Consider the following 67722-nt stretch of genomic DNA (forward strand, 5'->3'; position numbering starts at 1 on the left):
AACAATTAACTTCATAAACATGGGAAAAAAACTGAAAGAAAAAATTCACAGTCCAACAAGCCCAACACATAATTATTGCAGCACCCTTTGATAGTAAGTTATTATTTCTCTATGTGCATAATAAATCTAGGACAGTGCTACTTTCATTATTCCCCTTTTGAAGACAAAGAAGCAAAGGTTCAGAGAAATTATGACAAATTACCTCATTTTTTTGTTAACTTCACAGATCTTACTTATGATTTTTTTAAAAAATTTTTAATTTTTAATTTTTTAAAATTCTGGTCACAGGTTAGAAGGTATGAAATTTAATCCTTAGGAGCAGAAGAACAACATAGCTAACTTCTTTACTTTTTTCTGACTCAATGTATTAATTTCTGTTTCCAGCCCCATCCTTCTGGGTATGGTGGAAACCTAATTTCAGTCAATTTGCCATACTTCTCCCCCTTTGCCTGGGTCACATCTATGTTCTAGGGGGCTTGCATCAGACCCTCAGTATCATTTAGCTGCACTGGCATCTGATGAGATGTACATCACCTTGGTTGTTCCTTGAATGCCGATTAATGCCAGCCACTGAAGATACCCCTGGTGGAGCAACCCATGGTGTCTCACCTGACTTCAGGGCTCTCTCTGTGCCATTCCTAGAAATGGGGGGTCACTGTTGGTCTCTCATGCCACGGCAGGCCTGAGGAGCTCTGCAGGGCTCCCAACCATTCACCATGCCACCCCTTCATCTTTGGGGTCTTGCCTCTTCTCCAGAGCTCAGCCTGTGGAGTAGAGCATAGAGCGCTCTCTCTGCTACCTGGCAGTGTCTCTGCACTCTCCTCCGACCACTCTCCTTCCCAGTCTTTTTCTCGTCTGAAGTCTGAGTTCTTTCTACTCTCCTAAGGAACTAGACTCAAAAATCTGAAAAGACTCCTTTCGTCTGCTTGATGCTATTCTGACCTAATCTGGTGTGAGTAGAGGGAAAGGTCAAGGCAGAAAAGGAAACACTGGAGAAAATTATTAATATTTCAAAAATACTCTTCTGATACAATTGCATAGATAAAATTTTGTTGTCTGCTTTTTTAATTAGCCATGAGCACACCAAGTATTATTATATAGTCTTTAAAAATCATAAAATTGCAATACTTATCTAGTAATATGTGTTTAATTTCCTTGAGGGTATAGGATATTACTTTAAAGTCCTTCTTTCCTTAATTCTTTTTTCTCACCTTCCTTTTCCTTCTTTCTTCTTTCTTTTATTTCTTAAAACAATAGCCACAAGAACAATTAATTTCATAAACATGGGAAAAAAACTGAAAGAAAAAATTCACAGTTCAACAAGCCCAATACATAATTATTACAGCACCCTTTGATAGTAAGTTATTATTTCTCTATGTGCATAATAAATCTAAGACAGTGCTATTTTCATTATTCCCCTTTTGCACTTTTGTTGCAAAAGTCCCATGTGCACTTTTGTTGTGGGACAGCAGAGGCTACTGTACCAGAGCTGGTTTCATAAACAGGGATCCTTAGCAGCTTCTTATTGCTGCTAGCAACAAGACTTCTGTAGATACGAACATAAATTAGACACTTTCATTTGGGTTACTATCTCTGTATATATTGAAGAATTTCTATAATTATGGCCTCTCCAAGAGCCTTATGCTTTCTGAAAGATCAAAATGTAACTCATGTCCTAAAGCAGTTCACAATTGTATTCATAGCATCAAATAAAAGCAATTTGGATACACAGAGAGCTGGAGAGAATAAGTAAAAAGACTCAGTTTGCTGTTTAAAAATTTAGTTTGTGGGCTGTGACACAACAAAAAAGTACCCTAGACTTTGAATCCAATGGGTCAAGTTCAAATTTTCATGGCACGGTACTTTGTTTGAATAGAATGTCACACAAAGCAAAGCACTGTCATTTCTAGAATTTTCATGTAGAATGACCTCAGGGGTGGCAACCTTGTTGGAGGTGAGGGAATCAAGCAAATTATGCTGAGGCAGGGTCTGCATAGCAAACACAAGGTTTTTCTTTCTTGAGATTGTGTGTTTGGGCTGATGGAGATCAGTGTGTGGGACTGAAATTCCACTCCATGCCATCCCGGGGCACAGCCACTAGTGTTAGGTGCAGGCTGGGAGGATCTGATGGATCTTACTTGCTATATGATTTTGAGCAATAAACTTCTCTAAATGTTAATTTTCTCATTTGAAATATTGGTGACCCTTCCTACCTATTAAGGTTATTGCAAGGATTAGGACATTGGAAAGTGCTTAGCAATAGTAGGTAAAGGGTAACTATCATTAATATTATTGCCCCGGAGAGGGTCTGTGAGCATAAATGGAATGATTATGGAGGAAAGATGAGATTAAAGAGTTTTAACACCAACGTCAAATCCCTTAGCCTGGGATGCCAGTTCTTTCAGGAATTTTAAAAGCTTATCATTGCTTCATTTCCATGATATTACCATTCCCTCAGCCCCACCAAAGTATTGTGTGACATGTTTATTAGTTTAAGTGATTTAGCCTCTTGAGAGTTTAGATTTTCTAACACCCTTTGTGCTACTGAAGTTTCTCTGGGGAGTTACAAAACCAGATTGAGACTTTCTTTACAGTATTAACAAAAAGGAAATAAATAGTTTTTCTTCTTCCTAACACAGATAGGATCATTCTCTTCCTAATATGAAATAACATCTAATAAGTGGTTGGCTTCATATCGAGGCTGAAAACAGAGTGCTTTTTAACCACCCTGCTCCTTCCTTCCTTCTAGCTTCCTCCCACCCCTGCCCCAAATGAGCACTGGAAATTAAGGGCTGCAATTCCACCATATAGCAATGGGCTTGGTGCATAGGGAGGACATTCAAAGGGCAGGGCAGAGCACGTGCTAGAAATAAGAAAGGAAGGGAAACCCAAGAGTGAGGACCAGCATTCATAGCATTTGAGGAGCAGCTCTGAGAGAAGAGATAAAAGGGAAATCTTGAAGTGGGTGTGGGAGGTGGTGGGATGTGGTCAAGGACAAAGGGTAACTGACTATGTAACCTAGTGCAGCCTCCTGACACCCAAGCATTGGCTCCACTCAGTGTCATGCTCAAAACTGTTCTTGAATAATTTCTCCAAAAGCATAAATGGCAACAGAAATCACCAATCCTGTATAAATGTCAATGATAACTCTTACCTGAGAGTATTCCAGCTACTGTTGGAAACCAGAGTTTTTCAGGAAACCTGAGTGTTCAGCCCAGTTGTGTTAATGATTTGGTGGAGTCCCAGGTCTTCTGACCTCTGTGCCTCATTTCTATTCTTATTTTAAACAAATTTTTGTGTAACACCTGCCAGCCAGGTAATTGTGATAGATCCTGATGATAAAATGGAGAGCAAGAGAGACATGGTTGTTGACCCTATGGTGCTTATTGTGTAGTGGAAGTAGACCAAAAACAAATAACTAAATGAAATAATTACAAATGATGGAGAGTCCATCAGAGAGGTGGATAAAGAACATCAAGACCAAACAGAGCGGCATGACAGACAGACACGAACTGGCCAGACAGAAGTGCCTGAGGACCGCCAGCAAAAGGAGCGTTGGGGAGCACCAGGGAGGCTGCCCTGCTGAAGATGCTGAGGGCCAGGTAGGCGTGGGGAGACCAGGCCATGGGTTTCATTTGAAGAGCAGTGGCGAGCCCCTGGAGGGCGTTAAGAAGAGATGAGATGATCCAGGCATGGTTTACAAATATTTCTATATTTCTGTCAGTTTGAAAATTCCATTATTCTGACTATCCCCTTGTGGGTAAAATGGCAGTATTTCCAGAATCTCTTGCTTAGCCTTAGTCCATCTCCATATCAGTAAGAAATTACAAGGGTGAGTGAGGGCATATCTGGACCAGAGAGGTTGGGTGGGCTCCGTTTTTGCAGCCAGGTCACGAGGGACATGGGCGAGCAGAAGTAGACAATTACTAGTGAGCAATAAATGGGTTTCTCCCACTTCATTTCTCCCTTTGACTGATTCTGATTTCAAAGGTATTTTGCCCTGGGTTGGGAAAATATTTTCCTCCCAGTGTTACAGCCCTCTGAGTACTTACAACCAAAGTAGTTCCTTTAATATAAGAGAACATTCCCTAACCTAAAGGACAGTATTTGGATTAAAAAGTACCTTTCAAGGTGTCCACTGGCTTCTCTTCCCACTCCTGTCTCTTTTGCCTGGAATGTCTACCTTTCTACCTTTGTAACAAATTCCCACATCTGAAACATTTTGGCATCTCCCTGCAAATCCCACATCAGAGACTATCACCTACACCTTATTGACTTAGGATGAACTGTGTTCCAACTTGCCTTCAATTTCCTGTAAGCCCAGAGTGTCATCTGACTGAAGCCTCTAGCCCTTGAATCCTAAACTACAATGATTCTTCTCCGTGAAATCATTTACTTTCCCATACCAGTTTCTGGAGAACTGTTTGATAAGCAACTTGTCAAGAAAGAGGGAAGGAATCCAACAAACGTTTGTATTGTGTCCTGTGTCTCCTACAAAGATAAAGTTGTTCTCTCCAAATTATGGCCTCCAAAGACATCCTAAACCCTTTAGGCTTAAGTATTTTAGGATATCCAGTGAGAACTCAGCAAACACCACGTGGCAGGGAACCATAACCACAATGTCTGCTTTTAAACAATTTAACTCATGGGATCTGAGCAAAGAACTGGTCTTTCAAGACTCCATTTCTCACAGAAGTACATGTAATTTCTTCCCCACGCCTTCATTTAGTTTGGCAATATATTACAGCTTGTGCAGTGTTTGTTTTTCCCAGCTGGACTTAAGAACAGGCGAAGGGAATGGCTCTAATACTTTGGGATTTTGTATGGATTGTTCGTGCCCAAAGTCGGCCTTTTCCAGCAGCTGGTAAACAGCTTTAAGTTCCAGAATCCCTTCTTTTTACTTTCATTAGCCTGGAAAGCTGTAAATGTCAGTCTTGTAACTTCCTCGCAAACAGAGCCCATTGGTAAGTCAGTAAAAGCAAGTGGGATGCGTGCTCATGATGAGCATGTTAAGACACTTCATTGCCTTCTTTTCCTAGTCGCAGTGCAAAGACGGCACAGAAAAGAGCCTGCACAGCTTACAGATGAACTGCGCTTTTAAAGCTTGGTTGAAAGATACACTTAGCATTCAACTGAAACATGCAAGTCAGATAAAAGACCTATTTTCATCAGGTTTCCCTATAGTTTAAACAATTTGGAATAATAAGATTGGATTGTTAGGTTAGTGATGAAGACAATTACAGTGTATAGGCTGTCTTCGCGGGGAATGGTTGTGCTGACTCAATAGGAATTAAAAAACAAAATCTCTTTCCTTGCCTTTTACATTTATGCTCAACTTTTCTAAAAATTCTTACTCTGCCTTTTCCTGGAGGATTATGTCTATGTTGAGGATATTGTAAAATTTCAGTCTCTTCAATATTACGTTGTTTTGTTTTTTCTCTAGAATGTTAAGTTCTCCTGGCAAAGTCTTATAATCTGTTTTCCTTGAACCTATAAGAACCTTGTTAACTCTGTGATATGTAGTAAACCAAACATTTGTGTAGTGTCTATCTGCCTAGGAGATAAAGTTGTTCTTGCAATTAAAGTCCTGGAAGACATCAGTAATCTCCTTCTGCTTTACGCATTTCAGGAAAGTTGCCTCAAAAAAAAAAAAAAAAAAGAAAAAGAAAAAGAAAGAAAAATAAAAGTTTTATAAACTCTTCAGATGTATGGAGAATCTCAATCTATTGCAGCAAGATAATGAATACACTCTTGGGGAAATAAAACAATTAAAAAGATGCAGAAATGAAAATGTTGACTATTTTCATTTTCAGCAGTAGCATTACAATAAATATTCTTCTAAATAAAATTTTTTAGATCATACTTTTAAAATAAAAAGTACTACTTGATCCTGCTTGATCTAATGTAGCAATCTCTTCATTTTTCTTAATTTCAAGAGTTGAATTTTTCTAAAAAAAATCCAGCTAATTAATTCCACTAAATTGTTAGAAAGAAGCATTGATTTATAAGAGCATCCTTAGTTTTTGCCAAAGGTTGTGGAAATGACCAGGCTTAATTCCAGATTTTAATAGGCTCTTTTTCCAAATGTTACGAATCCAAATGGCTAAAATTCAATTTTAAAGGCTTCTATCATCACTGAGTTTTGTTTAAAACTTTTCTCCAGGGTTATACCAGTTTGTAAACTATCCTCAAAGCCTCAGTGACCCACAAATTCCCTTGGAGGATTGAAGTGCATTGCCTAAGGAGCAAATGACCTATTTTGTGAAAAACTGTTACATTAAAAAATGCAATTATTATGACAGAATGATTATAAAGAGTGACATCTATTATTTTGTGCATTCTAGTTTTATGCTGGTCTAAGATGCATCTCAGTTTCTTCATTTTCTAAATTAGAATCTCCAGTACATTTAATGTATGGTGGGAGTGGTCCATGTGTGTGTACGGGAGGGGATTGTTAGCTTGACTATGATATGGTTAGTGAAGTCTAAGTCATTTGTTTAATTTGAAATGAAAAGAGCATATAGCAACTTGTGAGACAGTCAAATCTGGAAAAGCCAAACCACTGTTTCCCTAATTTAAATGCCCAGCAAGTTCAGTTGGCTATTATTTATAAGCATCACCTAACATTAATCTAAAATAACCAGCATGGACTCTCTGGCACCTTAATTAAAGGTATATTCCCTTCTTTCCTTTTCCCTCCTCTAGTGCGCTTCCTTAATGTTCATTAGAGAAGATACTACAATTTATGCAGCTAGTTTCTCCTGACCTGTGACCTACTTTTGAATTTGAAATTAGATCTTCAAACTGGTGCTTTCAGCATTGTACCAAAATATTCCACTGATGTGTAATAACTCATTTAATACAAACTATGAATAGCAAAAAAAAACACAAAAAATTGATCATAAGCTGAGAGGCATGGATCTAAAATCTGAACAGAGGAAGTTGAAGGGTCTCTAACAGCATCAGAAACCTATTAGGAGTAGTTGAGAAAGTCACGCTAGTTGTTGCAGGGGTTCGGTGTCAGGCTTGCTTCAGAGGAGCATGAACCTGGCTTTTTGTGCTCTTTTGATAGGATTCTGTGGTTCTGAGATCTGGGAGCCTTGGAATTCCTCAGAAGCAGCCATAATAATCTCTACATTTTTCTGTAGTGCGCCAGGACAGTTGAAAGTTATCAGTACTCTGGTTCCTAAGCAGACTGGGGCTAAAGGAAAGAAGGAAGGAAGAGAAGGGGGGAGGCGGGGAAGAAGGGAGGAAAACAAGGATAACAGAAATTTGTTTAATATTTAAAGGCCCAAAAGTATGGCATATTTACTTCAGAGCACTTACCCCTCCTAATATTTTATGTATTTGCGTGTGTGTGTTTGTGTGCGTAGGTGTGTGTGTGTGTGTGTGTGTGTGTGTGTGTGTGTGTGTGTGAGAGAGAGAGAGAGAGAGAGAGAGAGAGAAAGAGAGAGAGAGAGAGAGAGAAAGAGGGGAGGGGAGAGGAGAATAGGTACAATTGGCCCGTATTCTAACCTTCATTTCACTGACCGCGCACAGTCATCGTAAATTAGTGCTCATTTCCCCCTACCCCCAGTACTCTTAGATACAGTGCTTATCCTGCGTGTCCTCAGAAGCCTTCCATGACCACCCCAGCCCAGGACAGCTTGCCCCTTTGGTCCCTCACTGACTATTTGAACCAGCCATTTGGCCTGTATCAGTAACAGCCTGGTGGTGCCACTTATCTCGTCCCAAGTATATGCCTTATCTGCCCAATTAGATTCAGAGCTCACAAGAGCAAGAACTACTACCTTGTGTTTTGTTTAAAAATTGTAGCCTACATAGAAGCTTAGCACAGTGCTTTACACAGAGTAGTAGGTAGTCAATAAATAGTTGTTGATTTGAATTCAACATTTGAAAAAATAACTTATTTTTCAAGACTACCTTGTTGGCTGAAAGAACAACAAGGTTTAAAAATCTTCATGAGCAGGAAATTTTTCTTTATGGGGAACTGAACTTCAAGGTTCCGATTTGTGTGACTTCGGGTTGAAGGTGATGCCCTTCTGCTCCTGTCATAATGTCTTACATTTAATAGATAAAAGATTCGTCCTTGCTGTAGCATCTATTTCAAATTATGGATTTTAAAAAAAGAGGATTTTTGAGGAGATCTGCGTCAACCTGGTTAAATGCAAGGAAGGAACCAGTTGCTTCCTGGAGTAGCATTATTTGTGCTTCCTACCCCTCTCAATATATCAAAATATCCTTCTTGATTTTCTCTCTTGAAACACCATTTTTCACAGTAGCCAGAGATTTACTTAGGACTAATTTTCCTTCCTGTTTTATTTTTGTCCAGATCAGACCATTCAGCTTAGAGCAGAAGTCAGGGGGTATTTTTTTTTGTATCCTGGATGGGTCTGAAAATAGAGTTTGTCACAACAAGCAGTAATTATGGAGCACTTTATTTGTAAAGTGCTTTCCAATCTTTTACCAGCTATTTTTTGAAACAGTATTGTTGATGTAGGCTACTTATCTTTTGAGTTTCCAGATGGAGAAAGGGCAGAGAGGTTAAGTGGCTTGCCTGAAATTTAATAGTATGTTACTAGTAGTGCTCCGGTATTAATGCTGCCCAATTTCTCAGTGAAAAATGTTATCCATGTTTCCTTTCTAATTTTGAAGGAAAATATAATCTTAGAGTTACCCATTAGCCACTGATGTGTAGGATGTAGAAGTATGTAGTTTTTGGCTTTGTGAAGAGATTAGAAGATACTTTAACAAAATAAGAGTGATTAAAGAAGTTTTAAGTAACTTAGTGAATGAAGAAAATAATTTTGTGGCATAAAGGTGCATATAAAGCTACAATAGGACTCTCTTTTCTCCACAGTGGCCAAATAGTCAAAACCTCAGTTTAAAAGCTAGGAATAAAGCTTTCCTTCACTAAACATTTTTTAGGCAATATGCTTTCTCTTTTATTTGAGATTATTTTCACATTGAAAGAAGTGGGGGGATGGGGTCAGACTGCTGGTGTGGGGTGCAGGGTATTGGGGAAGGTAACCAGTTCTTGCCTGATCTCAGTTTTCATAGGGCAACCCCAGAACCCCATCCAATTGACTCATCACTCCTGAACTCAGTGAATGACCTGGAATGGCCTGGAGCCTTAGATATTTTCATGTCTAAATCCATCTAGGTGAATCATAGATGCTCTTTGGCATAGAACCAAAGGAAGCTATTGTGGGATGTAATTTTGCTCTAAGAAGGCCTCTTGTGTTGTGATTGGCTTCCCTCTTAGGGGATGGACTGCAGCTGGAAAGGTGCACCTGTTAATGAAATGGATTTTACCCAAGAATTTCAGTTTGTGGCTCACCTGCACACATGGAGCAGGGTTACAGGCCTCTATATTATTGGTGAGGCATTGTACAGCACCCCTGTGAATATTCAAATTCTTGTGCCACAAGCCAAGCAGAGCTAAGGAACCCCACTCTTTTTTCCAGTCCACTAACTAAGAATCACCTTGGCCAGGCTTTAAAGGAACCTCATCTTTGGTAGCACTCTGGGAAAGCTGCATGGAGAGTTCCTCTTTTTCTTCTGCTTCTCTATAAATCAAGAAATGTTTTAGAAGGAAGAGAGATTTGCATACCTAGTAACATCTCCACAGTGCAGATATATTCTTGGTTTCATCTTTGAAACTGCTCATCAAGTAGGTGTTGGGAATCCTGATGTATTCGGAGGAAAAAAAACCAGACTAAGCAAACTGCAAAGTCATTCAAAAGTTACTTGTATGGAGGAGATAAGTGCTTTTACTTGAAGCAGCCAGTCTCCTTCATTCTCTGAGAAAAGACTTTCTGGCTACCTTAGTTAAATAAGTTCATAGTGCTCCTCAGAGTTTATGTGGAAGAAAAAGTAAAAGGGCTTTTCTTCAGTCTTTCTGATAACCACACTCATCTCAGGTCTGCATAAAGCCAAATCTTCAGAAATATGGCTTTCCATCCTAGTTACTGTACCAATTAAAATCTAAAAGACTTTATAATACTAATATTGATTTATTTTTTATTACAGTAATTATTCTTTTTTCCCCCTATGTATCATTACAGGCTTATTCAAACAGAGAACACTTTCCTGTGCCAGGAGACGGAGAATCAAATGAAGGAGTCATTTTCGACGTGACATCCCAAAACAATGTCACAAGGACAGTCCGAGGAGAGTATGACCACAAAACACTTTCCTTTTTCATTTCACAGCTGGCATGTTTATTACCTATTTATTTCACTCTTTTTTCTCTGAAACAGTTTGACATTAAAGATCTTTTTCCTTTTTTTAAAGTATGTCTTTAGACTGCGAAGAAGGAAACTGAGAACTTATGGTGGGGCATGTGGCTATGTGTACACTAAAAAAATCCAGCATTTTTACCTCTTTGTATCAGTTTATTTAACTTCCTTTTATGGAGGGCCCTGAGGATAAGGATTAGTTAGTTGGGCATCTACACTACTAGCAGGAAATGATAATAGGTGACATTTATTAGGTGCGGTCTATATCATGGACAATGCGACAACCCCTTCAGTGCTCAGCACATCCCCATGGTAATATGAATACAGCCATGGCAATATAGGGTACTATTATCCTGAGTGAGCAGATAAATGAGTCTGAGCTTGGGGTGGCAGAGAATTGCATGTAGTCACACCACTCATGAGAAGTAGAACTGGAACCAGAACCTTTGCAGTTTTATCCAGAGACAGGTCCTTGGTGCCTCCATGAGCTGCATCTAGCTGCTGTTTGTGGGGAGGCAGGAGAATATCGAGGATGTGCTCCACTATTCACTGAGCACTCCTCTGTAGAGTACTGGAATTCATAAAGTCAAGGATAAAAATATGCACAAAATACTAGGAAAAAAAGTGAAAATTTATGATAAGAATACACATAGATGGTGGGCTGAAAGGATCAAGAGAGAAGGACAGATGTTCTTTATTTTGGTGGACTAAAATTAATATTATTCCTTCAAAGCCTTACAATTGCTGGTTCGGCAGGAAGTGCCAGCCTGCTACTCTCTAGCGCTCGTGACAAGGAGGCCTGGGGTCTCTTCCACACTTACCCATACAATGATTTCAGGAAACCATGAGAACTTTGTCATAGAGGCTGCCACCTTATAGTCTGTGGTTCAGGAACCTAAAGAATGATATAATAACCTTAGGGAAGTTGAGATTTGATAAACTATTAATGTTTTTATGGATTGAGTTATACTGAGAGTCAATGTGCATGCATGTACTGGATATATATGCATGAAAAATGAATCTTGACCCATGTCATATCATACTTCAAAACCAAGTGTGGATGTATTATAGAATTAAATATGAAAGGAAAACCAAAAAAGCTTCTAGAAAATAACATAGGGAAATATCTTTGTGGCTTTTTTTAATATTTATATATTTAAGAGAAATATTTCTTAAAGAGAGCACAAAAACACTAACAAATAAGGGAATAGTTTGGCATATTGGACTTTGATAAAATTAAGGGCTCTGTCATCAAAGGGCACCATTAGAGAATAAAAAGGCAAGCCACAAAATAGAAGAGTATATTTTCACTACATAGTGCTCACAAATGACTCATAGCCAGAACATTTGAAGAACTTCTATAAAAGAGAATTATTTATATATTTATATATAGATAAATAAGTAAGAAATAAAGCAGACAGTGCAGCAAAAAAAATGTGCAGATGACTGGAACAGAAATGTTACAAAATAGATACTCAAATAGACAATAAAAATTATTACCTATCAGGGAAATACAAATGTGATTGCACTTTATCTTTACTTGAGTGGCTAAAATGAAGAGGACTGGCAATATCAAGAGCTAGCAATACCAAGAGTTACAGAGTAATACACATGGCTGGTAGAAACATAAGTGGGTACATTCATTCTAGACAAAAGTTTGGCAGTATTTCCTAAATCAGGACATATGTATATTCTATGGCAAATTATTTCACTCCTAGGTATATATAATAGAAATACATTCCCATGTTTACACAAGATGTGTTCATAGCAACATTATTTATAATAGGTGAAAACTGAGAATATCCCAGTTGATCATCAACAGGAAGAGAAGGAAATGAATTGTAGGTCTGTTCATACAATGGTATATAACTACAGCAATAAACAGGAATGTTCTATCAATACATGTAGCAAGATGGTTGAATTTCACAAATGTGATGCTTAATGAGAGAAGCTAGACACAAAAGAATATATAGCACAAGGTTTTATTTGTATGAAGTTCAAAGACAGGCAAGACTTACTGATGGTAATGGTAATAGAAATTAAGATAGAGGTTATGAAGCATATTCTCAAAAAATGCTACCTTCTCTAGCACAGAGAAGACAAGTAATGATTCTATAGTATCTTACTATGCTGATGGACAGTGACTATAATGGGGTATGTGGTGGGGACTTGATAATAGGGGGAGTCTAGTGACCATAATGTTGCTCATGTAACTGTACATTAATAATACCTAAATAAATAAATAAAAACATATTCAATGAATCTAGGATTTCGATAAAGTAAACAACAACAACAAATGCTACTTTCTCTCTGAAGCTTTACCTAATATTCTCCTTCTGCAATTACAAGGGAATATTATTTCTGTTTCTATTTAGAATTTACATCATTCTTCTTTGCTTAATAGGTTTTTTTAAATGTCTGTTTTCTTCTAAGTCCCATTCCATCATATACATACATACTTACACCGTGCTTCAGTTCAATAAATATATACTCAGATAGTGATAAAGAAAATGAGGTTGAACTTATTTAAGGATTTGCTCAATAAATGTTTTAAAAATAGTATTTTTCCTGAAGTATAACATATATATAAATAAGTACACAAATCATAAACATACAGATCATTTAATTTTCACAAAGTGAAAAAGCTCATGGAATGAACACACAGAACAAAAAATAGCACTTTTTTAGCACCCCAGTTATTACCTCTCCACAAGTAACCAAACCCCAAATCACAAAGTATTATGACCATTTCTCCGAAGTAGGACTGGCCCCTGCCAAAGTATTTGATTCGCATGTCACAACTAATAAAATCACACATATACCAAGATGATTTGAGAAGATTTATCCCATAATGAGGAAGATTTCTGGGGAGAGTAGGGAAAACCTCCCAAGCTGGTCTAAAAAGGACTTGAGAGAACAAGAACAGGAGCGTCCAACTAGCATCAAAGAAAGGAGCACCCAAGGATTTTTCTCCACTTGGGCAGGTGTGGGACAGAAGAGAAGGGGGAGAGCTGGGGCTTAAAAGATGTCAGCAGTCCAATACAAAAAAAACAGAGTCAGACTTTTTATTACATGAAGACAGCTGACATTTATTTCTTGCTCATTCCCATTATGGTTTGAATGGGGGCTCTGGTCCTTGATATCTTTAATGTCAGAGCAACCATTATCTGGATCACTTCTAGTCATTTTAGCCTGCAAGAGAAATAAATAAATAAATAAATAAATAAATAAATAAATAAATAAATAAATAAATAAATAAATAATAGCCAGTCTAACACTGATTGTAAAACTTCAGTCCAGAAGTGACATAAGTCACTGTACTTCTAGTTCATTGACCAAAGCAGGTCACATGACTCTTCTGGATGTACAGGGGTAAGTGGAATGCAACCTACCATGTGTTTAGCAGGAGGATAAGAGGGTAACAGGAAATATTTGATGAATATGCTGTTGTCTACTCCAGGTGGAACTTCCAGGATGAGTAGGGTATTGCTGAGTGAGGAAAGAACAATGTTGAAACTGAAGGAATACCATGAGCAGAGATGCAGAGGGCTGTGGTGTGACTCAACCAGAGAATGCCTAAAATGGACATGTGGGAGATGAGGTTAGAAAGAAGGGTTGGGTTCACTAATAGAGGACCTTGAAAATTCAGTGTTTTGGAATTTAACGTGGGATGGAATGAATCACTTTGAGAGTTACTGAGCATTATTTTCATTAAAATGGTTGAGATAAATAAGAAGTTAGGAAGTTACTGTAATGGTCAGGGATGAGTGGATGTGGTCTGAACTAGGACAGTGGCAGTGGAATTAGAAAAGTGGAGGCTGAGGTTTCTGGAGGTGGATCTCTAACTGGATATGAGGTGAAAATAAATAGTGAAAATTATTCCATTTTCTTCCATCCTGATGACAGGAAGAATGGTGGTGACATTTCATAAGGCCAGAGGACAATATGGGGTAAATTAACAAATGTATTTCTGAAAATGCTGAGTTTCAGATGATAGAAGATTGACTGAATGTTTGTACCCTCTCCAAATTCATATGTAGAAATGCTAATGCCCAAGGTGGTAGTATTAGGATGTAGGGCCTTTGGAAAGTGTTTAGGTGACAAGGGTGGAGCCTTCATGAATGGGATTAATACCCTCACCATCCCTTCTCTTCCCTTTCTGCCATGTGAGGACACAGTGAGAAGAGGCTGCCTATGAACCGTGAGGTGGGTCTTGATCAGACACTGAATCTGCCAGCACCTTGATCCTGGAATTCCAACCTCCAGAGCTGTTGTATAAGCCACCAAGTCTATGGTATTCTGTTATAATAGCCTGAATGGACTAATACAGACATCTAAGTGTAAAGGAATACTAAAAAAAAAAAAATCATTGTTTAGTACCTAAGGACAGAGAAAAGACTGGACTTACATATTATAAAGTCACATCAGATGGAGACAGTTGAGGCCATGGAAGTGCGTCAAGTTGCCCAGTTGAGAGATTCAAAAGTTAGAGGAAAAGAAGATGGAACACTGAACTTTGGAGAGCATCTACATTTAAGGAGCATGCTGAACGTAATAGAAGCTAGTAAAGAAAACCAAGAGGAATCTATCAGAGACAAAGGAGCACAAATTGCAGGGATAGAGATCTAAGAAAAAGGCGAGTGGCTCACAGTGTCTAATGCTGCCAAGAAGACAAGCAACAGGAGCACCAATAAGATGCTATTGAATTTTGCTGTTGAGCAACGACAGTGATATTTGGGACAGCCATTTTAGCAGAGAAGTGGAATGAGACAGCAGGAGGATTATGGAAAAAAGGGGGAATAAGCAAATACAGATTAGTTTTTGGTAAATTTAGGATTGAAAAGAAGGTGAAATATGTATGGGAAAATAGCTTAACAGAAAGGCAGAGTTTCTGGAAAGCTTAGCTGTGTAACTTCACATGCCATCTTATACATTTTCTTTAGCGTAAAGGGTTAGTTAAAAATAAATTATGCTAAAACCTAACTACTAGTCTTGGTAAATTCTAAAATATATCCTCAGTACCTTATAGGTGTTGCTGAGGAGAATTCCACAGGGGTAAGCATGTGACTCAAGAGGGACCAAACAGAACCAGTCCCAGAATTATGTCTGGAGTAACCCATAATTCTTCTGCTGGGTTTGGAAGCTGGCCCAGTGCAAGCGGAAGCTGCCAGTGGACATCTTTCCCATTACATGTGTTAAGCTTGCAGAGAAAATTGCCAACACTGAGGAAAACAGAGAGAGAGAGACAGGGAGACGGAGCCTGAAGATAGAACCCTGGCCCCATGATTCCCCCTTGTCTCGCTGGGTCTGAAGCAAATTCTAAATCTGTTCTTTTCTCTTTTGTAAGCAAATCAATCCCAGATTTTGTTAAAACTAGTTTAATGGGGTGTTCTACCATTTGCACTTGAGTGTCCTAATACATATTATCACCTACAGCCATGTACACACACTCTCCACAAGAGCCTTCTACCTCACCAGTGGGATTTTAAAGAGATTACTATTTGTTAAGATCTGTGAAGCTGGGATTATGAGAATTCTGAATAGAATTGAATGTAACATTTGTATTGCCTTAAAATTTTGATGTGTTTCATTGTAGGAATAGAAAAAATGTAATAAGATAAAAACATTAACTTTTGAGTCATCAGTAACATAGTTCTTTGAGATATTATGGAGAGCACGTGCATCAGCTTATTTAGTTGTTATTTTCCTCAGATGGGGTCTTTAAAAAAAATTAATGACACTACCACTAACAAAAGGATAATTAATATCTTAGATCTTTTTAAGGGAAAACATTTCCATCTTTATGACATGATTGCAAAATTCCAAAATCTAAAAGGATCTTTTCCCACACATGCTGCATGAGCTGGTCTTCCTTATTTGTTTTTGGATTAGTTCCCAATTGACATCAGACACTGCAGTAAGACCCTTTTCTCTTTTGTGTGGTACCAGGCAGCATCAATTTGTGAGTTGCAAATACCCAAACTTTGTTCTGAAGATTAGCCTTAACTAAATTGCCCTGGGGACAAGAGATGAGAAATTCCTCCTCCACAAGCAGAATTAAAAAAAAAATCTAGCTTTCAAAAGGAGCAGGAAGCAGCTTGTCCATAATAAATCACTAGCAAGTAAGCATTCTGAGGAGGAAAAGGTTGATATTAATAGAGGCAGTATTTTTCTTTCACCAGAAAGATCTTTCAGTGATTTTGGAACTGACAGCCTTGAAAACCTAGACAGCTAAGAATCCAAATGCCACAACTTAAGAAGAAATGCTATTGTGTTTTATATACTTGAGCATGCCTCTTCCCCTAATTGGAAGGTAGTTGCATTCAAATGTCCAAATCATCTACGACATTTGTAAGCGCCATACATGTAAGGGTGCAGTTTGCTTTTTGTTTGTATGTCAAGGAGTGTGACTAATCCATTCAATTATTACTGGGAACAAAACATCAATGGGGGTAAAATTGCGACCAGGCAGAGTTGTTCTTTGGACCCTGCATGTAATTATACAGAAATTTTCTTAATACATTATCATATATTAGAAAGAAAAAGGCAGTAGCCAGGGGGTCAGAAGACTGGTTTTAATTCTATCAATTTGGATCCATGGATAATTTAGCTAATCTCTCTGGATCTCAGTTTCCTCTGGATCCCTGTTACAGGGGGTTATGGGGGACGATTCTGTTGAGACTTTGGTTGATGTCCAGCCACTATTGCTATGTAACAAATTACCCCAAGTTTCCTGGCATAAAATAGCACCCATTTTATTGTGCAGATCCTGTGGGTTAGATACTCAGGCAGGGCTCAGCGGGACAATTATTTTGCTTCTCGAGGCAATTACTAAGGTCACTCAAAGGTACTAAGCTGGCAGACAAGATGGTCTGGAGGGTTCAAGATAACTTCACCTACATTTCTTGGCAGAGATGAGCTCAGTCTGTTAACTGGAACACCTATACGTGGGTGATCCAACATGCTGGCTTTGCCAAGCTGATTATCTCAAGGCAGTCAATGTTCTTACACCATACCTAGCTTCTCCCAGAGCAAGCATACCAAGAAAAGCAAGTGGTTCCAGCCAAGCCTTGGAAATAACACACCATCTTCTTAGGTGCACTGTTTGTCCTGTGGCTGCTGAGACTCAAAGGCAAAGCATATAGATCCCACCTTTTGAAACCACCACACCTATCTACCTTTAAGGTCCCAAATATTATTTCTCATTATTCTTCTCCACACTGTGTCCATTTCCATCTTCCTTCCTTTCTTCATCAAAAATTTTAGTCCCTACTCTGGGTCAGCCATATCAGGCAGCCTACAATAATACTGAAGGAGAAAACCGAAACATAATCCCTGCCCTTATGAAGTTATAGCCCAATGAGGAACACACACATAAATCAAATGCAGGTTAGTATATAGTTACAAAGTCTTTTAAGTGCTATGAAGGAAATGTACAAGGATCTCTGCAGTTCCATGGCAGAGAGACCTGTTTCAATCAAGGTGGGGAGGCTTCTCTGAGGAAGGAATGTTTACATTGGTATCTAAAGAATGTGTTGGAGTTGGCTAGGTGAAGAGTTATCGATACATGCCATGCACAAGACTTCTTTTTGTTTCCCTGTTGCCCCTAAATCTCTAAATTTAGAAGACCCTTTCTTTCTACCTTACTTGATTTCTCCTTGGCAGTCATTCATTACAGAAGTTACTTTGATACTAATATTGAATATGTATTCGGTCTCTTACTGTTCTTATCAACATCTACTGGCTCCCTACTGTCAGCGGAATAGAATCAGCAAGCCTAACATGGCATTGGAGACCATATGTGTTGGCTCCATGCTAACTTCCTGGGTTCATCTCCACTACCCTTTTTGGATTCCATGCACTAGCCATACCAGTCGGCTTGCTATTCCCAGGACGTGAATTAATTTTCATGCCTGTGTGTTTTTGTTCTCACTGATTTCACTTTCTGAGGTGATCTTCCCCTTTGCCTCCACCATAAAATGTTTTTCATTTTCCCGGGTGTTGCTCAAGGGCCACCTCCTTTATGAAGACTTTCCTAATCCCTGGGCATAATTACTCTATCCTCTGCTCTATTCTCTGTAGGCCTTTGCTAATATTGCTTTTCCATTCTGCTTTGTCACCTATTTCCTCACTCCCATTAAATTTTAAGATCTTCCAAGACAGGAACCATTAAGAAATCATGCCTCTATTCTCAAAAGTGCCTACCACAGCACTTTCCCCAGAGTGAGCACTCAATAGTTGTTTGCAGAATGAATGAATGAATATGTATCATTTTAATCAGGGTATAAGGCTATAAAGTGCTACTTCTTTGTATGCTCAGCATTTAGCATAGTGGATAGTACCCAATATTGATGTTTCACTGTAAATAAGCTTGTAACTTTCATATGTATACTTTTCTATTGATATACCTTTGATATACAATCTTATATTGGTTTCAAATATACAACACAGTGGTTCAACAGCTACCCATATTATTAAATCCTCAGCCCTACTAGTGCAGTTACTATTTGTCAACATAGGAAGATGTTTTAAGTACCACTGAACCTAATAAAATATTTTGCACACAATACTGGTTGTATTTTTAAGTGCTTCCATTAAAGTATAAATTCTCTAAAGCAGGAATTGTGTTTTCCCTGTACCTGTGTCTTTTTTACTCCCAGTTATTTGTCTTATGTATAAATCACTGATATGAAATAAAAATGCTTGCAAACTATTTCTTTTTGAACTTTTGAATAAGTTCAAAAGTTATTCAGATTCTTTTCACATTTATTATACACATATCATTGTGCTAAGCGATGTGTGAGTATAGGCATATATCTCCTAATATACTAAAATCGTGTAAATTCGGTTTGCAATGGATTTGGATATGCTCTGAAGGAAGTGATCTATCCTGAAAAGTAACCACTTTTAGCAAGTCTTTGCTGTAACTCAATAATCCTTAAGTAGGTGCCAGTCTTGTCCTTCAGGATTGCCATTATACCAGTGTTTCCTCTGTACTTATTTGCACAATACCTTTTGTTATTTTTGAAAAGGATAGTTAGTGGTGACTATCTGTGTGGGGTGGTAGAGCCAGAGGTTAGAAGTAGAATTAAGTCATAAAATGACAGTTAGAGCTAGAAGGGGCTAGAGGACTAGTAAGACAGCTCCTTTATTCTACAGATGGGGAAGTGAGGTTCAAGTTCATACCCTTGCCTTTGTACCCTACAATGGTCAGTTTTTGAGAGCCTGATATAAAAGAGACTTCAGGAATTAGAGGAAGCACAAAGTTTATTGACTGTTTTTCCTTAGAGGGTCTTTTCCGAATAGCACTGTTCTGGGACACACCTGTTGGATCCCAGTCAGAGTTTAGGAAGCACACACTTATTTATACCACAAATGACATCAGCCATCCATCTTGGAAGCAATAGTGCTCATCCTCACAGCTTCTCAGCAGTTGCTAAGATGTCCCCTGATTTCACCGACCTCTGTGTGTCCTGGAGCCTTGACCTTTAAGGCTCCTTGGTGCCAGAATGTCTGCAGCTATAGGATCAAAGACCCTCAGAGGAAAAAATCCACTCTTAACTGAGATGAAGATGGGGTGAGTTATTAGGAAAACTAGCTATATGTCCCAGACCCTTCATCATCTGGAAAATGCTTGAACTGTATCCCAAATATAAACATCAGGCCCTAAGACCTAAACACAGCACAAGCCAGAGACAGTCTCCTACCGGCCCTCCAAAAAGGACTTGATGGGCCGGGCAGATGGTAAATGCTTAATAAATAATCTGTGAAATAAACAAACGAATTAGTGGCATGAAGTGAAAGATGCAAATATAGCAAAACTGTTAAAAGGAAAAGATCAAGCGACAGGTTAAAAATTAAAAAATAAGGGGTTAGGTATTTAAATATAAGTCCTGAATCTAAATTTGGTCTCCAGCTTCCTGGCTAGCAAGGCAAAAAGGGCAGTACAGTGGGCTTCACCTAGTTGTCATTGTGGAAGAGAACACAACCTGGCAGTGTACCACGTGTTTCCCTGTCTTGGAGAGGAATGAGTTGCGGAGAACTCTCCACTAACCAAAGTGCCATTTGTGTCTTGAGGACATGGGAAGATTCTTCCTTGGTTTGCAGCCAAAGTTATTGTTTGCAATAGCTTGGTAATACCCTTCCCAAGTGGTGGTTGTACAAAATATCTACTTAAAGAGAATAACTTCATTTTGGTAACCATTCCCTAGCTGCCTGTAACTGCTGTTTCTTCACAGTCCTCAGCCAAGACCTACTGTTTGAAGCTGAACCTCAGAGCATTCTTAAAATATTTTCTAAGCCATCTCCACTTGCAGATGCCCTTCCTCTGTGAGTCGTATAGAGATAGATGCTAGGATACTTTCACAGTCTACTATACTTAGCATGGTTTATAATCCTTGCCTATGTTATCTTAGGCACCCCCTTAAGAATTCCTTAACAAATAAAGTAACCTTAGTAGAATAAAATCCTTGTTGATTGATTGATCTGAGACTTGCAGTGCACTCAGCCCAATCTCACTTTACAGCTCTCTGCTCTGGCTCCCTCCACCTAGTCTGTTCATTCCGTTTAGATATTTTCTCCTTTTTATGGCCAAGTTCCATATTTTTCCTCCTGCTATTTGCTTTGTCTATGATAGCATCCATCTCCCTATCTGCAGTCATAATTCAGATTTGAGCTTATCTTCCTCATGATATTTGCCAAACAAAGCATTTGAGGGTTTGTACACTTTAAATTCTCTTTTTAATGTGTCTGCCACATATTTCATTTAGTCCCAGAACTTTAGAGCTAAATAATTTGGCTCCTTCATTTTATAGATGAGAAAGCAAGACCCAAAAAGGTGAAATGGTTTGTTTTTCAGTCCTTAGCCTGGTAAATGTTGAGCCCATTCAAACTTATTTGAGGTGTTTATTTCTGTGTCACCTATGTTTTGTGACCTAGGAGATTTCATTTCCTAATTCATTGTACTTTGTCTCCTGGAGGTGTGTACATATTCTTAATCAATAATAAATTAATGGCCCAAGTGAATTAGTCACATCATCATTTATTTTATATTCTGCTTCAAATTAAAAGAATTAATGAATTAATAAATAAATTGGACCACTTTAAAGTATATATAAAATGCAAGAAGTCTTTCAGTCTTTTGGTTAGTTCATGGCAGAATTGATAACAGATGAGTTTTTTCATTTTTCTGTACCAGTTTTATCATTATAGCATATCAATTACAAATACCTTTTTAAAAATCAAATTCTGACATTTCTTTCTACTAAAAATATCTGTTTTAAAACTCTGATTTTTAAAAAAAACACCACAAAGTAAAGAATCTATCCACACAGGTAAATTTGCTCTTCTACGATGCCAAATGGGCAAAAGGGGTCTTATTTATAAGAAGTAGATTTATAGAATAGAAAAACAATTCAGTCTTTGCAGAAGCCTCTACAAACGGGAGATGTGAGAAGTGCTCAGAACAAAGAAGGGGTCAACCCTAAAAAATACAAAAAGCTTTGATCTTTCTCCCTGCCTAGAGCAAGGTGAAAGGGTAGAGCCTTAAACAAGTCTGATCTGTGTATTTAAGTTAAACAACACTTTCAACATGTATGGGCAAGTGGTAGGGTTACTTTAATGGTGAAAAATACAGGCTCCAGATCTTGTGGTTCTACAAATATACCAAACATGAAATAAAGGTTAAACCATGGAAAATAATGAGTCCTAAAAGGTACTGATTAGATAAGAATGCAAATTTGGCAGAGCAATAAAACCTCAGTCATTTCAGACACACTACATTTTTGCCCATAATTAAAGTTCTATCCTCCCTTTGAGGCTTCTTATGCTTCCTAGCCTTGAACCACTGATACAGCTGACAGACCATGGAAAGGGTGGCTCCTTCCTGAAGACCCACTCGGTTGAAAGAACGCCCCAGGACAATGAAGGAAAGATGCTACAGCTGTGCTTGCATTTGGACTCAGCCTAGGGAAATGTATGAGCCCTTCAGATACTTGCTGATTTTTCCAGAGATAGCCTATCTGTCACTGCACAGTCCATCCAGTAACTGTGTCCTGATTTATTGACGCACTCCCGATCCGTGAGCACTGGACAAACAGTGCCTCCGAGCAACCCCGACACTGATCCTCTCAGTTGCCATGGAGAGCTAAAATCTGTCTGGCAAACTTAGCACAAAATCTAGAAACATTGCTTCTAGTGTGTAGATCCATCAGGACACCAGGACTTTACCTTTCTGAAGTCTTTTGTAGTGGAAGTATCTCACTCCTGCTTACTCTCTTCCACTGCCAGGAAAGTGACTTAGTATTACTTTTGTTTTGAAATGGACAAAAGAAGTTTCAGGAAGCAGTTCCCTGCTGGCCTATCTGTAGCCATTGCTTGGCACATTCCACTAACTTGATGTGGAGTCCCAGTGTATGTGATTCAGATCTCTGGGTCTCAAGGGCTGGAGCAGGTCTGTCTGCATGTGGAGCCCAGGGCAGGGTCTACTATGTGGGGGACCAGTTGTGCCACTGTGGCCATGCGTTTGAAACCCAGCCAGACTTGAAACCCAGCCTAGAGGTCCAAGCCACGGAGCTCACCAAGCTCACCAGGCCATGGTCCTCACGCAGCTAGTGTTGGCTCATGGGAAGCACTGGTTATAAATCCACAAGAGGCTCCCCATATGCAGGGATTACCCTGCCAGGAGACTCATTTGGCCCAAATTCACAGTCAGGCAGGTCTTCAAACGTGCACTTCTGGAGATACCTCTAAAAGTTGTTGCACCTATAATTATGGAGACACAGGATTAAAAACAGAAGGCTCATTCATCATTCAGTTGAGACTTGTGTCCCAAGACCACCTCTCACCGGAGAAGAGACATTTGTGCGAACCAGAAAAACACAGATACTGCACAGTAGCAGCCAGCAACTGGCCATCAGAGAGGGAGCCAGCTTTAATCGATGCTCTTCCCTTTGGCCTCCAGGCGCGATCATCTCTGGTGGCTCTGTCTATATGTCACATTTAACAGCAGATCTGGAAACTATTGTGTAGAGGCAATATTATATAATTTTCTTGCTTTAAAATGTTAATTCTTTGAACAACCAGAAATATTCCACCATGTTTGTAACTAAATCCTAGCACACTTTCATTTGAAGTGTATCAGGACTGTTACAAAATGGAAGCAGCTTGGCTCCCTCTCTCTGACCTCTAAGAAGCCCAGTCAAGGAGCAGGAGAGAGGGAAGTAGGAGCTGGCACGAGGCAGGCGTGAGACCTTCCACTGCAAACACGGCCGCTGACTGAGGCTGTCAGTTAGAACCATTTTTCCTGCAGGAAATGTCATTGCTTCATTGCATTGAAAGAAAATGATGTCATAGTGTGGGGCCCAGATCCATTTCCTGACTTTTAACCTGAGTCTTGTAACCTTTTTCAGCTGTTCTGTGCTTGGAGAAAATGAAACACATTGAAATGTAAAAGCCAGCATGTCTCCTAAAGGCTTTTGAGGCCCCAGGGCGGGGTTAACTTCTGCATATATATTAATGATCAAAACACAGTTTTGTTTGGGTGTCACATCCTGGATATGGCATGGACCCAGTGCCTCGGAAAGCAAATGGAAAGGAAACAGTCTTCAGGATGTGTCTGTAATTTCTTGGCAGAAGCCCTTCTTTCTCCTCTATCGAGTTTAATTAGTGGGGACAATGTTAAATTCAATTAGAATGCTTTGCTGAGTTTTTGTTGTGGTGGTGTTTTTTGTTGTTAAATTCTTTGTGAAAATGAATAATGGTCCCTGAACTGATATTTTAAATCTTGTATTCTGCACAGAATTGGTTACAACCCCTGACTAAATGACATTATTAAGCTATTTCCTGGAATGTCAAAGGCTGAAATTGCCCTGTCAAGAACGACTCTGTTCTTTCAGGGATTTCAGAGAGCAAGGGCTCAGATTGCATTCTTGTTCTGTTATTATAAGTCTTTCCCTGGCAGGAAACCACTGGGTCTCAGAGAATTTGCATATACCCAATGAGAGTGATCCACTGTTCTATGGAGGTTTTGAAGACTGCATGACAACACTGTGGAAGAATCTCAGATGGAGAAAGGGGATTTTTTTTTTCCCTTTCCCTAAGCCCCATTTTAAATAGTTTCCTTCCCACAAGCTGATGTGTCCACATTCAAAGAGTCATGAGTAACCCAGCCTATTTTCCTGCCTTGGCCTCTGTCACTAGACCAGTAATATCAACAGCCACACAAAACTGGAAACAGGCTGTTTAAAGCAAAGATGCTTATTCCTTCCGGTTTGTAAGACAGACTTTTTCAGCATGAGATGGTGAGCCTTAACAATTTATTCTCCCAGGCAAGCACAGAGCAAAATGTCTACTCATTTCTTTGTGAATGCAAAGGCAAGAAATCACACCACATATTTCTTGATATCTGAATATAATTTTTAACAGGTTATACATGAGATTCCAGTTAACCTAAAACACTTGATATTGGATCTACTTTACTTATGCATCCATTTGAAATCTCCAGAATTGTGCACATTTTGTTGAGAGCAAAAGTTCTGGAAGGAACTGTTGGACTGAATGGTTCTACAGTTGGTGCTGTGGTGGCTAGAACTCGAATAATTGATAAAACTCCCAACAGGCACATTAAATCTTCAGAATAGAGTGGGATACAAATAAAGAAGCAAAATGTAAGTAAATAAATAAACAGCCAGGCTGCTCAATACTGGGTGGGAATGCTCAAATATCATTAAAATGAATTCAGACAATGTTAAAATTAATTAATGGTGGTAATCTGGAAAACCACCAGGCCCAGGACTAGATATCTTATAGCTGCATTAAGTGATAGATAAACATCTCATTGAAAAGCTGAGGACTGGCAGGCACCTATAGGACTTCAGACACCAACAACTGAGCTGTGCCATCTTGAGCATGTCACTTAACCTCTCTGAATATCATATTTTTCATGATATGTCTAAAGAGTTAGAGCTAAAATTTTTATTTTGTACTTGTTCATTCTCAAACGTATGTATAGACAAATGTCTGTAAATGGATATTCATAGATATCTGATAAATGTGTTGAATCAATAACCCTAGACACTATTTTTGAGTGCTTAAGATGTATTAGATTTTCCTATTAAGTGCTTTATCTGTATGAATAGTATCATTGAATTCTCTCAGTAAGCCTGGGAATTAGCTGCCCTCTGCTCCGTTTGACCAAGAAGCAATTGAGGCTATTGCCTAAAATGACAGAGGGCCAGGATCTGATTCCAGGTGTTCCTCATTCCAAAGTCCCACCCACTTTCTGCTACACTATACCAGTGCTTCTTAGACTTTAGTATGCATCAGAGTCACCCAGACTAAGGCTTCCTAAAACAGATGTTTGGGACCCAACCCAAGAGCTTCCAGTTCTTACAAGTTCCCTGGCAACGCTGATACTGCTCTTCTGGGGTCACATTTGAGAACCACTACATTGTGCTCTTAAGAGCTCCCAGTGCAGGACCAAGACACAGCGAATATAAGAAGCAGATCCCCTGGGCAAATTAAGAAAGACCTTTTACCTTTGGAGCCACTCAACTGCTCAGCGGGGTTGCCTCTTGGGAACTGTTATGATGTTGGAGGCACAGAGATCTTAGGACATTTGATGAGAAGTTGGCCTAAAGAACCTTTAAGGTCCCTTCTCACAACTGTCATGCATGCCAAAAACAAGCTTCGGAGAGGCCGGGAGGGATACCCCTACTGCCCCTGCAGGGGATCCTTCTCCTTATGGCCAATACTCAATGTTTTAATTGTGTTTGAAGATCTAGAGTCACTTAGGGAAATCCTGAGAAAAACGTTTCTTTAATTTAGGTAACATGGAATTACAGTTTAATGAAACACCACACGAGGAACAAAAAGAATTTAAAGAACATATTCATTCACTGCAAATTTATATTTCAGATTTTTATATTTCTATGACAATAGTGATAGAATTTCAGATTTTTAAATCATAGCATGTAACTTGGAAAAAACAAGGTTAATAATCCAAAAGGGCTGAAGTGTGCAATTATTCCATTTTTATTTTTTAGGAACATAGAGGAAGAAGTTTAAAGATCAGAACTACTTTGCAAACATTTCAGGATAATGACCATAATAGAACAAATTTAAGAGGAACATTGCTTCAAATTTATTGTCCATTCTTTTGACCCTAGAAAGAAAAAAAAGAAAAAAGTAGTGTTTATTTCTACAATTTATCAAAGAAAATAAAATGTCACTTCTGACATTTAATTTGGCCCTTTTTATGTCACAGGGACCCAGTGAAGGATGACTCAAGTAACAGCATTGTGGTACCACTTAAGGATTTAAGAGGAACCACCAGAGAGGACAAAATTGGTGATGCTGGGGTGGAGGAATGGCAGGAAGATATAAAAAAGAAATACACGTGTAATAAATATCTGGCATAAGCATAAAACACTCCAGAAGAACCATTGCGTTTGTGGGCAGGGCTGCCTACGCAGTGAGGAATCTCTGTTGAGGATCTCTTTTGGTCACTTGCTGTTTGTTTTGTCTGGTTTGGGGATTTTCAAAAATTAAGAGAAGGTTAAAGGGCACTTTCTGAAATCTTTGAATGAGAGCCAAGAATTTAAATTTGATTAGAAGCAAGGGCAAGATAGCAAACATGTCTTGAGTACCTATCAAGGGCCAAGCCCGGCTCTTAAGAGTAATGATATCATTTCATTTTGCAACGTGTGAGGTAGGTGTTATCTATCTTTTACAAATGAAGAGTCTTGGGCCCAGAGAGGCTCAGAATTGACTTGCTCAAAGCTACTCAGATGGTAGGTGATAGAAGAAACAATTGGCCCTCAAACTGTCTCACTTCAAAAGCACCTGACATTTCAGGCTCCCCATGTGTCATCAACACTGCTGAAAGCAATTCTTCTACCCCTTGGTATGGAGATTCTAATCTACTTCAACTCGGTATTCTTCTTGGGTGTCATAACCATACTAAATTCTCCCATGACATGGGAATTGTTTTTAAATTTGAAATATTTCTGCTGTAGGTTTAGGTAAGATATTTAACTATGGCTATGAAGACATGAAAATGACACCTAGTATTGTGACCTGCTACTCTGCCACTTTCGACTTACACACTCCCAGTCCCACCTTCCGTGCTTACCGTAGACAGTCCCTGTCCTCAAGGAGCTCACATTCTTGGGCGGGTGCTGAATATATGTGGGTGTCACCTACAGAGATTTGACTGTGTCCTGAGCTTAAGGAGGAGCCACAGGGGATGTAAAGCAGGGGAGGAATAAGAGCAGATTCCAACTCTAGAGAGCTCATACCACAGCCTGTGTGGAGGATACTTTTTAAGAAAAACAAGACTGGAAGCAAAGAAGTCTGAGTGAGAGGAGATGGAGGGGCTGACTCAGGGCCATTACTGTCAGGACAGAGAAAGGGGGACACAATGGAGAAATATTTAAGAGGTGCAGTTTTCAGGATCTAGTGATATACTTAGGCGAGTTAAGGATGACTGTAGGTCTTGGACTTGTCCTCAGTGTCATGAGTGCTGGCAACTGAACTGGAAATATAGGAAGAAGAGCAGGTGTCAGGGACAAGGAGATGATCAACTTCATTATGAACATCTTGTGTTTCATGTGTCTTTGGAACACCCATGAGAGTAAGCAGAAAAGAGTCAGATGTAGCGCTCATTAGAGCAGGAGAGGGGGCTGGGCTACTGCAGACTGATTGTGTGAGGCATCACCTCCAAGGGGGTAACTGAATCCAGTAGTTTTTAAGGGGTGAGCAAAGTAAAGGAGCCTTCAGAGGAGACAAAGGAGGGAATCCATGGAGAAGGACAAGCCCCAAAGTAAATGGTGTATGGAAGTCAAAAGGGAGGGGACTTCATAGAGAAAGTGGTTAATAGTTTAAAAGACTGTGAAAAGGTCAAGGAAGATGTGGATTAAAAAGCCCTCTGGGCTTGGCTGTCTATAGGTCATTCATGGGCAACCTCTGCCATGGGAGATTCAACAAAAGAAAAGAAATGAATAAGTTGTTAAATAAATATGGCCTACACTGAAACTTTCTTATAGCCCATGCCTATTAACACTAGGTTTATGATGAACTCAAAGTAAAGCATCATTTGTATCTGATCTGTGACAAACTAAAGCCATGGAGTGTTGAATGGTAAGCTTCAGCACCTCACTGGCTAGAATCCCAGGCAGAAAGCCTCTGATTTCTTCTATTAAGCTCTTAAAATGGCTTTTTATTAATGATGAGATGTGAAACTCTTTTTGCAAATATGCTAAAGTAAGGTCCTTACTTATTCAATAATATAATAATAAGTTTTTAAAAAGACACCCAAGAAGATAATTCTGGTTGGTTTGATAAGACTGATGGAATATTGAGCAAGGAAAGGTGTTCTTCTAAAGTGGGTAAAGTGATCTGTGAATCTGTGTCAACTCTTATGTCTTGTTTGAGTAATATTGCTGGTGTATATTACTTCTTGAGCTAGCATACTAAGGCCATGTGGTGACATATCAGTGTGGCTTCGGACAGATAATATTGTCAAATGGTTTTATTTCAAAATCACAGACTGAGACAGACAGGTATGGAAAGATCTTTGGAGGGGCCAAGCCATGTGGTCCTAGAGATGAGGAAGCTCAAGTCCACAACTACTGGTGTGTGCAGGGGTGAGCTAACTGCTGTCACACCCACGTCCCGCCAGCTCTTAGAGCTCATCTGGGAGAGGAAGTGTCACTGCGGCATTCCTCACCTCCCGTACCCTCCATTGTGTTTCACCTGAATTACTTTCTCTGTTTCTTTCCCTTCTTTCCTGGGGGAGTGGACACAGGCATCCAATCATAGCCATCAAGTATTCTCCTCTTCAATAAAATTTTAAGTATCCAGCCAACATTGCTACCTTCCTAAATGGGTTTGTATTCATGTATTAGCACCATTATAGTCATTTTGAAATATTCACTAGTATAATTCATTTTTATTTGTTGAAAACTGAATTTATATGATTATAGAGAATGAAGGCTTCTGATTTCTACTTGTTTCTGCCCTTTTATGAAACAAAATTTTCTTCTTTGTTTTAAATATATTTGTTTCATTATAACAGTTAAAATTTGTTTAAAAATACATTCATAGTAATAACATTTTAGATTAAGAGTAGGGAACAAGGAAAAATACACCACTAGGAAATTTTATATTAAAAGATTATATTGACTGCATGTCAAAAGGAGAATATCTTGAAGCTCACAATAATGTATGAAGTAAAAATTGGCCAAAAGCAGTTCTCAGATTACTGACTCCTCCCTAACTACTGGTCCCTCTTTGACAAAATACCTAGTTTATTTTAATACATTACAAAAGACACTTTAATCTCATTTCCTCTCTTAGCAAATTGCTATCACCCTTGGCACAGTCCCACTGATGAAATGAAATGAAAATATCCTGGAAAAAATAGTTTCCATTTCTAAAATATGAGTTATTTTTTGCCTGTGAGAATCTAAGTAAGACTGTCCATGAAAAGCATGACTGTGCAAAGTCCCTCAGAGGGTGTAAAACTGGAGGTACACCACCTTGAGATGTGGCGCAGTGGCAAGGAACCTGGCCTCTGGACCCCGGGTGACCTGGGAGCAAATCCTGACTCCACACAGTTGGCCCAGTGTCCTCATCTATGCAATGGGGAGAACGAGCTGACAGGAGGTAAAGTGCCTGACAAATAGTAGCTGCCCAATAAACAGCACCTGCAATTATTCTCCTCTTACCCAGTTTTAGCTCACTATTATTATTCCAGAGAAAATAAAGAGTGAAAAAGAATGGCAGTGCCCTGAATTGAGATTATTTCTCTAGATTCTGATTTTTCTACTGACCAATTTGAGGAGACCATGTAACGGAATTTGTGAGGGAACTGTACAGCGGGTCTTACTGTTGTGTGGCCCTGCTTGAGACTTACTTGAATCTGCCCGAAGGGATTTAGTTCCCAGAAACCCCAGAAAGGCCTTGCTATAGCGAACATGAGGCTTCAGACCTTTAGGATGAGAGTCATAGTTGGATTTGTTTCAAAACACATTTCTGTGGCTAATGATGTAGGTAGGGTATGTCTGCTGGGAGATTTGGAGCCAGTATGTTGCTGCTAATTTGTTTTTTGCTTGGAGGAGGAGGATCCTCCACCCAAATATTCTGTCCCCAGTATGTTTTTGAACTTTATTTAAAGGGCTTACCCATTTTTCAATGCATTGAAACACCCCCCACTGGTCACGTGATAAAGGGGGAAATATTTTCTTTCCCCATTCCCCCTTTCATTAAAGAAAAACAAAACAAAACAAAAAAACCAATCATAACAACAAATAATGCAAGGGAAGCAGATGAAGCCATCCCATTCCGTGGAGGAGGGGCGGCATGGCTGCAGGAGACAGCTGCAGGAGACGGCTGCAGTCTCTGCCGTCCTGACGCTTTCCTTTCCCATCACGTTATTACCGTTGGACCAGGAATGCAGTCAATCTCGGCTATGGTTATTTTGCCTTGAAGTTTCTTGTCTTAATTCTGCATTGTGCTCGTTTGCCCCCTGCACATAGTTCTAAGCTAACAGGATCACTTCAGCCTGTTGTGTGGAGCCACCCAAGCAGGGGCTCTTATTCCTTTGCCAGCTCCTTGCCTTCCCACAAGGCCCTTGACATTGGAAGGGCTCACTGGCTTAGTCACTTAGGTTTACCATATCGAACTACCATAGACTGGGTGGTTTAAACAGCAAATATTTCTCATAGTTCTGGAGGCTGGAAGCCCAAGACCAAGGTGTCAACAGATTCAGTGTCTGGGAAGATCCCTCCTCCTAGTTTGCAGATAGCCACCTTCTTGCTGTATTCTCACACGGTAGAGAAAGAGAGAACTCTGGTCTCTTTCTCTTCTTCTAAGGGCACAAACCCCATCAGGGGGGGCTTCATCTACATGGTCTCATATAAACTTAATGCCTTCCCAAGGCCTCACCTCCTTATGTTATCATAGTGGGGTTTAGGACTTCAGCGTAAGAACTTCGGATACAACACAAACATTCTATCTGTGGTACTCACACAATGCCTTTGGAGTGTTTATCAGCGTCATCAAACCCCCTGTGCCCCTTCCAAACATTTCTCACTGTGGGTTTGGCTGGGTAACAGTTGACTGCCTGCTCACACACCATCACTGTGTCACCTTCAACAGGATGCAATTGACTGTTTGTGTCTCCCTGCACAAATCCATATGTTGGAGCCCTCATCCCCACTATCATGGTATTTGGAGAGGAATCATTTGGGAGGTAACTAAATTTAGATGATGTCATGAGGGTGAGGCTCCATGACGGGATTAGTGCCCTTCTGAGAAGAGGTGACAGAGGGAACTTCTTTCTAAGAGAAGGTATAAGAAAGCCATGTGAGCACAGTGAGTGGCCATCAAGACACAAGAAAGTCCTCACCAAAACACAACTGGCCTGGCACCTTGACCTTGGACTTCCAGCCTCTAGAACTGTGAGGAAAAATGTCTGTTGGTTAAGTCACCCAGTCTGCAGTGTTTTGTACCAGTTGTTGAGGACTGGGACACAAGATGATTTCAATTCTACTAAACTGAAAAGGCACAGAGAGGAAAGAAATAATGAATGTGGTGATTCCTAAGGGGGTGCTTGACTCATTTCTGATGTGTTTTTGAGCTTACAGAGAAAATTCTTAGAAGTGGATATTTTCCATCATAGTATTGACTATTAAATATGGATGTAAAAAAATTTGTTCTACAATACCATTCAGCTACAATTTCCCCCACATCTTCCTTCAACCCATTTTTTTTTCATTTTTACAAACTTTAATAGCTCTTGAGTTTCCTGATATGTACTATATTTACATAAGAAAATTCTAATTTTCAGGCAGACCCTTAAAAGTGCATCTTTTAAAAGCATTGTCAGTGTTTTGTTTATGTATAAAAGAAGTACGCTATTTTAAAAAGTGTATTATAGCTTTTAATAAAATTTTAAAAATATTATTCATCCCTTTTAGTATGCAGGGAATCTAACAACATAACTATACTGGGGTTCATTAATTGTAGAATCACTATGTAGAATGTTGCAACCCAATAAACGATCCACCTTTCCTTCTAAGAAAGTTGTGTGTTTTCTAGATTTTGATAAAGAACACATTTATTTCATCACAGGAAATTGTGCCAAATATAGCTGAGGTTTCTACATGGTAGCAGAGCTTTGCTCAAGCTGCCTGTGCTGCCTGTGGGCTCAGGGCAGTGGTGTATTAATTCATACAGAACATCATATCCCAGTATGTGAGCTATGAATCCTTGCTAATGAAACATGCTCTGCCACCATTATGGAATAAGTGGTGTCAAGTCATCTAAAAACTCTCACCAAAGACATACTGCTTATTCAATTTATCAACAGCACGTATCCAAACTAGTACAGCATTTGATGTAGGTGGAAAACTTATTCTATTCATGAGAGAATCTTATGCTTGGAAAAGAATTTTCATCAGAACCTCTTGTAGCTCTTTAAAAATGCACACTCCCAGCCTCCCACCCCAGAGTTTCTGACATAGTAGGAATGGGCCAACATAGGATATAGAAATCTTGTTTAACAAAAACCGTGGGTGATTCTGATGTCGTTGATCCACTTTGAGAAACATGCTGTAGTTGGGATGGGTTCTATTCCTAGTTTATAAATCATATACCAAGAAACTGTGTTCTGAGCAGGCTAGGCAGAGGCAAAACTCTGAAGCTGGAAACCCTGCTCTGTTTTCAATTAATGTTCTCTCTCCAAGCCCTTTAGTTGGCCTCACTATTGGGTTTCCATCGGTCTGGCTTACCAAGCTATGCATATATTTTTCACCCTTTTCTCCCTGCCCTCCACCCTATGTTAACCTAGATGCTCTGGGTGTCATGTCTAAGATGAAAGTCAGATGTCTAATTAACTATCTGTGCTGAGGGGTTATGACTGCCAGTGATGTAATGTGTGGTTCCTCCAGGCATATATTCCTTTTAACAAAAGGTTCTAGGAAGTTGGGATGTCCTCCACAAGGAAGCAATCTCAAATACTAAACTTCTAGATACCCTGGTAGTACAGCAGGGGAGGTCATTTTAGTCTGCCTGCCTCAGCTCTCAGCAGGCCTCCTTCTGAAATCAACTCTGTTCCTAGGAATGTACAAGATTACTGTTGCAGCCTTATGCAGAAGTTGAAGAGGACGCGACTGACCACAAAGCCATTGAGAATGCCAGATTTTTGTCTTCCAGCTTTGCTGGTTGTTTGAATCAAACTGGAAAAGAAGTGGGCCAACCACAACCCAAATTCACCTGACCCTTATATAATACTAACTGAAATCAGAAAGCCAGTGTAAGAGTCTGCAGTGGGAAATACCCCTTTCCAGAGGGAGGTTGTCAGCCCACAAAGGAGTGACCCGGTATCAGAAATCTGTGCTGTTCTCCCAGTGAACCTGCTCCAATCCTCCTGGAGGCCAGAGCCATGTGTCTAAATGGTCCAGCAGAGGAAAGGGTACAGAGTGGGTGGTGAGGGCACCCAGATAAATCTGGCCTGATTAAGATAAGTAGCTCTGGGTTCTGAATCTGGTCCTACTACTCATTAGCTGTCTGACCTTGGGCAAGTTTATATGTGCTTTAGCCTCAGTTTACCATCTGTAAAATGGGAAGCACACTGACACATAGTAAATACTGAGTTCATATTTCTATCACTACCATATCATTAATGTTGTATCAGCCCTCCTGGGAAATTTTAGAATGCTAAATTTGATGCTGCTGGCATACATCAACATCTCTACTAGGGCAGGAGTAGAAAGAGTAGGGGAATTTGGTTATACAAGACACAGTAATAAATAAGGCAGATTATGTATTAATATTCTAGACTTTTCATTTTAGCATTCAGGGGAGAACAAGAACTGGCTCCCTCTTTCTGGAGACTTACATTTATGTGTCCATTCTAGATGAGCCGCACAGAAAGCTTGCTGAGCATTGTCAGGCACACACAGAACACAGCAAAACTCAGGCACAGGCCAAAGGCCAGAAGTGCCAGGTGGACTCTTCACAGTGCAGTGGGTCCCCACAAACTGGTGGGAATTTTGCATATGGAAACGGAAAGGCAACTGCATAACCAAGGTAATTGGTCCCCATAGTTCCTAAGAATGAGTGGAAGCAGTACGGGCTGAGAAGGCCAGATTCCAAGCCATGCAAACTGAAGTAGGCATCCCGTAATGCTCAGAACCAAGAAGGTGAAGCCAGCTTCCCACAGAAAATAAAACAGAAGAGTAAACTGTTAAAGAATAAATTGTTACTTTGGGAACTAAATTTTTCAAAAGCTTTTTAGTGATATGAAGAACGAGATGCTGGGCGTTAACCTCTGGGAAGTGACGGAGAAACGGGTTACAACTTTCTCTTCAGGCCCTTTTGTCCTCTTCGATCCACACAAGGAGAATAACATCAGCCAACTGGGCAGAAATGAAATCCATTCCATTCGACAAAAGTTTATTTATTCACCTCTTATCATGTGTGGAGAACCAGTCTGGACTGGGAAAAAACAAAGATGAGAAAAGGGAATTCCGGCCTTAGTCCAGGGCCTTGCTAATCAGGGTGTGGCCCATGGTCCAGCAGCGCTGACTCCCCTGGGGGCTTGTTAGAAATGCAGGCTCTCAGGCCTTACCCAGATCTGCAGCGTCAGAATGTGCACTTTAGCCAGGTGAGGTCACACCTGCGTTTAAGCCTGAGGGGCCTTGGGGTAGCCATGGGAAGACCTATAACCAGATCAAGGGAGCCTTCATGGGATTAGAGCCATGGGATTACTTGGCTCTGTACTGCTGAAATGCAAGATATCACAGACAACTCATTCTTTTTTAGGGGGAGTGGTAGCAAGGAGATTCAAGGGAGACTTCAGATTGAAGAGTTGAGACTTGAGAATATGCTATTAAGAACAGAGGAACCCATCGATCCATTTCTTCAAAGTGAAATTTAGGAGCACTCACACTGGTTCTGTCCTCCCCAAGTTTCAATACGTAAATACCTGCGAGAAGTACAGGAACTTGTAGAAAATGTTTTGAGCAGGAATCAGATGAACATCATTCATTTAAAACATAGTTGATTGCCAAAATCCATTTTAGAGTAAGGCATCAGTTAGAATTCAGTTATAATCGGAAATCACATTCTCTATGTTCCATCCTGAACTGGCAGAGATTTGACCTTCAAACCCACTCTACCTTCCTATGTGTTTACCAGGTATCTCTGGGTCCACTAGCTGTGAGCCGACAGAAGTACCAGTAGTGATGGCCTGTGAAAGGAAAATGGAGAAATAATATCCATGACAGAAGATACCTCCGCAGAGTTCAACCTGTCTCACAGTTTGACAACTTTTTCACAAATTAGAAGCAACAGCAAATGGCTAAATGGATTTATGGCTCTGATCTCCTCTTCATCCGTGATGCCAATGAGAAAAAGAAGCCATAGGGGTCACAAAGATGTGATTCATACAAGCTCAATTTTTGATTTTCTGTGTTGCCATGACAATTATAACCTTCCCTACTTCAAAGTGTCACTACAATAAAGGCTTGGCTTTATAACCTTTGCCATATGTTTTATTTTGACTAATTGTCTATTGTTCATCTTTCTCACAAATTGCTAAAATTCTAAGTGGGAGGCCCTGGAGTGGAAATGTGTCACAGAACCCTGAAAACCCTCTGGCAGCAGTATTATTTTACAATTTGCTTTCTTTAGAGATTCTGCAGCCTCAGCCTGCTGGTGGGATACAAATGGCGATCCTTGTTTGTTTCTCAAGTAACAAAGATTATCATTAGAATGAATGTGTGAAGGGCCAATTATTGGTCTGGGTGCAGTGGTGTCCAGCTTCTCAAAAGAGGGTTCTTTACAGTCTCTGCAGACCAGAAAACACCCCCAAGTGTGGAGCGAAAATAGTTAAAGGAGGGAAGGGTGACACAGAATGGAGGAATAGATAATGAAAAAAAAATTGGGGGCTCATCTTTGATTTGGTACTGGGTCTGATGAAGGAGACTTTTGTGGTCATTGAGCCTGTAAATTACTTATTCCCAGCCCATAAATCATGTGTTCGTGATCAAGGAATATTTTGAGGTTGACCAGGGAGAGAGATGTGCCTGAAACAAGATACAGAATGAGGACAGGACTAAAAATAGTTACAATTTAGGTTTTTGAGAGAGAAATAAACATGACTGTCTATATAGTAGCAACAAATTTAAGGAAATAATCAGAGCTTTGACCAATACAGTTTTGTGGTTTTGCTGCCTTTCTGGCTCCGGATTTGACCTATTTATTGTTTTGAGACCTAGCTTTTCATTTTCCTGGCATATTTTATTTTGAATATTGGACTTACAGCATTTGAGAGAGAGGTGGGAGAAGCACACCCTTGTAAACTCACACCGAACTTCTCATGTAGCTAAGCCTGAAATTCCAGACGTGGCATCGCCGCCATACCGTAAAACTCCCATGGATAAAAACAGAACCATCTGTAGTTAAAGGTGGCTGGCTTGATTCTGCAGGAGGAGTTTCCAAGGGACCATGTGGAGGGTGAGCCAGCATAAATAGTACCACAAAACAGGAGAATTATTAAGAGCAACTGTGACACTGGTGTGAAGCTTGGGGCCAGTCTGTGCTTTCAGCGGCAAGGCGCTCAACTGACAGGTCACTTCTCTGTGAGACACTGAAGCGAACTCGATAAAAGCAAAGGAGCCGTCTCTCTGCTGGTTTAACTCCAAGCAGACAGCTGACATTATCAGATGCTGAGATTTCAGGTTGCCTTAACTACTTTGGCATGAACCGTTTCTTTCCTTTCAAAAGTTGAAAAATGCTACAGAATTGAAGTTGCCTGTTATTTCTGTTGTAGCTGCCAGCTTGAATATGGCTTTGTTTACACAAAACTTTGAAAAAGATCTTTCATGGAAGGGGCTGACATATGAATGCCACTCAGTAACTTGTTAAATTCACCCTGGGGACGGTGCCTCACCCAGCTTTACTGGTGCCCCCTGGCTGCACATGGTAGAGGGTCAGCCTTCACCTTTTCTTGATTTCATTCTTTTTTCCAAGTTCTATGTTTAGAGATAGAAAAGGAACACAACTTTTAAAAAAGGAAGAGATTTGAGGGTAAAGAAAAGAAGTCAAGTGGGAAAAGGAAATGTGAGGGCTCCTGAGAGGTGAGAAGTCGGGCAAGAAGGCAGTCAGGCTGCTAGAAGGACGGAGCAGGCTGGGCCTGGGGAGGCTGTGGGAACAGAGGAGACCTAGCGCATCCAGGCGCATCCTGTGTTCTCCCTTAGCTCCTCTGACAAGCCATTGGCTTGCTCTGTGGGCGGTTCCAGGAACAGCTTGGGGTTTGCAGCAGTTGCTGCTGATACTCTAACTACATGAAAACTGTGATCCTCCCACTCAATCTCTAATTTGCCCAAGTAAAGGATCCAGTTTCCAGAAGCAGATGAATTGAAGGAAGCAGGGGAGAGTCACAACAGAAATAGAAACTTTTAGAGGAATCATTTTAATATGGGATCCGGTTTTCCCCAAGGTGACTCATTTATTCACTTAAACAAACATCTATTGTGGTTCTACTCCAAACAAGGGTTCTGATCGGCACAATGCAAGTAGGATGTTGATAATAACAGTTAACACTTACTGAGTCCTTACTCTATGCCAGGCACTATATTGAACACTTTATGTGCGTTAACTCATTTAATTCTCATAATGGCCCTATATGTAGATCTTCTTTTTAAGTGAGACTCAGAGAAGCTACCTGTTAATCCCTCTCCTCCGACACCAAATGCAATGGTGCACTTTTTCCTTACATATATGTATAACAGTAACAATATTATACACAGCAGTAATACTAGTATAACTCTATTTGGGTTCCCAGACCAAATTCCAATGTGTGTAAGTATATGGGAGGGAGGTCTTCCCACACATACTAACACCAAGCAATTCTCAAACACCAGCAACAGGTCCGAGAACTCAACTCAATTCTGATGCTATCTGCTCAGACACAGACAGCACCAGATTCCCCAGGTTAAGGGCTCTGTCCTACAAGACTGCCCTCCAGTTGGTAGCCGCAAGCCCCAGGCAACTAGTTACCTATGCATCTGACCCACAAACTGGCGGTTCCCACAACATCTTCCTTAGGTTTGATTAATTTGCTAGAGCAGATCTCAGAACTCAGGAGAACACTTACATTTACTATTTTAATAAAGGATACCATAAAGGATACAAGTTAACAGCCAGATGAAGAGAGACACAGGGCAAGGTCCCAAATAAAGGAGCTTCTATCCTCATAGAGCTTGGGGCCTGTTGGGGCATTCTGGTTCCCCAAGCATAGAGGTCTCCCTGACTGACAAGCAGGATCCAACCAAGCACAGCAGAGAGTGGCAAGCTCTTCTCAGGGGTTTTGTGAAGGCTTCATTGCATAGTCATGATGAACTAAATTATTGGCCATTGGCTGATTCAGCCTCCAGTCCCTGTCCTTGAGTGGGGGTCCAAAAATCTCTCATTAACATGACAAAACACCCACTTCACCTTTAAGACTGCAGTGTTTTCAGGAATTGTGGATGAAGACCAAACATACCTGGGAAATACGTATTTGGTCATATAAATGACCAAATATATATTTGTTATAACTCATTATATCACACTACCTAAGATGAACAAGCTCACCAAATAATAATTATACAAATAATGGTTCCAATGCTCAATGGAATTTACAGTCCAGATGTAAAAGTAATGTGCATATAAAAAGGTCCACAAAATCAGGCAAGAAGAGTGAATGCTTTCTGTGTGAGAAGAACTCAGTAACAAGATGCTACTTGTATGGTAGGGGAAGCAACAACTGATGGAGTCGCCTTGGGGAAAACAGGATCTGACATGGGTTTGAAGGATGGAGGTGATTTCATTGGGAGACGCCAGAGAGTGGAGCAGCCCAGGCAGCTGGAGCAGGTGTGCAGAAGCAAGGAGGTGACAGGCACGCTTGGGGAACAGAGAGAGGAGTCCAGACAGATGAGAGAATGTGTTCTGGGTGGAGAAGAGTTAGGAAATAGGGCTTGAAAGCAGCATGAAGCCAGGTTGAGGAGGATCTCAAAATTCAGGATAACATCCCTGGACTTTGGATAATGAGGCAAGAGTAAAGGTTTTTGAAGAAGGAGCTAGACCAGCACATGAGAGCTTTAGAAAGGTGAGCCTGTTGCTGTGTGCAGGCTTGATGGGAAGGGAGATGGGCCTACAGGTCTCTGCAGGGCCTTGGCCTCCAAACTTTTCTTTTTAACCTTTACGCACAACAAGAAATATATTTTACATCATGACCTAGTTATAAATATTTTAACATCTAACCAAAAGACTAAAACCCTTGTTATGTGTGATACACTCTAATATTCTCTATTGTATTTTATTCATGTTTTACAAATGTTGCTGTCCCCAGTAGATTGATTTTTATAACAGATTCCCACAGTTCAGCTATCAGAGTTACCTAGACATAAAACTTTGGGAAGTGGTGAGGAGTTGTGAGAGTGCACGAGAATGAAGAGGAAGGAATGCTTAGGGATATGTGTCATAGGAAAAATAAAAGTTCCTTAGCAACTGGCTGGATGTGGTGGGGGAGTGGGCAGGGCTGGGTGGGTTTAGGGCACTGCTGCCCAAAGCAGGGGCCTGGAGCCAGCAGCCCAGGCATCCCTTGGGAGCTTGGTAGGCACGCAGCATCTCAGGTCTCAGCCACCAGCACAGACATCCCTTGGGACCTTGGCAGACATGCAGAATCTCAGGACTCGTGCCGTATTTACTGAATCAGAATCTGCATTTTAAGAAGATCTCCAGGTGGTTTGTATTCACATTACAACTTGAGAAGCACTAGTCTGTAGGAAAAGTTTGTGTCATATGTTACTCCAAGGTTTAAAATTGGATTCAAAGTCAAGAAAGTCAGAAAAAATCATTGCTTTTGGTGGTGAGATGATTAACTTTTTGGTATAAACTGAGCTTAAAGAAATTCAGGATATCTAAGTGGAAAACTGACTGGCAGGTGGTTGGCAATCACAGGACTGTTGAAGCTGTGAGAGACTTGAACAAATGTGCAATCAAGTCCTTTCTCTAACAGAGGAGGAAACTGGGGTTTGCAAGATTTCAGCCAGCCTTACCTTTCTCCCAGGTTCCTGTCTCCAAGCAAGGCTGTGGTTGTGGCCTTAACACTGCAGATCACACTGGCCAAGTTCCTGGATTTGCCAAGCCAGCTTGTCCAAGATTAGAGTAGAGCTCAGTCCTACAGGCACCATGATCTACTTCCTGCATACTTTCTAGCAGCTGATGCCTTTAAATAACCTAGTTCAGAAATTCTAGGAAAATTGTTTACTGTGTGGCTGTCAGAGTAAAGCTAATAGAGTATAAGGACCAATATATGTGAAGCACGTAGAGAACCTTGAATGAAAGGCACTGAACCAATAAAAACTACTGTGTCAATAGTAAAAATCTATTTCTTACAAGTCTCAAAAGAGATAGGAAGTCATTTGCAAAAGGAAATGCCAATATGATTGAAAGATAGAAATTATCTTTCCACCAAAGGAAGAGACATTTTGCAAGCAAGTTGAGAAGTGACTGGCAAGGAGGTTGTGGCCCTCACAAAACCCCTGAGAAGTCAGAGAACTTTTGAAGATGACCCTGATCAGACAGACTGTGGTTCACTCGGAAACTCACTAAGAAAAAAAAATCATATTGTTCCAAATTTAGATATTATGAAACAGTGACACTCTTATTGCTCTCTTTTTTCCCCCTGCTTTAGTATAAATACCAGCTTGACCTTTAGTCCTTGCAACCTAATCAGACTTCAACTGTGTAAGAAATTCTATACCTCCAAAATGGACAGCATAGGACTCATTCACATTCAACTATATTTATTAAACACTCTATTCCAAGTGCTGGAGGTAAGGCAGTAAAGAAGATAGAAAAAAAAATCTCTGCCCTTGTACATTATACAGTTGGTGGAGAAGAAACAAACAAATGCTAAATAAATAAATTTTTATTTAATATATTAGATGGTGATAATGGTGGTGAGGGCTGTGGGGAAAATAGAAAGGGTATGAGAGATTGGGAATACCAGTTGTGGGGGAGGTTTGCAATTTTAAATAGGGTGATGAGGGAAGGCATCAGTGAAAGTGACATTTCTTCAAAGATTTAGAGGAGGCTAGGGAATGAGCCAGGTGTGTGAAGAGGCTTCAGGCAAACTATAAGCAGCACAAAGGTCCTGAGGCAGAAACACACCTTGAAAACAACAAGAAACCAGTGTGATGGGAAAGAAATTAGCTAAGGGAAGAATGGTGGGAAATGGGGTATAGGATGGAAGGATGATGGCAAGATGAGAGCAGATGGCAAGGGGTTAGAAACAAAGGGTTTGGACAGAGAGTAGGATGCTGATGAGATTCAGGGCAGGCCCCCTCCCCCAAAATATATCACTTCAGTATATTGATTATTTTGAATTAAAGTTACTGAGGAAACAGCTTGTGCAAGAAGGGCCCCCTGGCCCCCTCTGTTCACCTCTGAAAGCAGGAAGTAAATTCCCCATGTGAAGGGTTTCCTCCACCTTCACCTGCAGGGTAGAAGGCATCCTTATTGCCAGAGTTGGGGAATTCAGGGCTGAGAAGGCTGTACAAGCAAATACTGTTATTTCTTCATTAATTTGCTACTCTTGTCAACTCTTCACAAATTTATCATTGTTTTGCTTGAACAATATAAAAACTTCCAGCTTTGGTCACTTCTTCTGAGTGTCATATTTTTCTGAGCTCCTGTATATACGAAATTAAAATTTTTTTTCCTGTTTATCTGTGTTATGTCAATGTAATTATTAGGCCAGCCATAGAACCTAGAAAGGAAGAGGGGGGAAATTTTTCCTCCCCTACAAAATAAATGAAAGGCATGCATTAATTAGCAAGTGTGTAAGGCTTCAAAACTGGCAAAGTTTTTACAATCTTTGTTCAAATTGTGTTCACTCTTACTGAGCATCAGAGGGTTATACGATTTCACATGGGCTCTCTTTACCTGTGAAATTCCTCATTTTATAGGCAAAGTCAATGAAGAACTGGCTGAGTGAGGGTCCCGCTCTTGACCACAGATCAAGGATGTCAAAGTCACTATTTAAACACAGGCCCCACCTCCCAAAGTCCTACCTCTCTGACTCCACTTCCCCATTCTGCCGCTCTCAAAATCAAATAGCCACCAACTAGCTACCTGCTGGAGACAGGTCATATCATTTCTCTGAGCCTAACTGACAAAACAGATATTTGGTGTAGAAAAAGTGTATACTCAATAATTTGTGATCATAATCAAATCACCAATATCTGTTTAATGCATTATGATAGACTCTGCAGTGACAGGTGACGAATTACGAGAAAGGGATGCCAGGTTGGACTCTAATCATGATTTTGTTAAACTTTGGGTCAGTTGTGCAGTCAGAATTTTTAAAAAATTAAATAGAGTAGAAAATAGCATTCATTTCACACAGAAGCCTAAGCATTGTTTAGTGAAACTTTTATTGTATAGATCCAGCTATATGTATATATCAATATCTATTGAACTAGGGAGAAATATGTAGATGTACTTATGTACATTCCAGTCCCAGTGTAAAATGTTTCTCTTACTCTAGGTCATCAACAAAAGTTTGGAAGCTGCTTGAGTAAGTGTAACTGCCATCTGTGCCTTCAAGTGGATGTTTTAACAAATACTTCTTTGAGTGAACATATAATTTGAGGTAGAAGATGGGGAATAGAGCAGATGGTCAAGACTGGGGTGGTAGATGTAAAAGAATGTATAAAAATACAAAAAGAAAAGAGAAAACGCCATCAAATAGTTTTCTCACTTAGTTCTACAGTCTCTGCATCCCGCTCTACCTAATCGGTACACCATCATTAAACCCACTTGACTGAGTTCCTTTAAAATGGAGAATCTACTTTATTTTCCATTGTAACTCAAGCACATAGCAGGCTATCAAGGCACATTTATTTAATAAATAGGCAATATTACATTTCCTAGGGTCTCACTGTTAGGTGATACCCAGTTAAAGTTTGAATTTTTTTTTTCAAGACTTAAAATGTTGCTGCTCCAAAGACTGGCTGCGTTTTAAGAAAACTCCTTAAAATCAAAGTCTTCAAGATAGAATTCTCTAGTCTCCAGTGTGAATGTCAGGCATCATGGGAAACAATGAGAGAAGGATTGCCTCACCTGTGGGACTCTGTAACTCCTCTTAAACCATACCACAACGGAAGACGCCTATTCATAAGGCTAGATGTGCTCCTATCCTTGACCCAGGAAGCTGAGGTACCAATCAGATCCTTCCTCTCACGGTTGTGCAGTGAGCAGGCATTGAGCACCTACTTGGTGCACACTTGTGCTTGGCACATGCACATTTTCCTAGTGAACTATGAAGCTATGTAGTCCATCATCCAGCTTCTTGAATTATTTTCAGTCCAAAGAGTTGTGTGCAAAGAAAAAGGTGGGAGAACTAAGATTTGGGCTTGCAAATCTTTGGGTCATGTAGACACACCTCCGTGTTTCTAATTAAAGCGTTCATCGGAAAATTACTTTACTTTGTTCTCCATTTTTAAATTATTTTTCATGGCTTACAGATTTTTTTCTAAATTTAAATTTCAAAAAATAGATCCTAATTTCCTAGATTATCAAGGAGAGAAGATTAAACTCAAAGAACTTTTAAAGAATTTCTTGAATAGTATTTCATTATAATATACATGGTATACAATATAGGTGATAAAATGACATTAGGAAAAATCCTATATTTAAGAGGTAACTAATACAAGTTAATGTTCTAAGGTAAATTCTGGTCTTTGGAAGAATTTTGACATCTTTATTTGTGGGAAAACTGAACAAGGACACTCTATTCTGTTTCCTCTTTCCCTCCCTCCTTCCTTTATTCTCTCAATGTATGTAATAAAATATTTTCCTACCAAAGCTCCATTCCAAATGGGACAAGCAATCCAGACACTCCATCCAGTGAACCAAAGCTTGTAAGAAAAGACTGGGAAAAAAGCAGCAACTCCAGAGAATACAGTAAGAGCCGCCAGAGAAGCCAGAATCTAGCCAGCAGCCTGGGAGAAGCTCCGCATTCCCCTCTAGGACTTGGGTCCTCCATCTCAAAGATATTTTGTTGCCAAAACACAAGGCTATGTCTGGCCTCAATAAACTGAGGTTTCTTAGAGACAGTAGCCATGACACATGTGGACTGTTGATCTGCTTGGAAACAAACTTCTGTTTGTTTCAACAAAGATAATAAAATGTAATGAAATAATCCTTAACACAAATTTGAGACTATAAATTCTAACTCTAGTTTACTTCAGAGAGAGAGAGAAATCACTCCTCATTTGGGGTGACTGCCTTTATTCCCTTCATTCTGTCCTGTCCTGGGGAGTGACCACTTCCTGGCTTAATCAGATCCAAGGCTTGCTGACTGAGCTAATTATTTCTCAACTCAACCTGCCTGGTGGTTCCAGCATAAAGCCAACATCCTTTGTGCACAATAGGTCCACATTCCCAGCACAATTTCCCATGAAACAAAGTAAAAATAATCACTGTGATCACTTTTCATTACATTTAATTTTAAATAATTCAAAGCAAAAACAAGATCTCTGTCCCTGGCCAAGGTTCAATTCTACTACAATTATTTTTTAATTTTTGATAAAGATTGTTGATATGGATTCATCTCCAAATAGGCATAAACTTCATTATGGAGTTCTGCATTGTTTTCACTAAACTGGCTTCACCTTAGCTGTTTTATTACTAATTCAATCACCAAGTAAAATACAAAGATGGAAATGTGTGCAATTATAAAATAAATTTTGTGGAATAAATTATTAGTTGAATAAAATGCTGATCTCTAATCATTCTTGAATTGTGACTTGGATTTTAGGTGCTGGACTTAGGTACATTTAAGCAATTGCAAAAGTTCACCTCTTAACTTCTGCTTTTGACTGATAGGACATGTTTGACTTGTTTCTTCCTAGATAATATCTTGAAGATACCATTTTCTGAACTATCCAATTAATTTCCCTATTCAATATGAAATTCATTTCTCTTTAAATAAAATGATGAGAATAGTTTTATGGGTGGAAATGTTGTGGTTTAGAACACGGATTATGGTGTCAGACAGAGCCAAGATCCTGTTTTGGTTCCGCTATCTAACAGGCATGTGTCTTTGGGCAAGGGAAAGTTACTTAACTTTCCAGGTCTGTTTCTTCATATGGAAAATGGGAATAAAATCAGTGTTCATCTCGCCAGGTGGTGACTAAGACAATTAAATGAGCCAATACATGTAAAATGTTCAGCACTAAGCTCCATATAGCAAAGTTGCTCAGTTAGTTACCTATTACTACATTGGATCCTCCATCTTTGGAGTTCTTCCAGTGTGGTATCAAGGCACAGTCATTATTGTTGTTTTTGTTTATCACCTTCCAGACATTAGGTTAGACCCTCCCTGATCAATTCGGTTTTAAAGCTCCCAGAGGATCCTCCCATGTATAGTGAGGAGAGAAGCTTCTCTCTGATTCTCTTTTTTCTTTCCATCTTTCTGTCTTTAGTAGGCATTCCACAATGACCCAGCTTTTGAAGCAGTTGCATTCCTGTATACAGAATCCAGGAACCCAGCTCAGACTTTTTGCTACAGCTGTTAATTCCCATCTTCTCTTAATACTGTGGGAGTATGGGAATATATTCTCTGATTTTTTTTTTCTTTCTTTCTAATGCCACTAGATGAGTTCCACAAGGACAGAGGTCTTGCAAGTCTTTTACATCTGCAACACCTAGAGATCATGTCTAGCCCAGAGCAGATACTTAATATGCACTTGTTGAATTAATTAATTAATACATCAGGCCTCCCAGCTCCCATAGGTCTGCCCCATGTAGGTCTATGTGTGTCCACCATTGCCAATGTGTGCTAATGCTAGTGTGTTCCCTTGTTAACAGGAGAAGAGGTCTGGATTGAAGAAAGACTTGCTTGTGTTAGTATTTGGTTTGCACTGTTTTGACTTCTTCCTTTACTTTTTATCTCAAGGTTATAGCTACATGGTATGTCAATATACTGTGGGTCAGATCAGTCTCCCCTGTTTGCATGTTTGGAAAATAAAGACTGTTGAAATACTCATGTTAAACAGTACAAAGATGGCAAACAAAGAATATTTTCTGTTTTAATTTGGTATGTGGGGGCAGGGGAGCTTTTTTAGTGTTTGTAACACTGACAGGCTAACCCTGACACTGCCAGTGTGACTTGTAAACCTGAATTTATTAGTGATTAAGAGTTGTTGCCACTTCATATAACACAGAGAAGGCACCGAAGTGGAGTTCGGGATGTCTCACTGCGGGTTTTCCCGGCTGCACATTTCCACAGGAATCTTTCCACACTAACTTTATGAAAGCAAGGAGGCTTTCAGGGAAGTCAGCTAATGGGAAAGACAAAGTATAGTTCTGCTCCTGGCCGGGTTTCCTCTAAATTCAGCCACGTCTCCTGTTCCAGTCCTGCGGCCAGCAAGGCCCAGAGGGCCCCTGCTCAGTCCAGGACCCCTCCCTCCTGTTTGGCAGTAACATGCTGGGAGGCAGACCTACTCCAAACCTGTGGAGGTGTTGCAGTAAAGGTCTTTGCAGACTCTCCTTCCCCCGTTGCCAGGGAGATCCCACAATCTCGACTCAGGGAAGAATGGTAGAAGTTTAACCTAACTCTTTAATCCAGGTTTGCCACTGGAAAACAAACAAAGAAACAAGCAAGCTGATGTTTTGTTTCCAACACTCACCAATCCACCCCCTACAAAAAAAAAGAGAAAAAAACGGAATGTAACCTGGACCCCCAAAGAAGTGGGATAATGTCAGTTGAGGGAGAGAAGCTGATTTGGACATTCTCTGCCTCTTCAGAAGCATCTTTCACGTGTGAAGCCCAGGAATAGTAGCTGTGTATATGCTATGGTCTTGGGTTTTCTTAAAAAGCAGGCATCAAAGCTATAGAAAATGAAGTGCTAAACAAGAAAGGAAATTATAAGGCTTTCTTTTCCCAGCAGCTTCAGGTAACTAGCTTCATTTGTTTATACCTGAGAGAGAGAGCTCCTGTAGCAGAAAGTGGGTTAGCTTTCGCATCAGAAAGACCTGGGTTTGACACTGAGGAGTCCATGAGATATGTATGAAAGGAATGAAAAAATTAGAAAATTAACACTCTGCTAACCCTGGTGCTGTAACTGATTCAAGCACAATGGAAGAGGGTACCTTTACAATTGAAAATATGGCGGTCACCATCTTAACGAAGTGATCAAACTTTATAATCACCAATATGAGGATGAGCTGACATCACTGCCTCCTGATACAGTGGCAAGGAAGTGCACACCATCACCTGCATTGTGTCTGTGGCAAAAATGTTTACCCCAAGCCTAATCACAAAGAAACAATTAGAGAAATCCAGATTACAGGGACATTTCACAAAGCGCTAGCCTGGGCTCTTCAAAACTGTCCATGTCATGAAAGATCATAAAAAAATTACTGGGATAATTGGGGAAATTAAATACAGAGTTTATATTAGGTAATAGGAGTATATCACTGTTAAGTAGCTGGTTAAGTATTGGTGAAACACAGCAAGTTAGTATTCTTTATGCTTTCTTTCAGCTTTTCCGTATGTTTGAAAATTTCAAATTAAAAGGTGGGAGAACAGAAGGGAAAAAACAGGTTTAGCTTTGTTAAGTGCATAAAATGAAAGGCCTTACTTTTACTCAGGCAGACAGCCATGCTGGCTCAATAATCCTTGAAAATATTGACAAATGTAGGTGAGAGTGTCAGGAATGTTGGACAAAATCTGCCCTGCCCTTCTTCAACACCAAGACAGAACCTGTCTTCTTCGAATAAGAACAATGAAACAGGTGTGTTAGGCGATACTGTGAAGATAGCCCATTCATACAGACACAATGATGGGTATCTTTTACATACTTTTTTGTCTTTCCAAATATTCCAGTTTCTTAACTGCTTGAAAAACCTTTCCAGTGCTCATTCATCATGCACATTTCCCTCTGCTTTTAATAGCTGTTCAGCTTCAACTTTGAGTGAACCCTCTCTTCTCATAATGGCTTGGGGTTTAAGGAGAACAAAGTTCAATTTTTATCATCCCTAACTGGGAATTGTCACATTTGAAGCCTTCCAATCTACAAGATGTTTGGAACTAAATAGAGATTTGTGCATCAATTTGTACTTACCTAATTCAGATTTTATCTGCCTTTTGTACATCTGACCCTCAAATTGTTTTGAAATCATCTGGAATTTATCAGAATTTTCCCATGTTTTTGCAAAGCAAAACAACTTAAGTGTGTGACCGGCAAACTTGTACAGCTACCAGCTGCTTTGCTGTCCCAAGCCTGCAGCTGCAAGGAAATGCTCTTAGTGGCAGACTGGACCGGGCCAGACAGCCTCCCACAGGCTACTGTGGAGATTGTCTTTTGGAAAGGCTGCACCTATCTTGCTTTATCATGGAGACAGAGGAACCACAGATAGAACTGTGATTGTGACAGAACCATGATTGATTGGTGTTTTGGCCACCAAGGAGAGGGGATGAAACTAAGAAAACAGGAAGAGAGAAACAGCGGGGGTGTCTGGGGAAGAGAGGTGGAGAAAAGATGGAGAGGGAAGGACAACAAGAGAGGAGTCAGAACATAGAGGAAAACATTCCTGAGGCCAAAAACAGCTCCTTGCGTCACTCACAGATCCAAAGCCTGGGTCTGAACAGAGTTGATTCCGGGACAGAGGAGCAACGGAAGCCATGGCCGATCATGTACATTTTTTGAAAGGTGTTTGTAGGGAGAACAAAAGGGAACTAAATAGAGGGAAAGAACAACAATAAAAAAAAAAAAAACAGCATGAGAAAGAAGCTCTAAGTATCCTGAAATGTGTTCAGATTATGCTTGTTTTTAAAGTTGCTTTTAGAGACATACCCTTAAGTCCTCTTCAACAGGAAATATGCATTCATTTAGTTCCTTCTCTTGGCATTTTTGAAAAAGGAAGAATCAGATTATTCAGTGAGAAACTGAACACACTTTTTATGCAGTTATACTCGTAAAATGCAAAAGGGAGGGAGGAACGGTGAGGATGTGTTCATTAAAGTCCTCTACAGTTGTCATCGTTAGTCCCATTTTACAGATAACAAAAGTGAAGTTCTAAGATGTTAAATAATGAAACTGACAAAACTAATGAAGGTCAAATCTGGATTTTAAACCTAGGAATGCTTGACTCTGACATTTGTAATTTTTGTTTTTCTTTCCAAGATTTGTAGAGATGTACTATGTCTTTTTAAAGATACATGTACATCTGAAAACACAACCACGCAGTATGCCAAGGCACATAGGGCTGTGCTCAGACCAGGGACATAATAGCAATGGAGATGATGCTGCATATGCACAAAGGAGACATTATTAGAACTGCTGATTCTACTCCCAGTTATCAAAAAATAAATAAGAAAGAACTAAATAAAGAGATTCCTTGCTATTTCTTTCTTAAAAATTAGAACAAAGGGGAGATTGAAAACCGAAGTTTCATTTCTCAGTGCTAATGTAAAACTCCAAGAATTCCTATCTAGGGCATTGCTGTGGCCAGTTTTCAATTTTCAGCACTCCTGTGGGAATGGAAGGGAAAGGGTGTCTTAGGAAATGTTCTTGAATGGTGGCTTGAGGGCACACAGGCTAAACCAAATGCATAAGATGAGGAGCAGCCTGGTGTGATAGAAAGAGACCAGGGCTGTCTGACCTTGAGCAAATCAAAATCTTGGTGTCCTTCTCAGTAACATGTGAAGGTTAGACTAGATAATTTCTAAGACTCCTTCCATATCTAAGATTCCATGACTTAAACTGAATCTCAAAGGAGCAAAATGTGCTTAAGGAGCTAAAATGCCTGTCCCTTAGAAGCCTTTATCAGTAAGAATGTTATCTCCTTGAGGGCCAGAAACTGCCAAGTGGACCACCCTCTGTCTGGTACAGGCAAGGGACACATCATAAGCACTGCATGCTGTGAATGGGCCAGTTGGATTCCTCCTGGAGAGATTTCACTGAGAGTTCCTCTGAGAAGGCCTCGCTTTGATCCTTAAGGCACACAAACAGGCAGTAACTGGGAGCCAGCATCCACCAGCTGGATAATTAACGGCTTCTGAGTAACAAATTGGTGATCTCAGCCCAGTTCTGATGACTATGTCATAAAATATTTAAAACTTGTCAACAAACACAGCAGATGCCAAAAGGGAAAGGATTGAAGGAACATAAAACCGAATCACTTCTCTCTCCCAGCATCTTGGAAAGGGATGAAAAGCTGGGAGGGAAATGGTAACATTTGTAGGCATGAAGTTCCTGGTGCGGATGAATGGAGAGATGAGAATTCAGTAAGGATCTGGATGTGGCAGAGAACTCAAAGGTAAATTCTGATCCACTGGCCAAGAGTGACTAGTTGAGGTGAACCTCTCTAAACCAGTTTCTGATTGGTCAGGAAACAGTCTTTACGCTGTGTTTTCCAAGCAATGGGTAAAATATCAGGACCCTCGATTTTCTATGTATTTTAAAATATAGGAAAACAATTGATTCACTCCCTCACTTCACCTTGATGTCTGCTCAAAGGGCCCTTCAGTATAGACCTCTCATCAGTCCCTTTGCTCTTCCATTTATGGAATTTGCTTATTATCATCTGACTTTATTCTTCATAGCAATTGGCTTATTTGTCCCAATTAGAATGAAAGCTCCACAAAGGCAAGAACTTTGTTTTGTTCACTGTTACATTCCACAGTAGATACTTGGAAGAATTGACGAATGAATGTATGAATGAGTGAATGTATGAATGAATGAATTTGTGAGGTCACTGCATATTACAATTGCTAGGTGACCCAGACCACTTTGCTGTGAAAGTTAGCTCGTTAGGCCTTCACTTATAAACATTTAATATGTTGGTATTTCACATCTCTCCATCCCCTCTTCATGAAAATCCATGCAGAACCCCCAAAAGATCTTCCAGATTAGTTCATCCAGTTGTGAGACTGCAAGGTACAACCATGTGCATTGTATGTAGAGACGTGGGTGCAATGCACAGAAGACACCCATCCAGGGATTACTTCGGTCCTGCTACAGCAGCATGTGACATACTGACACATGACTCTGTTAAATAGAGGAAGACACAAGGTCACAGACTAACCACATGAGTCCAGCAAGAACTTCCCCCTCTGGGAGAAAGCTCTGACGTGCACATTTTTAATGTGTTGATGCTGCCAACTTTTAAAACAGTTTGTGTTCATAGCGACTATCTAACATAATGGTTTTCATGTATCTGTGCCTAGTTAAAGGTTTTATCTACTTTTTTTTTCTTTTGGCAGTTTAATTTTTTTTTATTGAAGTACCATTGATATACAATCTTATATTGGTTCCAAGTATATGACACAGTAGTTCAACCATTACCCATATTATTAAATCCTCACCCCCTCTGGTACTATCTGTCAACATAGAAAGATATTACAGAATCATTGGCTATATTCTCCATTCTGTACAACAATCCCTGACTAACTTATATTATGACTGACAATTTTTGTGCCCTTTAATCCCCTTCACCTTTCCCACCCACCCACCCCAACCGACCCATGTTAACCATCAGTTGCTTCTCAGTGTCTATGAGTCTACTGTTCTTTTGTTCATTTTGTTTTATTTTGTTTATATATTCCACAAATAAGTGAAATCATATAATATTTGTTTCTCTGCCTAGCTTATTTCATTTAGCCTAATATGCTCTAGGTCTGTCCATGCTGTTGCAAATGGCAGGATTTCTTTTTCTTTTTTTTTTATGGCTGAAAAATATTCCATTGTGTATACATACCATATCTTCTTTCTCCATTCATCTGTTGATGATTATTTTAGTTACTTCCATATCTTGGCAATAGTAAATGTGGCAGTAAACATAGGGGTGCTTATATCTTTTTGAATCAAGGATTTTGTTTTCTTTGGGTAAATTCCTAAAAGTGGAATTAAAGGATTGCACTGTATTTTTAGTGTTTTGAGGAACCTCCATACTGCTTTCCACAGTGGCTGCACCAATCGACATCCCCACCAACAGTGTAGGAGGGGTCCCTTTTCTCCACATCCTCACTAACATTTATTATTTCCTGTCGTTTGGATAGTGGCCATTCTAACTGGTATGAGGCGATATCTCATTGTAGTTTTAATTTGCATTTCCCTAATGATTAACTATGTGGAGTATCTTTTCATGTGCCTGTTGGCCATCTGCATTTTTTCTTTGGAGAAATGTCTGTTCAGGTCCTCCACCTAATTTTTAATCTATTTTTTTTCCTTTTTTTGGTGCTGAGCATGTAAGTTCTTTATATATTTTAGATGTTAACCCCTTACTGGATAAATTGTTTATGAATATATTCTCCCATATTGTAGGTTGTTGCCTTTTTTGTTCTGCTGATGGTATCCTTTGCTGTACAGAAGCTTCTTAATTTGATGTAGTTCCACTTGCTCATTTTTTATTTTGTTTTCCTTACCCAAGGAGATGTGCCCAGGAAAAGACTTCTCATGTTTATGTTTAAGAGATTTTTGCCTATGTTTTCTTCTAAGAATTTTATGGTTTCCTATCTTACATTTAAGTGTTGGATCCATTTCAAGTTTACTTTTGTGTATGGAGTTAGTAATCCAGTTTCATTTGCTTGCATGTAACTGTCCAGTTTCCCTAACACAAGTTGTTGAAGATACTTTCTTTTCTCCATTCTCTATTCATGGTTCCTTTATTGTATATTAATTGACCATATATGTATGGGTTTATATCTGGGCTCTCTATTCTGTTCCATTGGTCTATGGTATCTGTTCTTATGTGCCAGTACCATATCATTTTGATTACTGTAGATTTGTAGAATAGCGTAAGGTCAGGGAGGATAATCCCCCCAGCTTGGTTCTTCTTTCTCAGGATTGCTTTGGCTATTCTCTTGTGGTTCATATGAATTTTAGGATTATTTGCTCTAGTTCATTGAAAAATGTTGTTGGTATTTTGATAGGGATTGTATTGAATCTGTAAATTGCTTTGGGCTGGATGGACATTTTGACAATATTAATTCTTCCTATCCATGAGCACTGGTTAGATTTCCATTGGTGTTTTCTTTAATTTCTCTCAGAAATGTCTTATAGTTTTCATAGTACAGGTCTTTCACTCCTTGGTTAGGCTTATTCCTAGGTATTTTACTCTTTTTGATGCAATTGTAAATGGAATTGTTTTCCTGATTTCTCCTTCTGCTAGTTCATTGTTAGTATATAGAAATGCAACAGATTTCTGTGTATTAATTTTGTATCTCACAACTTTGTTTAATTCAGTGATTACTTCCAGTAGTTTTTTGGTGGCCTTTAAGGTTTTCTATATATAATATCATGTCATCTGCAAATAGTGACAGTTAAAATTCTTCCTAATCAATTTAGATGCCATTTATCACTTTGTGCTGTCTGATTGCCATGGCTAGGATCTCCAGGACTATGCTGTCTAAGAATGGTGAGAGTGGACATCCTTGTCTTGTTCTAAATCTTAGATGAAAAGTTTTTGGCTTTTCACTATTAAATATGAAGTTGGCTGTGGGTTTGTCATATGTGGCCTTTATAATGTTGAGGTATGTTACTATCTCTATCATTTTGTTGGGAGTTTATATTATGAATGGATGTTGAATTTTGGCAAATGCTTTTTCAGCATCTATTGAGATGATCACATGGTTTTATCCTTCTTTTTGTTAATGTGGAGCATGACATTGATTGATTTACAAATATTATGCCATCTTTGCATCCCTGGAATAAATCCCACTCAATTCTGATGGATAACTCTTTTAACGTTTTTTGAAATTGGCTTACTAATATTTGTTGAGGATTTTTACATATATGTTCATCAGGGATATTGGTCTAAAATTTTCTTTTGCTATAGTGTCTTTTTCAGGTTTGGTATTAGAATGACACTGGCTTCATAGAGTTTGGAAGTGTTTCTTCCTCTTATACTTTTTGGAATACATAAGAAGGATAGGTATTAGCTCTTCTTTAAATGTTTGGTATAATTCAGGTGTGAAGCCATTTGGTCCTGGTATTTTTTTGTTGGGAGTTTTTTGATTACCAAATAAATTTCATTGCTGGTAATTGATCTGTTCAGATTTTCTGTTTCTTCCCATGTCAGTCTTGGATGGTTTTATTTTTCTAGAAAGTTGTCCATTTCTTCTAGGTTGTCCAATTTATTTGTGTATAATTTTTCATAGTACTCTCTAATAATTTTTTACATTTCTGTGATATCCATTGTGACTGTTTCTTTTCATTTCTGATTTTGTTTATTTATGTACTCTATCTTTTTTTCTTGATAAGTTTGTCTAGGGGTTTGTCTATTTTGATTATTTTCTCAAAGAACCAGTTCTTGGTTTTGTTGATTTTTTCTATTTTACTCTGATTTTATTGTTTCTGTTCTGAACTTTATTACGTTCCTCCTTCTACTAATCCTGTGTTTCACTTGTTCTTCTTTTTCTAGTTTCTTTAGTTGGGAGTTTAGACTGTTTATTTGGGATTGCTTTTGTTTCTTGAGGGAGGCCTATGTTGCTATGTACTTCCCTCTCAGAACCACTTTTGCAGTATCCCACAATTTTGGACTGTTACATTTTTGTTTCCATTTGTTTCCAGGTACTCCTTGATTTCTGTTTTGATTTGTTCATTGATTTATTGATTATTTAGAAGCCTGTTGTTCAGCCTCTATGTTTTTAGGTTTTTTTGTTTTCTTTTTGTAATTTATTTCTAATTTCAACCATGTTGTCTTATAAGTTGCTTGATACAATTTCCATCTTTTTGAATTTATTGAGGCCTTTTCTGTGGCCTAGTATGTGATCTATTCTGGAGAATGTTCCATGTACTCTTAGAAAGATATATATCCTGCTGCTCTTGGGTGGAATGTTCTGTAGATATCTGTTAAGTTCATCTTATCTAATGTATTGTTCAGTGCCTCTGTTTCCTCATTGATTTTCTGTCTGGTTGATCTATTGATGTAAGTGGTGTGTAAAAGTCTCCAATATGACTGAGTTTCTGTCCATTTTCCCCTTTAATTCTGTTAGTATTTACAGAATTAAATTTTACATATTTAGGTGCCTGTATGTTAAGTGTATAGATATTTATAATGGTTATGTCCTCTTGTCGGACTGATCCCTTTATCATTACATAATGTCCTTCTTTGCTCTTTTTACTTTCTTTGTTTGGAAGTTTATTTTGTCTGTTATAAGTATTGCAACTCCTGTTTTTTCTCTCTATTACTTGCATGAAATATCTCTTTCCATCTGTTCACTTTCAGTCTGTGTGTGTCTTTGAGTATGAAATGAGTCTCTTGTAGGAAGCATATAGATTGGTCTTGTTTCTTTATCCATTCTGCCACTTTCTGTCTTTTGATTGATGCAATCAGTCCATTTACCATTAAGGTAATTATTGATATGTAGATACTTACTGCCATTTCTTAGTTGTTTCTGGTTGTTTTTACAGTTTCTGTATGTTCCTTTCTTCATCTCTTATACTCTCCTCTCATTATCTGATGGTTTTCTTTAGTGTTGTAATTTGATTTCTCTTTTTCATTTTTTTTGGGTGTCTGTTATAGACTTTAGGTTTGTAGTTACCATAAGGTTCAAGAATAGCTTCCTACCTTTATAAGAATCTATATTGAGTTGATGATCACTCTATTTCCAACACAATCTAAAAGTACTTCTTTTTTATTCTTCTTCCTCCTCCACACTTTATGTATTAGATGTCATAATCTGCATTTTTTTGTGTATCCTTTGATTGACTTTGTGTATAGTTGGTTTTACTGCTTTTGTTTGTTCTATTTTCATATTTGCTTGGTAAGTATTGGTCTATCGCCTTTCCTGTGGGTTTATTTTCACTGGTGAAAATTATTTAGGCTTGAGAACATCTCCATCTACAGAAGTCCCTTAAACATATCCTGTAATGCTGGTTTAGTGGTTATAAATTCCTTCAGCCTTCATTTATTTGGGAAATATTTAATCTCACCTTCAAATTTGAATGATAATCTTTCTGAGTAGGGGATTCTTAGTTGAAGATCCTTCTGTTTCAATACATTAAATATTTCATGGCACTCCCTTCTGGCCTGTAAGTTTCTGCTGAGAAGTCTGCTGATAGCCTGATGGGGTTTCTTCTGACTGCTTTCAGTACTCTCTCTTTATCCTTCATCTTTGAGATTTTTGTTATTATATGTCTTGGTGTTGTCTCCCTGGGCTTCTTTTGTTTGAGGCTGTCTGTGCTTCCATGACCTTGGTGTCTATTTCCCCCTGCCCCAGATTGGGGAAGTTTTCAACAAAGTTATTTCCTCAAAGATTCTATCCCTTTGTCTCTCTTTTCTCCTTATGGTACCCCTATTGTGCAAATATTGTTTCCTTTGGAGTTGCCACACAGCTAGCTCTCTTAGCATTCTTTCCTTTCTGGAGATTGTTTTTTATATCTGTTCATCAGCTTCATGGTGTTCCTGTTCACTAATTTCTGTCTCATTGATTGTCTCCTCTACTTGCAGCAATCTCTTATTTTATACATCTCCTCTATTGCAAATTTCATTTCATTTACTGTATTCTTCATCTCTGAGTGGCTCTTTTTTCAACGTTTTGTCTCTTTTAAAGTCCTCCCTGAGATATTCAATACTTTTCCACAGATCAGTGAGCATATTTATGACTTTTACTTTGAAATATTTATCAAGAAGATTGGTGATCTCCATTTCGTTTAGGCCTTTTTCTGGTATCTTACCCTGTTTTGTTTGGAACACAGTCCTCTGCCTCTTCATTTTGTCAGGGTTTCTGTTTCTTCCATTGTATTAGATGGATCTGCTTTTCTTCCTTGTGTAGAGAGTAATGGCTTTATGAAGAAGGCATCCTGTGGTGCCCAGAAGCTTAAGATTCTTTGCTTTCTAGTGCCTGGTTCTCCTTTGTGGTGGAGCCCCAGCTGCTGTTGGTAAACTGTGGGCTGGGCCATCTTTCTGTTTGTCTCCCAGCAGTGGAAATCTCATTTCTCTGTGTATGGCTATTTTCCTCAGCAGGCCCTGTGTGAGAACAGCAGCGGTGCTTCTGCTGGAATTGTTGTGGGCAGGGCCACCCTCTGCCTGCCCTGCAGTGATGATGGGGCTGCTGGGCTAATGTGGTGGGTGGGGTAGTCAGACAGCTGCAGTGTGGCCCACAGCACCACCAGACTGGCTGCCCACAAAGAGGAAGGAGCACTGGGAGCTGGCTCCTGCAGGCACCTCTCTAGTTGGGCTTAGACAGGGTGGAGAAAGCTGGGAAAGACTCCCTCTGCTTGCCAGGCAGTAAAGTCTAACTGCTGGACCAAGAGCTAAGGTGAGCAGGCAGGGAGTCAGGTGTGCAGGGAAGCATATCAGGGCTGAGCTGCCAGTGAGGATGATGGAGCATCTGGGGCTCCTAAGAGTGCTTTACCTTCTAGGCCAAGGGTATTTTCCACCTGCTCTTCCTCCTGTGGAGAGAGCTCTATTCAACCTTCACCCCTGTAGCACCCCTCCTGCTGCTGGCAAATGTTTCAAACTGCCCTCTGTTTTGGTTATCAGCAGAACTGATGGAGCATGCCTGTTCTCCACAAGCAGCTGAAGCCTCAGCCTCCCAGAGTGTTCCAACTGTGTCTAGCTCTACTAATCATCAGAACCCAATGCAAAATGTTCCCGGAGCAGATCTCCAGGGCCAGGTGTGTAGACTTCCTAAGTTCCTATCCTTCCCACCCCCAACTCTTGGTTCCTCTTCCTCCCACCTGTGGGCTGGGGTGGGGGAGGTGCTTAGGTCCTACTCTATCACTTTACCCTTCTTTGTGTGATCTCTTCTTCTTCAGGTGTAGGTGGTCTGTTCTTCAGTCTTCAGGTCATTTTCAGGTTTAGGTGTATTTGCTGTAGTTGTTTCCCTTCTGTGTGTATGGGAGGAGGTTTCCACCTTGCCTTTCTACTCCACCATTTTGTTTCATCTACTTCTTTATCTGATCATGTTCCATAGATTACATGTTTTCCCCTAATCTGGAGAAAATGAAATAACAAAGATATTTAAACTTTTTATTTGAAAGAATTTGGCTATGCAAACTAATGCTCCTATTGTATTTCCATACAGATGAAATTATGATCCTTTTTAAGCTAGGATAGCTCATAAATGAAGTGTATCTTTATGACACAAGGATTGGGCATCATCTCTACTATAGTAGACGATGGTATCATTTTTGTATACACAGGCTCACACTTTCCTTTCCCTTTTCAACAATGCAGATATCCTGCCCTAGTTTTTATTTATTTTTATTTTTTGAAGAGGAGAGAAGGCAGTATTTCCTTGGACTTCCTGTGACATTGTCCAAGTACATAAACCCTTTTCTTTCTTCCTCTCAATCCACACAGAGCTAATTGACATAAAATGTAAAATCTAGGACAAAGCAAGCCTCCTTTATTGAATATAGAAGTTCATTAAAAAGAATATGGGGTAGTGAGAATGGCAAATACATACTAATAACCCAACTGGAGAATTACAGGCAGAGTTGAAAAGGACCTTCAAGATCAGCCAGTCCATGCCTGTCATTACACATAATAATTCCATGGTTAAAACACCAAGAAAAAGAGCCTTTCGACTGCACCATTAACCTAAAATTTAATAAGCCAGTTGTGACCGGTGATCTTTCTGCTATATCTGCCTTTAGCACTAGGTGTTGCTCTACTGCTATTTATAGACTAGCTTTTCTTTGATATGAAACAGGAGCTGAACTTTCTAATTTGAGTTCTATTCTGCAAATGCTGAGTTTTTAAGACTGTATTCTGCTAGTATATTATATGTTACACTAAACTAATTTCATTGAAGTGGTGCAAGTATGGCAAATGAATCCACTGAGCCACCCTGGAAAGAAGTGATCAATATATTGCCAGGGAAAGACTACTTCAAAGTTAAGTTTTTCAAATTGTCCCAATTCAAATATTTACTTAAACTCTGTTTTTATTTATGTGCAATACAAGGGGAATGACATTTCCTGGAATTGACTGGCTGCTACAAGGAATTGACTGTCTGCTACAAGGCCACAGATAAAGTTTGTTTATAGAAAAACAAAAATATGAAAAAAAGTTTAGCACTGTTCTTTCTATTTGGGGTAATACTCCCACACATACCAAGTGGGAAAAAAGACAACTTTCTAGAACCTTTCTTTCCCCCTGGCAGAGGATGGAAATGCTTTAACCCCCTCTAGCGACAGATGAATCATTACCTAGAACAGTTCAGTTCAAAGTTTGAATGATACATAGGGAGAAACAGGTCATACTTCAAGAAATTTATGGTTTAGGGAGAGGAAAAAAACTTTCATTCACGTTTAAATTTTAAAAGGTATGAAACTCAGCTACTAAGTGTGAATCTTCAACATCATTACTTAGGTCTGCAAACATGGATAAATTTAGATGAGCTCAGCATAAAACTCCAAGTTCTACAAATCCCATGTATTAGAATCATCTGAGTTTAAAATCATCTGGGTGTATAAAACAAAGCAATGTCTAGTATATTATTGCTAAACATTTTTTTTCACTTTTGGTATTTACCAGTAACTATTTGTGATACCAATAATCAGTCCTAGGTTTTTAGCAGCAAAGAAAATGGAAGACTGAGGCCCATTGGTAGCATCGTGATCACATTACAGAGCTTAGTGCAAAGGGAGAAAAATAGTTGATGCAAAGTTAGTGGTAAAGACTCACTATACAAACCCTTCAATCTACTCCTAAAGAGGGGTTTTCTTCTAATTTTTATAGTTTTGGCCTCAGGTTGAAAAAACTAAATCTTCAGCTAAAGTTGGATTTTCTTATAAAATGTTCTTTTCAGCTCTCTCCTTAACAGAAACCCAGCCCTTCTTTTCTGGAGATTCTATTTCCTTTACATCCTTTGAGGATAAAACTATGTTTTGTGTTTTTTATACCATATTTACTTAAAACAGGATATTTAAAAACAGAGTGAATTCTGCTTTTTCTCCCAATTCTCTCTTCTCCAATGCTCTCTTTCACCACCCCCCCACTCTCCTTACACTTCAGTGATAATGCAAAGTAGTATCACTATTATTTCTGCACTTCCTTTATTATGTTCCATATTAAAGATGGGCAACTTTTCGAAAGCAATAGGTCAAACTCCTCATCCATGTTTATAAGCTTGGAGTAAGAGGTGTTTATGTGCTAAGAAAATGGTCCATTTCCTAAAAAGCAGGGGGTGCTGCAGAAGAATTTTTGAAGGAACCCTATTTGGAAATCAGTATTTCATGAGCAGTAAAAAGGAGAACACAATACAGTGGGTCCTCAGGAAATTTCTGTATCTTCAGCTAACCCCACTTCTGCAGGGACCATTCATAAGTAAGGCTATGGGTGTGTGTGTGTAGGGGTAAGAAATAGTAAGAGCTATGAAAAAAGACTTATGTTTGCATGCACACACAGACATGCATACACAAATCACAAAATGTTTGCCCTTTATTTCTCCTAATGTTAAATTGACCAGTATTTTTTTAAATACCCCTGTATGGGTTCATCTAATGTGATCTACTAATCTCTTCCATCCCTTCCTATTCTCCAAGCTGGTTTCATTTTGCCTAATTCCAAAGAGGTGAATATGGGTCCTGTTCTTGCTTAAAAATTGTTTCTAGCCTAGCTTAACAACCTCCATTTTTCAAGTTTGTTCCAAGGTAGAGACAAAAATCTCTCTACCCAAAGCAAACTACAAACCAAATTCCTACCCTTTCATCTCATTTCATGTCTTATTATTCTGTGTTTCCTAATAATACATTTTGTAAATATTGAAAGGGGCACAGGTTCTGTGTACCAGAGGCAAGGCTATGCACAGTTAATGCAGTCACAACCCCAGAAGAAGTCCATTTCAAGCCACATGCAATTTACTTTTTTTTTCTCCTTCCTTGATATAGAGAAAAGGAAAAAAATGGAGAAAACATTATAGAACCCAACTATATGTATTTTGGGGCTAGTGATCAGCCATAGGCTTTTAATGCCCACAGCAGGGTCACAGCTGGCCTGGGGATATGCTTCCTGTTGTACAGATGTGGTGTTCATAAATCAGACAATGTGCTGATGAGGGCAAATCATTTCATTCCGAGGTACTACTAAAAAGCTTATTAGAGTCTAGCATTATTAAAGTCTAGAAATGTTTTCTTATGACCAGCTAAGCCCACACACATTGGTGAAGAATTCATTTTATGTGTTTATAATAACAGCAATAAAATTTTTCTCCAAATCTGCTTGCTTTTTTCTTTGTTAATTCTAGGTTAGAGGAAATATTAATTATAAGAAAGAAGTTTCAAAGAGCACATACACTTTTGTTGAATTTAAGAAGTACTTACAACAGATTCAATTATGTTTTGAAAAACATTATTATTACAGTTAGGCAATCCTTGTGCTCTATTTCCTTGGCGGAGAGATTCACAGCATTTCTTTTTGATGCACTTTTTTTTTTTTACTGTTTGATTTATTTTTTTGGTATCATTAATCTACTATTACAGAAAGAACATTACGTTTACTAGGTTCCCCACTTCACCAAGTTCCCCCCATATACCCCTTCACAGTCACTGTCCATCTGCGTAGTAAGATGCTGTAAAATCACTACTTGTCTTCTCTGTGTTGTTGATGCACTTTTATCAAGCAAAAACCTTCTTCTTGAATATACACATTAGAGTAACTTCAGAATGAGCAATCTGTTGCTTCTCCCTAATTTAAATGTGTTTGTAAAAAGAGGACATTCCTTTAGCACAGCATTTCCTCATGATGAATGATAAGGGAATATGCTTTTTGAAATACATCAGTTTTCTCTTCAGATTGTTTTTTTTTTTTTTTTCAGAATGTTCAAAGCACTCTGATTCCCGAGGCTACACCCTTTTCCTCTGACTTTACTCCTGCCTGCAGAATTATAGGACGCTGTCCCCGTTTTGCAGAATGTCTCCAGTCTTCCCTGGGAGCCTACTGCAGTTCCGGATCCCACACATGTCCCCCAGCTGCCTCTAGGGGGCCCCGTGCTCTGCCCCTCCCCCAGCGGCCAAGGCGGTGCTCCCACTGTCAGGCGTCCTTGGCAGATGGTCAGAGTGTGGTCTGGCCCATTATCTTTGGACCAGGCCTCTGGCCTTGACTCTCCTTCCTTGGAAGTTTTCTTCCCCAGGGGACTGTCAGCCTCACAGATAAAGTTGGCCCTATGCTTGTCTGAGCTTGCAAGAGTTTAGGCTGGCCTGGGGCCCTTAGTTCTATAAAGATTGAGGCTTTCGTGATTAGTCACCAACTACTTTGTGTTAGCATTATTTGCCTCTATAGAAAGATAGGAAGGAAGAGAAAGAAGAAAGGAAGAAATTTTGAAGGGATGGAAGAAAATGACTAGAAATAAAAACCCAAAAAGGTACATGTGTCTTGTCTGTAAGAAGTTAATTTTCTACTCAGTTATAATTATTCAGAGCTAAGTACATACCAAATCTCATAATGAGATGACTATATCAGAGAACATATCTAGATTACAGATTAAAGATTTAGCAAATAGTCGACATCAATCAAGCCAGCCAGCAAACTCCTCGTACAGAAGGTGTCATTGTAAAAAATACCTTCCAGCCTAGGACCAAATCCAAGTTCAAGGTTTCAGAAAATGAAATCGAAAATTTCTTCTATCCACTAATCTCAACTTCAGTTGTGGCTGGACTTCAGAAACACGCTTAGTTCTAACAATTTCTGAAAGTCCTTATGCAATATTTTTTTACAAATACTTTCTTGGGGGAGGAAGTTACAAGTTAAGGAAATTGCATAAGGTATGTGCTCTTTAGCTTATCTAATTAAGTGTTGGGTCCAAAAACTATGTGGACTTTGAGAACACCAGCTGCTCTATTATTGTCCCACTGGCATTGGGGAAGGTCTCTCAAATTCTGGGATTAAGAACATCTCTCCTTTCCCGCTTCTCCCACTCAGTGTGATGGGCCAATAAGGGTACAAATATACAAGTAATAAAGGTTGCCATCTAATCAGAGAACAGAGAAATATTCCTTACCTGTCCCGAGTGCAAAATTTGTATGAATGTTGCCTAAGATCACAGAGTGGCTTTGGGAAGTCAAGCTCTTAAATAAATCTATTGAACTGGCAGTCAGCTAAAGCTCAGGTGCTCTCTGTGAGGTCAAGTGGAAGCCTCCAGTCAATAGTGGCCTGTCCCTTCTCTTGTGAGTTACACCCTTCTGTGGCCAAGCTTTGCCCCACTTGACACAGACCTCTCTTCAGTGGCCCCAAGTAATAACAGAGAAATAGATAACTTTCATTGGCTTAAAGCCCTACCTGTGTTGAATGAATATGAGGCCAAGTAAAACCATGGCCATCTGCCCTGCAACATATCCCCTCCAACATACATCTACTGGGGAATACACATGTATACCACCTATAGCTGTACCTATACATCCATACCTAAACACCTCTGCGTATGTCAATACAAGACTCCGCCAATGTGGCTGCCTGCTGTCTGCCAACCCGCTCCTGCCATAGCTGGAAACCTACTGAAGCTCTTCTCTCCCACCCTGCCGAGGTTGCACACCAAAGATCAACCTCTCCCACTGCTCTGAGTCCTGATGCCCTCAGCCACTCTAGCACCTGGCAGCTTGAGATCTGCCTACATGGCACTGAGTTAGAGTGCTGCTTTGTTCCATGCAGCCTTTCCTCCCCAGGTGCACACAAGCTTCAATATTTTACTGTGCTTTATTTTTATATTTTAAAATTCTCAGGGAAGGAAAGGAAATACTTTTTCATTTATTTATTTGCCATTGAAAATTTTCTTTTGCAAGCTGTTTGCGTAGGTCATTTTTTTCTGTTTATTTTCTTTTATGTGCCCCCTAAAGTAAAAGTCAACCCTTTCCTCAACTAGTTGGGAAATAATCTCTTTAGAAGTCAGATGCCCTAAAGTCACAAGAAAGTCTTCCTAATTCCTGCATGGAATAAAAAAAATAGATAGATAGATCTAATTATGTCTTTCCCTTGGCTACCTATGGAATTTCCACTTCAGTAACTTTTTCATTAAGATTATGTAACCCTAATAAATCTGGGCTCTGTGTGGCTCAGGTCATACATTCATGGTCAAAGATTCACAATCCAACAATCATAAATAGTAATTTTATAAGATTTATGATATTTATGTACTAGAAAGACTGTAAAAAGGTCAGTCTTTTTTACCCCCACTGACACACGGCTCAAGCCCCTTCGAGAAGCCACACTAGATCCACCTGACCCCATGTTCCAACACTTTCCCTCCATCCCATTCCTCCCATACACCTGCTTCCTCTTTGGTCTCACTCTCTCCTACATCTTTATCATGTAGATTAGCTTAGCCTCTCTGCCTGAGTCCTCTCCACCCTTATCTCTATCTCTTCTGCCTAGTTTCTTCCCACCCATTCTGATTACAGATCATAAAAAACAAGGGCAAGCAAGTAAGTTGATTAGGCACATTCACACCTTGATTAATATTGTTATTGAAACTGGAGCATTTGACAAAGCCCACTACAGCCCTCTAGCACCCACAGGCCTCTGATACCACCAGGTTTGTACTTGGAAATAACTTTACACCAGACAGCTATTAACACTTCAAGCCAATTAACTCCAACCTTGTCAGTCTTCCCTGTTATGCTTGGCCAGCTCCTTACATGCAAAAGTGCCATTCATCCTCTTTTGGGCTGTGTTTTGTCCCCTTTGCCTCATGGGCTCCTAAGGCTAACCTACCTCTGGAGCCTTCTTACCGTGTTCTGTTATCCTCTAAACAAACTTCTCCTGAAATGCTCCGGAGCAGCACCGTGTCTGGCACTCCTGTAGTGCTACTCCATTCAATACAGCCTGCTGGAAGGTGGTGTGCTGGGATTTGGGAGACAATCCTCAGGTCACAAAAGCTTACTCCTCTTTTTGCCAACAACTCTTTGAAATGATTTCATCATCAGTTTAGAAACCTTCAGTTTGTGGCCCTTCTGTTTATGAGTATGGATTACATGCAAAAGTTACAAGGGTAAAAAAAAAAGACAGTGCTTAATAAATATTTGTTAAATTAATAGAAATATTATTTGTGTTGGCCAGTTGCAGATATTCTAAAAATGTTAAGAATCAGTTGTGGGCTTCTATGAGACCCATATCTGTAATACCAGGTACAGCTGATGTGCCAAGGCCGGGCCCAGAGTGTGCGGAAGGTGGAGTAGGAGGTTCCTCTGCTGGGTGAAGAGGAAAGACTCTTCCACCTCCAGAATGGGGGAGGTTCTGACCACAGGCACCTACTGGCTTACATGTCAGACTAGACCCAACAGAGGGATTAAAACCCTGAGCCTGAGCAAGCCTCTTCAAGTCCCACATGCTTGTACTTGGAACTCCAGGAGGAGTTTGCCTGCCATCTGCTCATCTGTTATTGATAATCCCAGGAAAGCTATCCAAGTTGTTCCTTCTTCCGGAAGAGCTCCTTAACACCCACCGCACAGGTAAACTGCTTGCCTCTCCCCATCTTCTTCTTTCTGTTTCAGGGATAAAAGGAGTTGGGGGTGGGGATGGGGGCTTGCTTATGTCTGTGCTTTTAGTTCTTAAAAAACTTTGAAGGGAAGCTAGCTGTTTAAGGGAAGCATCAAAGTTCAACAGGACTTTAAAATTTATACCCAACACAGCCACTCGTACTCCTATTCCCCACTGTATGTCTGCTCTGACCTGTTCTCCCTTATTTCAAACTTGATATCCCTTGCTATGCCAGTACTTGAATTCTGCCCTTCCCCTTAGCCTCTTTATTCGGGCTCTCTGATACGATTCCTTGTTGGTCTTGTGCTTCTCCCCCATGCTATCTCAAACAGGAAATGGGGCTTCCAAGCTCTGCAGTACTTGAAACAGTCCCTCCCTACCCCTTGGCAGTCCAGTGCCCTGGATCCCACTGTGAGCTCCTACTTAACCAGGAGGGTGCAGGAAGAGACAGTGTGGGAATGGTCCTAGATTTATATTCTTATTTCCCAACAACTACTACCCTTTTAACCTTATTTTAAAATACCTGCTCCTTTGAGGTTCCTGTTACCTGACCACAACACAATCTAGCACCCTCTCACCTTTAATTCTTTTTTTTATCAAATGTATATCACAATGATTCAACAGTCACCCTCCCCCTCCCCCCAACTCCCACCCACTCCCTTTCCTCTTGGTAACCAATAGTCACTTCTCAGTGTCTGTGAGTCGAATGCTCTTTTGTTCCTTCTGATTCGCCATATTTTTATATTCCACAAATAAGTGAAATCATATGGCATTTGTCCTTCTCCGCCTGGCTTATTTCACTGAGCATGATACCCTCTAGTTCCATCCATGTTGTTGCAAATGGCAGGATTTCTTTTCTTTTTATGGCTGAATAATACTCCATTGTGTTTATGTGCCATATCTTCTTTATCCAATCAACTATTGATGGACACTTAAGTTGTCTCCATATCTTTGCTCTTGCAAATAGTGCAACAATAAACATAGGGGTGCATGTATATTATCAAATCAGGGATTTTATTATCTTCAGGTAAATTCCTAGGAGTGGAATTACTGGGTCAAATGGTATTTCTATTTTTAGTTTTTTGGGGAACCTTCACACTGCTTTTCACAGTGGTTACACCAATTTGCAGTCCCACCAACAGTGTAGGAGGGTTCTTATTTCTCCGCACCCTAACCAGCATTTGTTATTTCTTATCTTTTGGATAGTGGCCTAGTGTGAGGTGATATCTCCTTTTGGTTTTATATTGCATTCCCTGATGATTAGCGATATGGAGCATCTTTTCATGTGCCTGTCGGCCATTTCTATTTCTTCTTTGGAGAAATGTCTGTTCATATCTCTACCCATTTTCTAATCAGGCTATTAGATTTTTGAGTGTTGAAGCATATCAGTTCTTTATATATTTTGGATGTTAACCCCTTGTCAGATATGTTATTTATGAATATATTCTCCCATACTGTAGGATGCCTTCTTATTCTACTGATGGTGTCCTTTGCTGTACGGAAGCTTTTTAGTTTGATGTAGTCCCACTTGTTCATTTTTTATTTTGTTTCTCTTACCTGAGGAGATGTTTTCAGGAAAAAGTTGCTCATGTTTATATTCAAGAGGTTTTCGCCTATGTTTTCTTCTAAGAGTTTTATGATTTTATGACTTACATTCAAGCCTTTGATCAATTTCTAGTTTACTTTTGTGTATAGCATTAGACAATAGTCCAGTTTCATTCTCTTACATGTAGCTGTCCAGTTTTGTCAACACCAGTTGTTGAAGAAGCTGGTTTTTCCCCATTGTATGTTCATGGCTCCTTTATCATCTATTAATTGATCATAGATGCATGGGTTTATATTTGGCCTCTCTATTCTGTTCCATTGATCTATGGGTCTGTTCTTGTGACAGTACCAAATTGTTTTGATTACTGTACATTTGTAGTAGAGCCATCTTTAATTCTTGATGACAGGTTATTATTTCACTTTGAGTATAGGCATCAGAACATGA

At 39.6% G+C, this 67722-nt stretch overlaps 1 protein-coding gene across 1 annotated transcript; it reads right to left on the bottom strand.

Moving 5' to 3' along the window:
• Positions 1–3452: 3452 nt before the first annotated feature.
• TMEM212 (transmembrane protein 212) lies at positions 3453–44320 on the bottom strand. The gene is given in 7 exon segments (XM_073230478.1): positions 3453–3656; positions 34144–34256; positions 34259–34404; positions 34406–34463; positions 35441–35481; positions 35483–35496; positions 44162–44320. Coding segments are annotated over 7 exon segments (735 nt in total).
• Between the last annotated feature and the right edge of the window lie 23402 nt (positions 44321–67722).

This window comes from Manis javanica, chromosome 3 (assembly GCF_040802235.1).
Source record: "Manis javanica isolate MJ-LG chromosome 3, MJ_LKY, whole genome shotgun sequence".
In the NCBI taxonomy this organism is placed as follows: Eukaryota; Metazoa; Chordata; class Mammalia; order Pholidota; family Manidae; genus Manis; species Manis javanica.